The 71,160-nt window shown below is 46.2% G+C and overlaps 4 protein-coding genes across 8 annotated transcripts in view; all 4 read right to left on the minus strand.

The window, feature by feature from the left end:
• Window positions 1-3,576, minus strand: part of CLCN7 (chloride voltage-gated channel 7) — a 17,287-nt gene extending 13,711 nt beyond the window's left edge. Inside the window, exons 1-5 of the mRNA XM_053471665.1 lie at window positions 3,401-3,576; window positions 831-896; window positions 634-705; window positions 456-521; window positions 57-189 (exon numbers count right to left, since the gene is read on the minus strand). Of these exons, the coding sequence (XP_053327640.1) occupies window positions 57-189; window positions 456-521; window positions 634-705; window positions 831-896; window positions 3,401-3,508 (445 nt within the window). The 5' untranslated portion in view covers window positions 3,509-3,576. The remainder of the gene's footprint in view (window positions 1-56; window positions 190-455; window positions 522-633; window positions 706-830; window positions 897-3,400) is intronic.
• A 3,490-nt stretch (window positions 3,577-7,066) lies between these two features.
• On the minus strand, window positions 7,067-11,988 carry PTX4 (pentraxin 4). The gene is made up of 3 exons (XM_053471110.1): window positions 11,408-11,988; window positions 8,650-9,790; window positions 7,067-8,429 (listed from the first exon to the last, which is right to left on the minus strand). The coding sequence occupies exons 1-3, from the start codon at window positions 11,522-11,524 to the stop codon at window positions 7,789-7,791; spliced, it is 1,899 nt and encodes a 632-aa protein (XP_053327085.1). The 5' UTR covers window positions 11,525-11,988; the 3' UTR covers window positions 7,067-7,788.
• A 1,688-nt stretch (window positions 11,989-13,676) lies between these two features.
• Window positions 13,677-35,783, minus strand: SEC14L5 (SEC14 like lipid binding 5). Of its 5 annotated transcripts, none has more exons than XM_053471771.1 (18): window positions 35,742-35,783; window positions 32,946-33,083; window positions 29,141-29,227; window positions 22,242-22,391; window positions 21,516-21,647; window positions 20,326-20,454; window positions 19,862-20,081; window positions 19,521-19,633; window positions 19,178-19,207; window positions 17,148-17,337; window positions 16,777-16,865; window positions 16,565-16,638; window positions 16,243-16,414; window positions 15,768-15,902; window positions 14,989-15,126; window positions 14,617-14,865; window positions 14,082-14,254; window positions 13,677-13,826 (listed from the first exon to the last, which is right to left on the minus strand). In XM_053471771.1, the coding sequence occupies exons 3-18, from the start codon at window positions 29,201-29,203 to the stop codon at window positions 13,724-13,726; spliced, it is 2,160 nt and encodes a 719-aa protein (XP_053327746.1). In that variant the 5' UTR covers window positions 29,204-29,227; window positions 32,946-33,083; window positions 35,742-35,783; the 3' UTR covers window positions 13,677-13,723. The 5 variants fall into 5 exon arrangements, with proteins under 5 accessions (XP_053327746.1, XP_053327747.1, XP_053327745.1 ...); XM_053471772.1 differs by lacking the exon at window positions 35,742-35,783 and adding an exon at window positions 35,681-35,699 and having other exon boundaries at window positions 16,565-16,635; XM_053471770.1 differs by lacking the exon at window positions 35,742-35,783 and adding an exon at window positions 35,681-35,699.
• Window positions 35,784-39,428: 3,645 nt separating this feature from the next.
• On the minus strand, window positions 39,429-53,403 carry LOC128501945 (syntaxin-binding protein 4-like). The gene is made up of 22 exons (XM_053471603.1): window positions 53,357-53,403; window positions 51,342-51,415; window positions 49,289-49,384; window positions 48,949-49,018; window positions 47,821-47,895; window positions 46,510-46,592; window positions 45,980-46,106; window positions 44,586-44,718; window positions 44,379-44,485; window positions 43,698-43,848; window positions 43,514-43,580; window positions 43,315-43,412; window positions 43,065-43,161; window positions 42,506-42,642; window positions 42,162-42,254; window positions 41,999-42,064; window positions 41,717-41,908; window positions 41,207-41,317; window positions 40,966-41,015; window positions 40,704-40,810; window positions 40,232-40,289; window positions 39,429-39,801 (listed from the first exon to the last, which is right to left on the minus strand). The coding sequence occupies exons 1-22, from the start codon at window positions 53,401-53,403 to the stop codon at window positions 39,684-39,686; spliced, it is 2,157 nt and encodes a 718-aa protein (XP_053327578.1). The 3' UTR covers window positions 39,429-39,683.
• Window positions 53,404-71,160: the final 17,757 nt, after the last annotated feature.

Raw genomic sequence — 71,160 nt, forward strand, 5'->3', positions numbered from 1 at the left:
CGGGGGTTTAAAGGCTGATGGCGGATGCTGGGAATTGCAGTCCATCGGAAGGATACTGTCTTTAATGACTTGGTATTTGAGGCCGGCCAGTTTCTCCACCATGATGTCGATGAAGCAGGCGATGAGTCCGGTCAATATCCCGATCATGCCGCAGATCACCCAGCGCTTCACCTCCACGGTGCGAAAAGCCTAGGGAAAAAAACAATGAGCCCGCCGGCAGATCGGCCCCATCCGGCCCCCGTCTAGTCTCCCGTTTCTCCTGCTGTAACGACTCAAACCTTAATCAGTCGTTGGTCTCGTCTTAGATTCAGGAGCCGTATGCCTATCCCATGCATGTTTAATCCCCTCACTGTATTACCCTCTGCCACCTCTGCTGGGAGGCTGTTCCACTTATCTACCACCCACTCAGTATTTAGAGGACGCAAGCGACGTCTGGTGACAATAATCTCACTCACAGCATGGTTTATCCTTCGTTCTTCTTCCATAAACAACTGGTTTTCGCTATTGTCATAATCCAGGCTCTGAAAACACACGAAAAACAGAAATTTCACTGTTTTTCCTTTTAAACAAACAACATAATCGGCGTCTCCCACTGAAACGCGCCGGGCGTAGGTCGTGGCGCTCGGGGCTCACCTCATATTTGAGTGACAGGAGGTTCTCGCTGTGCGTGACTTCTTTCACGATGTTTGTGGAAAGTTCTGTTTCCTGCCGAGAACAGAAAAATCTGATTATTTGTTTAATTACGGAGGGCGGTGATTACGTGATTTCGACGTTAAAGGTATTTTCTGACGGCCGTGTTAGAATTAAGCCGTTTAGTCGCTGTGACCCACCAATTCTTGGTTCTCGTCTTCAAGATCCACCGTGCTGAGCTGTCCGATCCGCACGAGGCTGGAGTACTGGAGAGAGAGAGGAGACAATAGGGGTCATTCATAGCACTCTCGAAGGGTTAACAAGCCGGACGCACGGGGTTCAGTCACGAGTCATCCTCTGAAACCCACTTTTAACCCTTCGCAGTAACAGAACCAAGCAACCAACCCGCGGGCAGCCCGACAGCATCCGGCGCCAGCCACAAAACTCGCTGAGCCTTCACGATCAGTACGTTTGTTTTTTTATCTAAATGATAATATTTTTTCTCAATCTGTTTTGAAACCATGATTTCTGCGTAAAGATAAAAACTTCCTCTAGAACGCCTTGGGGCTCCTCGTTAACCGTTTGTGGTCCCGTCACTACACAGATTTCAGATTTCATGCTTTTCTCTCAGCACCGCCGCAGGTTCGGCCGCTTTAGGACTTTTAGCACATTTAGCGATCATAAAAAGGGAACGATCTACTAAAAGAGGAAGCGAGATCTGATATCGCGTCAAGCGTTTCTTTAAGAAACAGGAAAAAATAAATAAAGTCAATTTACTTGGAAAAGGGAGACGCTGTAATGTGTTATATTTATACTGCTCCGAGCCGGACTTCGGACACCAGACTGAGCCCAACGTCAGGCGGCTGCATGGAAAGCCGGAGGATCGTCGCAATACACGGCTTGCGCAATAACTATATATTTAAGTAAAGTGGGAGATCCCCTTAAGAGATCATCAGCCAGCGATTTACTCCAATCTGCTCCAAACCGAAACCATCCCGAGTCCGTCTCGCTCTCCCTTCTTCCTGTTTTTGATCCAAAAGAAAACCCAATTAATCTACTTTTTTCCCTGATTTTGCCACTATGGGGGGGAAATTCTTCTTCACTCCATACGGCGATCGGATTCCTCGTTGGATGGAGAAGCTGTAAAATATGACTGTTTATTCCGTCGTTTATACCCCTGTATGTTCTGCTTTTACCCCTTTTGGAGGCATCCGGTGTGTCTGATAGACCCCACTCTCTGGGCGGGGATTCCGTACATTTACTGCCCTCACTGTAAAGAATCCCCTACTTTGTTGCGAATGAAGTCTCCGCTCTTCCCGTCTCTCGTTCTTTGTACATTTCTGTTAATGAACGGGTCGCCGGGGTGAAATATTTATAAACCGTAAAAGAGGAAATATCTCATATGCAGAAATATTATAAACAGATGGCAGGTCGGGGGGGGTTGGGGATCAGAAACACAGACGTGGCGGCTATAGCCCCCCTTAGAATGTCAGCCCCCGTGAGCCGGACCCTCGCCATCGCATAAACGCACTTAAATGGTTAAACTCCGTGTCCAGCCAAAAGCGCATGATATGGAAGAACACGTTACATGAAACAAGGCTACTTCTTGGAAAACAAGCGACGGCAGCCATGACCGGCGGTCACATGACTGCGGCGTCTGCACACTGTAATAATGAGACACTCCTGACATACCCCTCCCCCCCCGGGACCCCCAACACGCCCCACGCAGCCATCAAACCAGCTGATCACCGCACTGCAGACAGCTGCGGATGATGGGATCTGCTGTCCTATGGCTGGAAAGCGGCAGCGCAGACAGACACGGCCCCCCCGGCAGATAAAAGGTTAACCTTCCTCCACTGGCTAACGTGAAACGCGCCGGGAATGCTGTAGGGGCAGATTGCGAAATCACAAAGCACAGCCGCCGCTCGGGGGGTGTAACTGAACAAGTTCCCGGGTCCTAACGCTCCCCCAGCATGGAACGGGTTAACATTAAATGAATGCTTATAGGTCCAACGCGGAGCGTAAGGCTTCCCGCGGGGCGCGTTGGGTAACGCCAGAGGCGCCCATTTACATTGTGATTTTTGGAGCAAAAAAAAAATAAAAAAAACGGCACCAGAACAGAATAAAGGTTTGGGGGAAGAAATATAAATGACACAATATCTGCCTCCTGTCACAGGTGGGGGTCTCGCTGTATAATCCCGGGGAGGGGGGAGGGGTTTGAGGGGGTCTGATAAACGATTTTGCGATTCACTCTGACAGTTCAAAGAACGTTCTCTGGCTGAATGGATCGTTTCTTCTCCTTATCAGCCGAGCGGCCGCATCCGAGACAATCGCTTAACCGATCGGCACAAACCATCTACTGAAGCATTCATCGCGGCCAGCCCTGACAGGCGGCGGATTTACCCCATCAGACAAGGACCTCAAGATTAGTCTATTGACTGCGACTAATGCAGCGCTGAAAATAATATTACAGAATCTCAGCTCTGATAAGTTATGCGGTTTAATGCTAGAGATCGGCGCGATGCCTGCCTGCCTGCCCAGGGCTCCAGCTCTCCCCTGCCTGCCTGCCCAGGGCTCCAGCTCTCCCCTGTCTATCTGCCCCGGGTTTTGGAGGCTGCTCGGCCGTTGCACTCTCCTTGTCTCACATCTTTCTGCCCCTTCTTTTACCTCACATACCCCAAGTTTTCCACTCCCCACTAACTTTTCACTACCTCCCCATTACCCCGGGTGTCTGTAGCCCACGTCCCGTGTCTCCCTCCCTCTGCCCCACCTGTCTGGCAGGCTGCGCTCCCGCGGTGCCGGTGCCGTTGAGCAGCGGGGTGCTCTCCCCGTCCTCCTCCCGGCCGGACCAGGATACTTTCTTGGAGACATCGGCCATGTCTGCGCCGAGAGCCCGAGCTTCTCACTCCTGGTTCCTCACACACTGTTTGGGCACGTGATCCACGTCCACCCAGCCGTCACGTGACACCCGAGAGCGACGGCGCGCTACCCCGAGGCATGCCGGGACCTGTAGTTCTTCAGCTGCACAGCCCAGTAAGTAACGTCATTATTAATTATTTGAGACCGACCCTTAATGATAAAGTCCATATAAATCAGGAGAACATCAGTCATGGAATTCCAGAAGCTTCTCTCAGGGTGAGTTGTTGGGGGGTTGTCATTATATGGCATTAGTGAGTGGGCCACAAGCGGACCCCAAGATTTCTGATGGCTGCCCTGCCCCTGGGTACTACAAGTGACATAAGGGCACAAGCTGAAAAGCATCTCGGTAACAGAAAAGCTGAGAAGTTTATTGTAAAAAAAACACATTAGGTAAAAATAACATAAAGCCATCCATATGTATATAATAAAGCTATGATACAGAGATACTGGTGCAGGAATCGTGAGGAGGAGGACATTTTGCTGCGTGTATCTTTACGCCGCCTCATAATTTGTGGGTTTTTGGGGCAAAGGATCTCCTTGGCGTTCCTCCTGCCGCCCCGTTGTATTGTGTGTTGGGGTCCGAGCCCCTTCCAGGGCCGTGACCCGCTGGTATAATTCCTCCAGCAGCTCGTTGTGCCCGTTCATCAGCTCGACCAGGCTGGCGACCTTCTTGACCAGATCCTCTGCCGCCATCTTGTGGCCCCCGCTTCCCGCCTGGTGACCTCTGTACCTCGTGTGGCCCTCTGCGGCGTCGGCCGGCTTGTGCTGGGAGTTTGTCTGGTTCAGGTCCAGCCGCCCTTTACATTCCCGTCTGCACTCATCCTCCATGACCTCCACTCTCCGCAGTATCGTCTCCACGTCCTTCTCAATCGTATCCAGCCTTGACGTCACGTTGTGGCCAATTTGTGACACTTCAGCTTTAACCTCTGTAAAAAAAATGTAATTGTAAAAAAAAAAAAAACAAAAAAAACCCACCGAATATCATCAGTTTGGTTTCCGGAGACGTTGAGCTCCGATGCTAACGATTAGTGAATCAATACCGGATTATCTTTAATGTCGGATACTCGTTACCTCGGGCAGATGCCGCAGACCGTCGCGCCGATCTCCTTATCTTTCTCAATAACTCCGTCTGTTCCTTCGGAATCTTCCTAAACTGGAGCCACATTTCGATCAGCGCGATGTGGAGTCTCGGGACGACCTGCAACGACCCGACGAGCGAGACCGGTATAAAAGTGTCTCAACCGAGAAGGGAGTTTCTATGGTATTTGGGGTGCGTTAAAGCACGTTAACATATAAACATAGAACCTGCCGGCAGATCGGCCCCATCCGGCCCCCGTCTAGTCGCCCGTTTCTCCTGCTGTAAAGACTCAAACCTTAATCAGTCGTTGGTCTCGTCTTAGATTCAGGAGCTGTATGTCTATCCCATGCATGTTTAATCCCCTCACTGTATTACCCTCTACCACTTCTGCTGGGAGGCTGTTCCACTTATCTACCACCCTCTCAGTAAAGTAAAACTTCCTTCCATTCCATCTCAGTCTCTGATCCTCTAGTGTTAGATTCCGGTCTCTTGTTGTAACTTTTCTCCTCTTTTGGAATAAACTCCCTCCTGCACTTTGTTAAATCCCTTTATGTATTTAAATGTCTCTCTCCCATCCCCCTCTCTCTCTCTCTTCTCTCCTCCCTGTGGAACCTTTTGAGATCCCTCAGTCTTTCCTGATATTTTTGCATCTTGTAAATCAGTTAAATGAAATCAGTGGGATGAGGAAAATGATCCCGGAGTTGATGAATCCTTTTGTATCACGGTTGTCTACGTTTGACTTTGTAGTTGTCCCTTTGGTTGTAGCCACAACCAACTCAATGTAGCTAAATTCTCTCGTATCTCATTTTAGACCCCCCTCGATCGCGCCCCCGTACCTCAGAACTCCCCATCTGGCCAAAACGTGGCCCCAACATTCAGAAGATCATTGAGAAGCTCACCTGTTTTAGCTGATCGAGAGACCACCCTTGGAAGGTGGCTTTGTTCACCAGCTGGATGGCTTGGTCCACTTCTTTTTGGATGTCCTCGTCCATAAGGTCCTTATTTGGCACTAACCAGTTTCCACCCCCCCTCATTAAACCCCACGAGGGGCAAAACGACGCCAAGAAGAAGATGCCGATCATGTTAATACCCAAGGACATCATGGCTTCTCATACCATGGACCTCAACAGCTCCAGGTCTATAAAAGGTCTATAAAAGCTCTCCCTGCTCTACATAGCTTGTAAAACTAATGCTACTGACTCAGTCGCCCGGAGTCCCCTAGCCCAGGTGGCGCATGTAACATGATCACATTTTAAGGACCAAAAGCCATTTGCTATTTTTGGGTTATTTTAGGTCCTTAGCTCAGTGGGGGGGGGGCTCTCTCCAAATAACATCATAAAAGATCCTGGAGTCCTGGGTTGACTTTCTCTGAAAACATTCCAGAAACTCCCCGCCGTTTTACGAGTCCCGAGAAGCCACAAAACGTGTAAATCTAACAGCTGATGTGAGATTCGTGACCGTGCGTGGAAAGCGCTTTAAAACACTGATTCCAAAACACGTTTTAAGTGTGCAGGAATCTCCTCCTGTCTAAAACAAATAATGCAATGGACTTAAATAATCAAATTGGGTAAAGATGATCCTTTATTGGCCAACCTGAATGACATTAGATTGCGAGCTTCAAAGATCAATTGCATTCCGCCTTCTTTGTGTATAAGATGCATGAAAGAAGACCAGAATATCCTAGAGAGTCGGCAATTTAGTTAAATGAGTAAAATATATTCTTTATTCAATTTTCATGAAAAAAATTCCGAATTTTTTTTTCTATCAGCAACTTTTTGGGCATAATTGGGACCTGGTTGAGAAAAGATAATTTCCCTCTTCGGATAAATGTTCAACAGACATGGCTGTAGTGAAAATGTGTAATTAAGAATATTTTTTAAAATATTACTAGGTAAATGATTTTCCTTTTGGAAATTTTCAGATACATTTTTGATTATTATATTATATATATATTTTATATTTTTAGAGGTATTTTTGATTATTATATTATATATATATTATATTTTTAGATATATTTTTGATTATTATATGTATATTATATATTTTTGATTATTCTATTATATATATTATATATTTTTAGATATATTTTTGATTATTCTATGATATATATATTATATATTTTTAGATATATTATTTATTATTATTTATATTATATATTTTTAGATATATTTTTGGTTATTATATTATATATATATATATTTTTAGATATATTTTTGATTATTATATGTATATTATATATTTTTGATTATTCTATTATATATATTATATATTTTTAGATATATTTTTGATTATTCTATTATATATATTATATATTTTTAGATATATTTTTGATTATATCTGTAAATCAGCCTCATTAGTAAAAATATTTTTTTTCACAGCTTCTTAAAATTGTAAATTTTAGTTTTTTTTTTCAACACTTTTGATGCGCGTTACATCAGCTCAGGTGTATTGATATATATATTTATTTATTGTATTCCGCATAGAAGTAACAGGTAACATTCTAGAACACTCCTTGAACCCTCCGGCTGAACGCCCACTCTCAGGGGAGACCGACCTTTATTAATAGTCGATGCCGAACAGAGGTAAAGAATAAATGTACATAGTGATCATAAGAGCGAGCCACAACCCCACCACTTAATATTCATGCTATTGTGGGTGGGGCATGTATGGAGTGGGTGGAGTCTCAGGACACAGCCCCACTCACCCCGGCTCCCCTATATAAATCAAGTCGCATATACTTAATTTTATTGAGTAATCTGGCTCAGGGAATTATCATTATCTGTCCAAAAATAAACAAAGCAAGAGCTCATCACGCTACCCCAGCCGCCTAAATCACAGACCCCGCACTGCTGATTTTGGAGACACGGCATGACATCCAGGCGCAAGGCCTTCATCCTATGGATAAATGTCCGTAAGTGTTCACTCATACAATTCTTCTACCACTTGAGTTCACTGCTGTCTTGACTTGCAAAGGTTAAAAACACATTTTTCTTTGAAGAAAAATAAAATGGCATTGTTGCCGTGTTGATGAAATCCCTTTTTGTAGGGATACAGTTAGTCGGACGAGGTTCTGATAATATATCGCATCCCCTGCTCTGCCGGCAGACAAATGTTTTGGTAAAGATGAGGAAGCCTTCTGTTGTTTTTCCAGTGGTTTCCGGCTACAGACAGTGCTCCAGACAGGTACATTTCACCCTCTGGACTGACCCATGAAGTGAAGATGCATCGGCCAGAGTTAGGATGGCACCTCTGGGCAAACCTCTCCCCGTGGCAATGCCGGACACTTCACCGGGCGTCAACGCCCGTTTCCACATCGTAAAACCAGCCAGGTGTCCGACAAAGGCTTCCGAGCTGTCAAAACCGCCGCCTAACGTGTCTTGCTCCTGACCGAGGACCAGAGACCCTCCTGGAGGTATCTCATAACCTTTCTGAAACCTGGAACCTGTAGAAGCCAACCTTCGATCCACGTAGAACCAATATTTCCCCTGGATGGACGACCAGATGAAGCAGGTGTGATGCCAGTTTCCGTCTATAAGTGGCACGATGGGCAGCTCTCGGAAGGCTGGGTCGCCGATGACAAAGTGGAGGGAGTCATAAGCTGCTCCGTTCCTTCCATGGAGGACGAGTTTGTTGTCGTTGTCTTCTGTTGCGTATGACAGGATCGTACCCACGTAGCTGGCGTTGGTCTTTACCCAGCTGCAGATGGAAAATTCGTGAAGACCTTCTCTCAGACCGCTCTTGAAGGTGGCAAAATTTTCAGTTGAGGGACTGGGGAAAGTCAGCATGGAGTCCACGTTACAAACTAAAAAAAAAAAGAAAATATTTTATTATGGAAAATTGGTTTTGTACATATATATATATATATATATATAAACAGCGACCCAGCAAGAAGTAAAGGGATAAACAGTCTAATCGAGCCTTTTTATCCCTAAATCAATAATTTGGATATTATACAAGGTGCTTTTATAAGAAGTGCCTTTCCTGCATATATTTTTGGGAACATTTCATCACGGTTGACTTACTTGTGCCGGGTACTTTGGTGGTTCTTGGCTCTGTGGGCATTGGGACTTTTGCCGATGCTGTTGTAGAGCGAACGCCTGGAGCTTTCTCCTCCATAATTCTTGGCTGTGGCTTGGTGGTGCCGATAGCAGTTGCCTTCTCCTCCATAATCCTCGGCGGGAACCTGGTACTGCCAACAGCAAAGGTCTTCTGGTCTGTAACTCTTGGCGGTGGACTCATAGAGTGAACGGAAGATGATTTCTTCTCTGTAACTCTTGGTGGTTGAGCTGTTGTGAGAATATCCGGCATCTTCCTCTCTCCTGGTGGCTGGAAGGTAGTGCGAATATGCGATATCTTCTCCTCCGCACTTCTTGGTGGTAACTTTGTAGCATCTCTTCCTAGAGTATTGTCCTCTGCGACTCCCAGCGGTGGTCTGCCAGGTGGTTTGTCCTTCGGTGAGACTACAATCTTGGTCCCGTTTCCATGCTGGGCTGCCATCTTGTCCTGGATGCTTTTTGGGATAAGGAGTTGTTGCTCTTCATGGAACTTCTTCCTCTGATCATGTTTGGTCTGAAGCTTCACCATGCGTTGCTCGACAGTTACAGTCCCAGGCGCAAATCCCGGGGGCGCCGACTGCTTCGTTTGCGGAGTGCGATTTAGCTCTTGAGCCGCCATCAATGGACTTGGTGGCAAAATGTCATTCTGTGAAAGTCCTCGGACCTGCTCCTCCAAAGCAGCTATTTTACCGCCCTGTCTCTTCACCACTTCCCGAAACATCTCCATTCCTTTATGCAAGACAGACTTGTCCTTCACCAGCTTATCGAGCCGCAGTTTTTGACTGTTGATAGCCAACGTCAAGTTAGATATGACGGCGTCCCGGGCTTTGCTGTCCCTGGTCATCTGCTTATTCCTCTCTGTCATGGATTCCTCCAGCGAAGACATCTTCAGGTCCAGCTTTTTTGTCTTCTTCTGCATTTTTTTCAGCCAAATCTTGATGGCGTTCATCTCTCCCTGGGTAACGTCGCTGGAGGCGTTGAAAGCCTCTGTTAAGGACCTTTGCTGGTCGAGGATGTGCTCAAAGCGCCGGTCGATATTGTAGGAGATATTGTAATTCTCCGCAATTCCTTGAAGCCGGGTCAGCATCACCTCCTGGAAACGACGAAACTGCAAGAAAAAAACAAAGAAACAGTTCAAAAAGCGTACTTTTCCAAAGCTTTGGGGCTAATAATCAAACTATATTTTTTACATTTTTGTACAGATTAATATATAATTGAGACAAGTGGAGGCGCAGCGTAAAATCATGCCCCCAAATGCAGCATGAATTTATATCTATTTTACACGTATGTATTTTGGGGCGAAGTCCTGAAAGTGGAGCGGTCACCCTGAAGAATGTATGGAATGTTCCTTGCACCAGAATTGCTTTTTATAGAGGCGATCCTTTCGTCTAAGCACCGTAGGGGTAACTCTACATCACCCCCTGCTGGTTGGATCAGCTGAACAGTCCAGCTCTATAAATGTTGGCAGCTCAGTATCCAATGGTTTTTTTTAAATCATCACAACCTTACTTAGATAAACGGAGGGGAATCCACCAAGCGCCCCGGGTTGGGTTACCCCAGCACCCGTGACATCATCAGCGTCTGCCTTCTCTGCTCATACATCATATGCAATAAATCACTGCTCAAGAGTCAAAGTTCCAACCGCTGACTTCTTAAGGTCACTGCAAGTCAATCTGTTTTTCACTTTTCTGGCACTGAAAGGGTGAAATTTACGGTAAGTATAACGTAAGAGGAGCTGCTGAGGACTACAGCTCCCATCACACTCAGCCAGCCAAATGCACGCAGGGTGTATCGATCGTGTATCGGAGGGGTATAAAATATTATACCCCTCCGTAGTCATGTGTTTCATCAGTATAGTGTATAGAGTCGCGGAATACAATGGCGAGATATAAATTAATCCATTAATAATAATAACAACAACAATGGAATTCCTTACGAGATACGGGTGACTCGGAGATAAGCTAAGTCCCAACAAGTAGTTGTCAGAGAGACCCCGTACCACAAACTTCTTTTTATGTAATATGAAAAAGTTTTACTTTGCTGAAAGGGTGGTAGATAAGTGGAACAGCCTCCCATCAGAAGTGGTAGAGGGTAATACAATAAGGGAATTTAAAGATGCATGGGATATTTTAAGAAGGGTCGTCATCTTGTAGCGACACCCTCTTCTGTTGGTTGCTGTTATATTAAGACGCATGTCCGACAGAGGGGTTTACGCCGCACGCCAGATCATTTTTAACGCCCAGTTCAGTTCTTGGGTGATAAAAACAGCCGAGTCTGCAGGTATTTAAAGAGTCCCGACATATAAGATTTAATATGAAAGAGGAGAAAGGTTTATATGATATGTGTGATTTCTCTAACCTATTTTAGGATATCCCTGCTTAACCACAGGTGCCTTACCCACCTGTGCGCCGGCAGGAAAATGCTAGATCCTGATTGGTTAGATGTGTAATGTCATAGTAAGGTTTAGTGCGTCCACGGAGGAGAGTTTGAGGGGGGGGAGTGAGAAGAATAAGAAATGAATGAGAGATCTTGAGGATTAATCCCTGAGGTGTCCCCGGCCCCCCCTCGTCGCACAGCAGCCCACCAAAGATGCCACCGGAACATGGATGACAAAGAAACGAAGGGGCTCACTGAATTACGAGTGCAGGGAATGGCTGACACGTCTTCCCACCCCGAGCCGCTGGACACCCGTGTCCAATATCCCGCTTCTCGACCCGGAACCCACCTGTTCCTCCAGCCTGCGGAACCTCTCGAAAAACGGTTTCCTCTGCTCCAGAATGCGGCTTTGCTCCGGAAGGACGCCGGGCAGGCAGAGAGCGGCCAGGACCAGCAACCTCAGCATGGTGACGGACCTCAGCCGGACGCTCGCGCGGAGAATGCGGGTCCAACGGGAGCTCGGCTCAATGGGAAGGACTCATGATGTAGCGTCCGCTCCGCTGCTCCTTCCCTTTCTTTTTCTCCTCTTTTTTTCCTCAGTCACTTTCTCCTTTCTCTCTTTTTTCGTCAATCACTTTCTCTACCTCCCAAACATCCATCAATTTTCTATCCAGTTTTTGAACAAAGTCACCCCCCACCCTCGTCTTCTCTTCGTTCCAAGTATCCGGTTCCTCTCCTCTATAAACCTATTATCATAGTTTTCTGGGTTTTATTCCTTTACCCGGCGAGGTCTGACATCTCCTCCTCTCTTGTGGCTCCTGTTTCATCTGATCTCGGAGCCTCCCGTCTCCCCCACCGAGCCCTGCCTGGTTTGGTCCACAAATAGATGAGTTTTTCAGGCTCCCGCAGCACCCCAGCGAGCCAATTTTAGCCGCACGGAGAGGCTTCGCTATGGAAGCCTCCAGAAAAAAAAGCGATATTTAAGGCTGTCTCTGCAAAACGATCTCCGTCTTATTTTAACTTTTTTTACAGCTGGAAACTTGTCTGTTTTTGTCTTTAAGAGCCGCCCGCCGGCGGCTGGGGGACGAGACTTCCCCCTCCCCATTATATTTAGGAAATATCAAATGTAAAGTATATTGCAAACACAGACTCGGTGAGTAATAGGGACATTAATAACCCTAAATCATCCAATAAAAAAAACAGTGATTTATACCCGGCAGCAACGGCACGCTGTTGTGAATTTAATGAGAAAACCTGCAAAAGGGACGTTTCCTGTTTGCTTAAAAATTCTAAGTTTCTGTTAAATGTGTAAATTTTAGGGATCAGAGTACGGGATCATCCAGAAGCTTAATTTATCTCAGTGTTCTGTTGGATCCAAAATTATAATTCATTACCCCACCCGTTGCGCAAGAATGCGGGGTCTACAGCAGTTTATATTCATTCTTTCGCACATCTTTACAAGTTATCTGATGCACAGAACCCAACGTATAATTCATCAGAATGGATACTTTTGTCCCAAAGCAGCGTGTCGGGCCTTTCAGTGGCCAACATTCATACTATATAAATAAAAGATACAAATAATAATAAATACAGTACGATGTCGCGCTCCATACGTTTCCTTTTCGGAACCTCAGTAAACTCTACGGCCGATGCCCACAAACAAAGGGACGTTCATGCGGAACACGAGCCATTGTCCTCTTTCGAACCCTGAAGCCTCACAGCAATAACGAGACGAGAAGAACAGAGCTTGGTGTAGTAGCTTTTATTTCGTTAAGAAATATTTGGCCTGAGTAGTAAAAGTCTTAAATAAAGCCTTAATAAATAAGATAAAATATATATAAAGGCATAGAGAGCGGAGTATAGAAAAACGTCTGGCAGTGCCGGGAGGCCGGTCTGTAGAGAGTGGTCTTCGGCCCATGCTTACCTTGAAACGCTAACGAGAAGTTATGGAGCCTACCTGATCTACTTAGGTATTGGAATCTCCACCCATGCCATCAACTATTGCTATGGTTACAAGGATTTGGGGACCCTATCATTAGAACTCATTGAGTCTGGAAGTAGGTTAGTTATATAGGAATATGATCATGGCCCTGAGTCAACGCATGAGCTTCAAACCCTAAGGAACGTATGGTCCATAGAATAACAGCACAGGTACAGGGCCGTCCCCCTTTGGAGGTGAAAGCTCTCCCCTATCACACCTTGGTGAATCTCCTCCGACATGTTTCCCGCTTGTCTGGCAGTACATGCGATGAAGTCACTCCAGGAGCACCGGGTAGAAAGGCGAGGGCATTTAAAAATGGCAGCCTCGTCGTAAATTATTAAGAAACCTTACAAAAACGTCTAAGTAAGGGATGAGGTGATGAAGTTGAGACGTAAAACAGAAATCCGATCCATTACACATAAATATCCCGCCACCGGATCGGGCCATCTGTGACCTTCAAGAAATATGACGTTAGAAGACTAGAAGAGTCCGAAGGTCCCACGTGCAGGTTCAGCCAATCCAAACGTTTCACACCACACACCGAGCTTCTGTGTCACTCGGGATTCCAGATGTGGTTCCACCAGATGTTGGGTTGTCTCGTGCGGTGGCATTTCACGGAGACCAAAGGACCTCTCGGCAGATGGTTGGAGAAGTATAGGGTTCGGAGACCCCCCCAGTTCTCTGTTATCTGGATATTAAGGAGTCGGTTTGAGACTTGTTGGATGAGTTGGTGATCCCACTTAACTGCGAGAAGCCGCTGCAGGATTCCAAGCTGGACATCGAGCCCCTAGTGAGAAGAAACATGGACAGAATGAGGCTTAAAGTAAATAAAATACTTTAAACTATGAAAAATTTAATTTCTATTTAGGTGCTCTGTGATGTCTATCCCTTTAAACACCAGTATAAACACCCTGTGTTTGATTAAAGATCTTATAGTCTCCAGTATATATCATGATTATTTTCGTACTACTATCTATGCCGTTAATAATACGTCTGATTATATTAAAGCTGAGAGCAGAACGGTGGAGTTATCATCACGAACCTAAAATCCTCAGACGCCAGCACCTCGAAGTAGTACATGAGTTTGCACTTGTGAGCAGATCCCTGAAGAGAGGCCAAGACGTCGTCCACCCGCGTCATGCTGGAACCAGACGCTGGGCTGTGGATCTTCCACTGTAGGATGTAGAACCCGGGCCAGCGCGTGACATGGGACCCCTGGAGAAACACGGAGAAATTGGGCACGGCAATGGGGGGGGTCAAAAAACCACCGATATTTAACGCTTTGTATCTCTAGAGCTCAAAAAGGGGATATTACAACTCGAGACCAATGTGCTCCTAAACTTGTAAACCAACATCCTTAAGGTTCCATGATTGTGGGGGAAGCAATTTGGTGCCGCGCTTCATATTCTCAATATTTCCTGCCTGAAAAGAATGCTCTTGTGAGCCAAGGCTGGAAGTCGGGGGCGCAGAGGGGTAATCCTTCCCCGCGGTGTAACGAACGATGACTTTGTTGTGGTTTGTTAGGGATAATGGGACTGGATTTCTGAGCAGCCTCCACGCAGAAAGCAATCACGAACCTGGATGCTCTCCCCCTCTCTGCAGATTAACGGAGCCTCCAACCTGCTGTAATCGACTCCCAAGACCCAGTTCTTGTCTATGAGCTGCACGTTGGTGCCGGAGGCCGCAGGGCCAGCCGCCGGGCCCGGGTCTCTCTGGTGGGTTTGTGGGGCTCGTTTGGAGTGAAAGAGGCTGAAGACAACATCTCCGCGGAGGATGTCAAAGTCCCAGGTGATGACAGATTCCTCCTCCAGGATTTCAGAAGTGATCTGTAAGAGCAGAGGGGGCATTTACCACAGATACAGAATGTACCAGAACAGACAGAGGCTATACGGGTATATATATATATATATATAATATCGATTTTGAGGGATATGTTGTGCCGCTCGTACCTCGTGCGGGGATCCCTTACACACATAAGCCGTATGATAAATAGTCTCTGCCCAGATCCGGATGTGATCGGAGGTCTCGGCGTCGTCACCGGACTGATACAGGGACTTGGGGACCAGACCGCCCTCTGGGATGTTACACTGCAAAACACACAACGTTTCTTATTGTTCCGGGCGTCCAATAATCTTTTATCATACAGTCATAGCTGCCAACAGTCTTGATTGGGTCCTGGCTGCTGCTGCCCGGAAGTGTAGAATGCCGGACCTGACGGTAACCGCGCGCTAGGGTAACTGTTAATGATGCGAAAGGCACCCCGTGCATTAACACTGTGGGTGAAGCGACCCTAAAAAAATGTTACAAATGCTTTTATAGTGAAAATTACAATGTAACTATTTATCTAAAAATGATTTCACAAAACGTAATAATTTGGTTAAACAGAATTATACGTGAATGTAAGCTTTTAGAATCTTCCATAATTGGCATTGTACAGCGCCACGGAATATGACGTTGCTATATAATAATCAACAAATAATAATACAAATAATAACTAGATTAACCATAAAAATGTTTGCATCAATCCTGCCTCCTAGTGGTAACAATAAGGTACTGCTTCTACAGACAAAACCTTTCATCATCATCCGTTTACCCTCATGGAGCCTTCCAAAAATAAGTAAAATTCAGACAATATCCAGCTCTGGAGATTATTGCCATTTTTTTACACGAGGGTCCGTTTCTGAATGATTATTTATCCAGTCCATAGATATACGTCCGTTCTCCTTACCACGCATTCTCCTCCGAGGAAGTCAGGGATTACGTCTTTATCCAGATAATCCGAGATCCCTCCGGGGCCCTGATAGTTGTTTCCGCTGTATATCAGAAACTTCTGCCGCGTGTTCTCGTTGATGAACGGGCTGACCTGGAAGAGGCGACCAGATAACCCCCCAAAAAAACGGGTCACTCGGGAAAGTCAGTAACTGCCAAAGAGTTATTCTACGGGGAACGAGTCCTCGACTGAAGGACCCGAGATCCTCCTTAGGTATCAGAACCTTTGGAGGCTTCGGGGCAGGACTTGGGAACAAAGCCGATGAGGCCAATGGATGTAAAACCTGGAATAAGGTGGTCATCAGGATGGGCAGTTTGACCGAGAGCCCATGGTGGCTTACAAAAGGCCTTTAACCACCTATTATTTAAAATATAGAGGCCAGCGGATTTGTCGACTAAGCACCAAGTCTTCTTCTAAAATCCTCTCCACTCACCAGAGTCCAGAGAACGGGAAACACTCGCGGAGCTCGGACAATAAGCAGCCTCCCCAAAGTCTCCGGGTAATTGGCCTCGACGACCTCTATAATCCTTAGCAAGGCCTTCACGCCGGGCCTCCAAAGATGGCGCATGTTCAGGCCTTCAAGATCCACCAGACAGGTCCACGACCTGAGAGCGGGGCACAGGGAATAACATGAGGGGTGAAAGGCTGGGGGTCCGTCCGAAATGCATAGAGAGGATCCTGATGAAAAACATGTGCGACCAAATACAGATTTAATGCACCTTTTTTAAGGGAAGTAGTAGATTATTTCGACTAACCTGATTGGCCGGCCAAACTGCTGGGTGTTCTCCTCGCAACGTTTCTGTCCTTCTTCATTGATGGATAAAACCTGCTTATATAAAAAATGTATATAAAATTAGACATGGAAAATTCTACGTCTCGGACCATAAGCGGACTGAACCCTCCAGAAATCGCTTGCAGAAGCCTAAGGCATGAATCGGAAATCATGGACGGTAGTTGGTGGACTTACGTGCCGCAAGATGGACTCCTCTCCGAGGGCTTTCACCAGGCCCTTAGTGTCCACTTGTCCCAAGCGCAGGATATAGAGTGGGCGACCATCTTAAATATAAAGAACGGAGGGCGTGACCTACAGTTTTTTAAATTGTATTAATTTTTTGATATTTAATTACGCGTTACGGGCGATCGCTAAGAGATTCCCTCGTAAAGCCTCGATGTTCATGAACTCCGGCCCCGGGCCAATTAACATTGTTTGCAAATCTATATATAATTCTGGGTATCCCTTGCTCAATTGAATGGATGAGAGCCATAAGGAAACCGGTCTAGCGTACAGTCCCTCTGATACAGGGTCAGGCAAACGCCTCGGAGAGCTGGGTTTCCTACCTTTGTCGTGGTAATGCCAACCGCCGGCATAGTACTCCTCCAAGATGGGAGGCGGGCGCCACGTCTGGAGAATGTAGTCCACCTGGTACTGCTTACGCCAAGACAGAGACTGGCACAGCATCTCCCGCGCTTTCTCCATGTTGAAGTCGCGAGCCCTGAGGAAGCGCAGGATGTGCTCGTCGTTGGGGATCTGCGGCACGGAAATGATTTACACGGTGAAAGCGGCTCTCGCGACATTAAAAGGAGGAGTCCGGACGGCTCGCCGAACACCTGATTATCACCCCAAAACAAAAAGGAAAAAATAGCCAAGAAAACCTGGAATCTTGCCCAAAAAACTAGCTGGATAAATCTGTCACCATGCGCGATACCACCTCGGTGGGCCACACCGTTTATAAGGGCTTCACTGGAAGGATGTGGAGTAAAGTTACGGGGCATTTCTGGGCAAACCCATTGTCCTCCGGGCCAACAGATTCACTAAATTATCTGGAGGAGGACTGGGGGAACCATTGCCTCTGTCTCAAGCTGCTCAACTTTAACGCCGCTTCTCCTCGGCCCGACGTCAATGCGATGAACAGCGAAACTACTGGATCATCGAGGGAACGTTGATACATTGTAGCATCGGGTTAAAAAAGTAATAAATCATATTTTAATGAAAAGGAGAGCCCAAGAGCAGCCGAAAAAGGTAGCCCTCGGGGTTATCATGCCTTATAGTTGCGCTGTGTTGTGTGCCGCGGCACCCCGGGGTAATGATTAGGCCAATGGAAAGTCCACCAGCAGATGCCACAAGAAGACAAAGCGGGTAGAAAGTCACCATGGAACCCCTTCTGCATTCAGCTTCTCAGCCAGGTCCCCCCAAAACATCCCTCAAGAAAGTGTTATGGGGGCAGAATATGCTTCCAGGACCATGGATGGTGAGAAGGAAGATGAAGAAGGAGGCTGAACACACTATTAGACCTGCAGTCAGCCAATAGGATATTAAGTTTCCTACCGACCACATGTAGGGTTCTCTTTTTTAAATATCGGAATTTTTAGACACTCAACCTGTCGCTACAACATTCCGAGCTCATTCACAAAGGAAACGCCAGGACGCTCCTCCGTGTGGCTTCGCTGAAATCGTCAAACGTCAAAGGAGCGAGAGAAAAAATAAGACATCACGGCAACAGAGCAAGCAAACCAGACCCAAAAGTGTGTCCGTCATCAACAAAAGGCAGCATTAACCAATACACCAATAATGTGAACAGAAAATCTCCCCAAACCCCGGCGGACGATCGCGCGATTGATGTCTCCCACCTCGAACGTTAATTCTTCATAAAAATAAATCTATGCGACGGCCTCTGATCCGGGGAGATTTTCTCACCAATCGATCAATTGAGAGAAGTAATCGCTGATTTATAATTCTGCTTTGGCGGAACAGTCTTATATTATATATATATATACATTGTATCCTCGGAAACCTATAGATGGAACGCTGAGGAACTGTTTCACTGGGATGGATTTTCTCGTTGCCACGTTAACCGATTATTAATGATTACGTATCGATTAGCGGAATGTCCTCGTCGCTTCGCTTGAGATAAAGAAAGTGACCTCGAGTGACCCAGGACCTGAGAAGACGTCTCGTCTGGCCGGATATCCGCCTTACAATAAAGTGATTGAGGAAGTGAGACTAAAACTTCAGCTCTGGAGCTTGGAGACGCACGATCTGAATGCATCTCAGTATTGCTTGGTAATTAAGGCTTTAAGTAACGGGGACCTGCAATGGTGTCGTTGGGGCCTGAGTCGGAACCTGGGGTATGTAGGGGTGAGATGGGGTAGTAAGCTTGCCGTTACCCAGCCGTGATGCCGGGCTGGGGATGTCTATGGCGGCAGGACCCCGATCTGGGGATGTCCTTTTTGACCTTGGACCGCGCTCTGGATGGGACGCGTTCACATAACGAGCAGAATGATAAACCAGGAATAACCGGAAACCCACGAGCACAGAAATAAACAACACACAGCACTCCGATCCGTGCCACGGCAGACCTCACGTGTACCTTATCAGCTTTCCACTCGCCGGATTCTGACTACAGGAGGAAAAACAGGGGAATCTCACCGTCTCGGTCATACATGTTACGGCAGGGGGGGGGTTATTCCCTTGGCAGTTACCACGGATACCTCCCCATTTTGCCCCCTTTTGAGGTGACGCCTGTAGGAAGACATATGCAGGGACAGGACCTAGGTGGCCATTTTTCTTCTAAAAGGCGAATATGCCACCCAACGCTAAAAACAACAAGTGCCGTCTCCAGCGCTCCACTAAACGTTACGTCGTATACCCCAAGAGAGCGGCCAACGTAACAAGCGCAGTGCGTGGTGCGTGTTCATGCGCGGCCGCCTCACCTTGCCTTTGTGGGTTTCTTGCAGCCACTGTCGGAGGTGGATGAGGGAGCTCTCCTGCATCGGGGTCAGTTTGCCCAAGTAACGCTCTATGTAGTCAGCCTCAAGTTTATCAGCTGGAAGAGAAAACAACACAACTACAGCTAAAGAATGATTCGCATCTCGCCCGGCGCCCATCGCTTCCTCTACAGATCCACAACCCGTGGCCGGCGACTCTGGAGGAACGTCTGGAGGGTTGGCCGCCCCTTTCCTATAGCATGTGGTCGCACATATAACACATAGAGGCGCGTGTTGTTCCATGCATGTGACAAAAGGAACATGTTTCATAGAAATTGGAGGAGTACCATCAGCGGGGGTTGTCTCCGAGATGGAAATTGCGGGGTCTCCTCTTCCTGGCCCCTGGTTGGAGGAGTCCAGCGCTGGTCCTTGACAAAGCGATCTGTCAACTGTAGTAGTCCGCGCAGGATCTTCACGTCTGACAGGTGCTCCAGGCGTCCACCTCGGCAGCTTAGTGATGCCCTGAGCTATGAGCTCGTTCAGGTAGAACTCAATCACCTCCTTGCCCTGAAATCAAACCAAGAGGGGACGGTGAAAATTCAGCTTTCAGGAGACTTTGGGGTAGCGGTGGGCTGAGCAAGAAGTGGTAGAGGGTAATACAGCGAGGGGATTAAACATGCGCGGGATAGACATACGGCTCCTGGCGACTGATTAAGGTTTGAGTCTTTACAGCAGGAGAAACGGGCGACTAGACGGGGGCCGATCTGCTGTCAGGTTCAGTGTTTCTATAGATTGGGCAGCGCATGCGCACCCGCTTGATGTTGGCCGTGTACTGCTTCATGGCAATTTTCTCCACCGTGCTCTCGAAGCCGAAGAACGACTTGATGTCGAGTGAAGCCGTCTGCTCGAAACACGTCCAGTCCTCGTTTTCTGGGTGAACCTGGAAGCACATTTTTTAATTTTTTTATTTGAATGTTTGTTTTACGAAGGTTTTAATATTTGATTTTTTTTTACAAGAACCAATTGTTAAAAGAACCGAGCAAACCTAATACAGCACCTCGGAGCAACTTGGCCTGGGGAGCCCATTGGCTTTGGCGCCAGGATTTTAAAGGTCCGTAAGAGCGACTCTATTGGCCGCCGGCAGGGGGCTCCTCTGGAATCAACCAATGAAGGGCAGATGCTACTATATGTTATTTTGTATTTTTTTTATATTTTATAAATATAGTCAAATAGAATCACAGCCAACATAATCCACTGGGACGTGTTGGGAGACAGCAGGCGGCACGATGCATGAAAGGCGCCGGCTTCGTTCGTGGCATCGGCAGAATGAAATGAAACCCAAGTGATTTCGTGTGACGGAGACCTTGGTACCATCGAGAACAATCGCTGCTTGGGAATAAAACGACACCATGTAATGAATCCCTCTCATAACGAGGGGGCAATAATATGCCCTGTCCTGCTGGTTAAAAGCCCCGCCCGGGGCAGAGGAGAAGTCACGCGGTGTCAGATTTCCGGAGGGAGGTAACACGAGACCTGCTTTTGTTTATTATCCCCTCATAGAGTTTCTGACAGCTGAAGAAATAAAAGGCATCTGATTGCTTACACCGATAACCAGCTCGGTAATAACGCCGGCCGATGAAAGAAAACGGATATATATACATTACTCTTTAAGTGTTTATTAAATATAATAATATTTTACATATTTCTCTAACACTTCCCTACAGATCCCCACTCTACTGCCCACCTCTGCTGCAGCTGCCCTTCATTGGGTGAGCTCCTGCCGGCGACCAATACAGTCGCCCTTACAGACCATTTAAATCCTGGCGCCAAAGCCAACGGTCTCCCCAGGCCAAGTTGCTCCGAGGCGTACCTTGCCCTACCAGGGGGACTGAAATCCCCGTTCCTCCCAGGCCAAGTTGTTATTACGAAGGGGGTCCGGGGGGGGCAGGTCCTGGGGCCAAAACTCTAACTACAACGTCCCTGCCTTTGCTTCGAACTTACGGAGTAACTGCATGTCTCGTTGACCAAGACACGGGTGGAGAAGGTCTCGTTGTGAGCTTCGATCAATAACGTGCGATCCCTCCAGTTCAGGGTGTTCTTCTGGATGAAGAAGACAAATTCCACCCCAGCGATCTACAAAAAAAAAACCCCAAAAAACCTGACTGTAAAAATCGCGTACATTTAATATTTAACCAGCCTCACAACCTGCCCCGGGGCAGAATATTGGGGGTAACGCTTGGTTACTATAGAAGGCACAGTTACATTTACACAGTCGGGCTCTAGTGGGATAAGCAAATAAACCTCAGTGTTAATGGCAACAACCTATCAGATGCCTGCTTTTGTGTCATGTGACAATTAAGTGTCCGCACCCAAAAAATACGAATAAGGCACAAATTTGACTTATTTCTGGTTTGGGCATTCAGTGGAATTTGGAATTTATGTTTGTAATGCTGTCTTTAGCTACAAATTCCACCTTTAAAACAGATGGAATCAAATGGCAGATTTTACTTCAAAAAATAATAATTACATTTTATAAAAATGTAATTAAAAAAAAAAAGGAAATTAACCCGTTCTTCAGGCAGCAGCCCATGTTTGAAGAAGTGACGCCCACCTTGGCAGCCCATCGATAACTGGTGTTTTAACCATTTAATGACATTAATAATAGAACTCATTCTGGAAATATGTAATAAAATAAGTAATAATCAGGAAATGTTTGATTTCACGGACCTTTTTGAGTAATCGGGGGGCGTCCACGTTCAGTTTGCAGCTTCTCTCCACCACGTGAACGGCTCCGTCCTCGCTCGCGTGCTCGTGAAGGATGTCGCTCCCCAAAAACACGGGAATGAGGGGGCAGGTGGGGAATCGCCTCTCGTACGCCTGCAAGACGGAGAGAGCCGGAGAGGGGTCACCGGGGGCCGACACGTTCCTGTCTGCCGGGAGCCGCTCCGTTCAGGGGGCCCCGCCGTACTCGCCATGTATTATATATTACGTATATTTGATGTAAATAACTCGCCTTGGGCTGAATTGGGTTACATTTATATAAAAGAAACAAAAACGTCAGCACATAAAAAGTTAGAATTAGAGAAATTGTTACTGATTGGGGATTTTTATTAAAATAGTATTAATACATGTTAGGGGCCCCCGGCCCGGCCAGGGCTAATCAGCCTAGCATGGGTGCTACGGCCAAAATGTCTATAACTAGAGACAGCCAGATCAATAAAGGGTTAATTTTAATTCAATAGTATACTTGAAAGTTACATAATGTGCAGTATCATGCTTCCCAACAGTCCCGCTTTGCGGTTAACAGTCCCGATTTTGACACTCTGTCCCGCTAAGCTCTACCTCTGTCCCACTTTTATCAGGTCACCCAACCGTCCTACTTTGCGTGGGACAGTCCTGATTCTATCCTGGACAGAGGTAGCGCTCAGCGGGGCAGCAGGGTTTCAGGGCCATACTGGTGTCCAGATTCATTATAAGGGGTCAAATCCATGCGCAGGGCCCCCAGTGGCCTGCATTATGTCATTATAAGAGAGGCTTCATTCTGCTCCCTCGCATGGAGACCTCCTGGTAACACGGAAAGTGTCAGCGCCGTTCAGAGGATCGAGCCCCGTTAAGCCGCTCTGCGTAATCTGCTTTCCTCTATAAATACTGTTGGAGGGGACAGCGGGGGGGGGGGGGCGGTAAGTCATGACGCAGCGGTTATAATCATGGATCCCCCCTAGGGACAAACTGTTATCAGCTGGATGGGTCCCAGGCTGATCATAACTGAGATGTGGCCCTCGAGAAGAAACGACACAGACGCAAGGACAGAGATGTGAAAGTCTATGGAGGATCGGACTTCATTAGCATCGCCATAAAGCATCAGCTCAGTGCGGTGTTTGAGCCGGGAAAATCACCCAAAATATCACATGACTGACAGCAACGGCGCTGGGGCTTATATTACTGTATACAGCGCTGGGGGGTTATATTACTGTATACAGTGCTGGGGCTTATATTACTGTATACAGCGCTGGGGGGTTATATTACTGTATACAGCGCTGGGGGTTATATTACTGTATACAGTGCTGGGGGTTATATTACTGTATACAGCACTGGGGGGGTTATATTACTGTATACAGCGCTGGGGGTTATATTACTGTATACAGCGCTGGGGGGTATATTACTGTATACAGCGCTGGGGGGGTTATATTACTGTATACAGCGCTGGGGGTTATATTACTGTATACAGTGCTGGGGGGGTTATATTACTGTATACAGCGCTGGGGGTTATATTACTGTATACAGCGCTGGGGGTTATATTACTGTATACAGCGCTGGGGGTTATATTACTGTATACAGCGCTGGGGGGGTTATATTACTGTATACAGCGCTGGGGGTTATATTACTGTATACAGCGCTGGGGGTTATATTACTGTATACAGCGCTGGGGGGTTATATTACTGTATACAGCGCTCGGGGGTTATATTACTGTATACAGCGCTCGGGGGTTATATTACTGTATACAGCGCTAGGGGTTATATTACTGTATACAGCGCTGGGGGGTTATATTATTGTATACAGCGCTGGGGGGTTATATTATTGTATACAGCGCTGGGGGTTATATTACTGTATACAGCGCTGGGGGTTATATTACTGTATACAGTGCTGGGGGTTATATTACTGTATACAGCGCTGGGGGTTATATTACTGTATACAGCGCTGGGGGTTATATTACTGTATACAGCGCTGGGGGGTTATATTACTGTATACAGTGCTGGGGCTTATATTACTGTATACAGCGCTGGGGGGTTATATTACTGTATACAGCGCTGGGGGGTTATATTATTGTATACAGCGCTGGGGGGTTATATTATTGTATACAGCGCTGGGGGTTATATTACTGTATACAGCGCTGGGGGTTATATTACTGTATACAGTGCTGGGGGTTATATTACTGTATACAGCGCTGGGGGTTATATTACTGTATACAGCGCTGGGGGTTATATTACTGTATACAGCGCTAGGGGTTATATTACTGTATACAGCACTGGGGGGTTATATTACTGTATACAGCGCTGGGGGTTATATTACTGTATATAGCGCTGGGGGGTTATATTACTGTACACAGCACTGGGGGGGTTATATTACTGTATATAGTGCTGGGGTTATATTACTGTATACAGCGCTGGGGGTTATATTACTGTATACAGCGCTGGGGGTTATATTACTGTATACAGCACTGGGGGGGTTTTATTACTGTATACAGCACTGGGGGTTATATTACTGTATACAGCGCTGGGGGTTATATTACTGTATACAGCGCTGGGGGGTTATATTACTGTATACAGCGCTGGGGGTTATATTACTGTATATAGCGCTGGGGGTTATTACTGTATACAGCGCTGGGGGCTATATTACTGTATACAGCGCTGGGGGTTATATTACTGTATACAGTGCTGGGGGTTATATTACTGTATACAGCGCTGGGGGTTATATTACTGTATACAGTGCTGGGGGGGTATATTACTGTATACAGCGCTGGGGGTTATATTACTGTATACAGCGCTGGGGGGTATATTACTGTATACAGCGCTGGGGGGTATATTACTGTATACAGCGCTGGGGGGGTTATATTACTGTATACAGCGCTGGGGGTTATATTACTGTATACAGTGCTGGGGGGGTTATATTACTGTATACTGCGCTGGGGGTTATATTACTGTATACAGCGCTGGGGGTTATATTACTGTATACAGCGCTGGGGGTTATATTACTGTATACAGCGCTGGGGGGTTATATTATTGTATACAGCGCTGGGGGTTATATTATTGTATACAGCGCTGGGGGTTATATTACTGTATACAGCGCTGGGGGTTATATTACTGTATACAGTGCTGGGGGTTATATTACTGTATACAGCGCTGGGGGTTATATTACTGTATACAGCGCTGGGGGTTATATTACTGTATACAGCGCTGGGGGGTTATATTACTGTATATAGCGCTCGGGGGTTATATTACTGTATACAGCGCTAGGGGTTATATTACTGTATACAGCGCTGGGGGGTTATATTATTGTATACAGCGCTGGGGGTTATATTATTGTATACAGCGCTGGGGGTTATATTACTGTATACAGCGTCGGGGGTAAATACTGTTTATATATTATATATGTCATATAATTGGCCGCAGAGGGTTGTATTTCGGGGTCGTGTCCGGGCGTCTCGGTTGGAATGATTCGGATTTTCGGACGTCTCTCCGTGGATTACCTTCTTACTCTGATTTTGCATCTAAAATGCCAGGTGTGCAAACTCACCCGTATCTCACCGAGAACTCCCTCCATCCACAAACCTCATACATCTGTCTATTACATCATAATTCTCTTTATCTTCATTTAATCCGAGCTCAGCTCTATGCGCCATTTATTTATAACAAGACTCAAACCTTAATCAGTCGTTGGTCTCGTCTTAGATTCAGGAGCCGTATGTCTATCGCGCGCATGTTTAATACCCTCACTGTATTACCCTCTACCACCTCTGCTGGGAGGCTGTTCCTGACGTAATTAACTTTACTCAGAGGGTGGTAGATAAGTGGAACATCCTCCCAGGAGAAGTGGTAGATGCTAATACAGTGACTTTAAAGCAGGAAACACGGGCAGGCTAGATGGGCCGAATAGGGCCGATCTGCTAACAGGTTTTATGTTGGCACCGATACATGTAGCGGGATGCCAGGTTCTGTCAGTGTATACCGCGGACGCTGGGTGGTGGATCAGGGTGAATAGTAAAAGAAGCAGAATTCGGTTGCGTTTCCACCTTCTGCATTCCCCGGCCGGCTCTTATCTGCAGTTACCATCCCCTTCCAGCGACCTTGAAATCTGGAGCGTATAGAGGAGGGGGCTGCATCTGGAATGCATGCAAACCGAATACCAGCGGATACCCTGTCCGGGCCGGCCCCTCGGCAGCTAAGACTGGAATGGGGCAGCTGAACGAGCAATTTGTAGGCAGAAAGAGGAACGTCGGAGCCTGCGGCCATAATCTGAATAATAAACACAGAATTCTGAGCCCTGAAATCAGCGTCTTTCATCTCCAAAACTGTATTAATCGAAAGAAACCCAGAACCTGCCGGCAGATCGGCCCCATCCGGCCCCCGTCTAGTCGCCCATTTCTCCTCCTCAAACCTCAATCAGTCGTTGGTCTCGTCTTAGATTCAGGAGCCGTATGTCTATCCCATGCATGTTTAATCCCCTCACTGTATTACCCTCTACCACTTCTGCTGGGAGGCTGTTCCACTCATCTACCACCCTCTCAGTAAAGTAAAACTTCCTTCCATTCCATCTCAGCCTGGAATCAGGGTCTCTGTTAATATTCTATGAGGTTCTGTGACACAGGCTGTCTGGAGGGCCAGATGTTAACCCCGCGAAGGACATCTCGCTCTTCAGAAGCCTGTGGAAATATTCTTGGAATGACGGGAAGAAGCTGCCCCCCCCCGAGACCATCTCCCCCCGGCCGCGCGGCGTCAGCGCAGACGTCAGAGCTAGCGTGGCAATTATACCAGACCGCGGCAAAATCATAAACACATCTGCCCCCGGGGAGGGCAAATACCCGGGGAGCGAACAGGCGGCAATTATTACGGAAAGATATAACTCGGTGGAATAATGGCTCCCGTCCCGGTTCCGTGTCGCCTGCAGTGTACACAGTGTAGTACAATGTATTGCTGCCGGCGCTGAAGGGGTTAAATAAATGACTAGCGCTCATGCGTGGCCAGCGGTTCCGGGGCTTTTGGCTCCGAGGGAAATTCAGGTAAATGGCGGCCCTCCTCGGGATTTCCATAACTCCTCGCTGTGAAAACACGGAGCCCAGGTGCACGCGACGGCGAGATCTGCCCTCCGGCCGGGAACATCTGCCACGCTCTGCCCCCGGAGCGGCTGATCCGCTGCCCAGGGGCCGGGCCGTGCGCTCTCGCCCGACGTTACGTAACACGGAGGGCACATTAAACAGACAGTATCTGGGAGTCTCAGAGTTTCTGGGGGTCACACAGTCTGACTCCTTCCTATTCTCCCCGCTGGGATCATATATAAGACCCCCAGTCGGTGCCTTTGCCCCCAGTATGTTATGGCTGATATCCCTGCTTGAATGCAGGTGACTCAATGAAGTGTATCTTTAAATAATGAAGTCATTTCCATGACGACCGGTATTAGAGCGATTCGTGTAATGCATTTGAAGATTCTTTGTTGGGCTATTAAAGGGTTAATGTTTAAAGCATTTTAGGGTCAGAAATCTTGTTACATTGTAGCGTGGCTTCCAAGATATAAGATCTGACTTTTTATCCAAAAGCACCAGGAACGACGACTCAGTTGCGGCATTTAGTTAAAAAAGAGTTAAAATCATGTGGTGCCCTACCAAAAGGCAAGGGGTTAACCCCCTAACGGCCAGAGAGGGCCAGAGAGCTGCCCCTTTGGTTCTCGCAGGGTTAATGGCCTTTCATTACAGGATCGACAGACTGACGTAAGGGAACTTTGTATAGAGAAGCTAAACAAAGCCTTCCGCGCGTGTCGGGGAGGCTCAGGTGACGCTGCCGGCTACGGGCCGGGGTAATTGCGCTGGAAAGGGGGCAGATCGGGTAACGGATCGGGTTTCCGACTCCTGACCGCGCCGGCCCCCGCATTTAGGAAGAACCTCGATGTCCGATCGTTCTCAGAAACCCGGCGCAACCTTGGCTTACGGAGGACGAACGTCACGGCGACGGCAGCCGGAGGAACCGGAATTCTCTAACAAACCGAGCAAAGTTCCAAAATATCTAAAAATATCTAAAATTAAATATCTAAAAATATATAAATAAATAAATAAAATATATACGTTTGCCGGACGCACATTAAGAAACCGGACTGTCTGCGGTCCGAGTCGACGTCTGACCTACGGTCATTTAAGATCAAACCTCAACTATGAGGTCATCGCGCTCTTCCTAACGTCTACTCGGGTTCTGTCCTGCCGAGCCTCCGTCCCAACTACCCTGTGGAGGTCTGATGGCCGCCTTCCGTCCCAACTACCCTAGGTAACTGTGTAACTTTCCCCCCGGCGGACCCCTGAAGAACTTTACACCAAGACCACAAACGGTTCTGAAAGTCTGAGAAATTAGTTTTTATCAGATTTATTATTATTATTATTATTAGACGATTAAGTCATTAGACGAAGGCCGTTTGGAGCAGATGACAGGAGACGGAGAAGCCACGGAGGTCTCGTGTACATAATAATATTAGACATTATGATTAGATTACACAATGAAGGTCACGTTAGGGGCGTCCCAGAGATTGCCGGGTTATGACATCAGAACTCAACGCACCGGTCTCTCCACACGCAGACACGAGTAACGAGCGGAGACGGGGACCCCGACTTCTAAGGTCATGTGACCCTGCACCCCCCCCAACCAGCCATAAGCGACCGCCACGTGCCAGAGCGCTCTTTAAACACGTACCTTCCACCTATCAGAATGCAGATCCCGCCTCCGACGCCATATTGTCTCCACTACGGCGCCCAATGAGAATCTGGGAATTTCTAAAAATGTTTTTTTTTTTTTTTCTCAATTCCTGATAAATATTGAAATAAATCCCGATTTCCCCGTTTAAGTCTTTATTATGAGAGTTGGACTTACCGCCATGACGAGCTCGAAGGGGTACTTGTAGACCCGCACCGGGGACTGGTACTTCTGCACCATGTTCTGCCGAGGCCGGCGGGCGCTCTGCGGATTGGAAGAAGGAGACGGTCATCTGTCAGGAGAGCGCCGGTTCTCTATTACACATACTTCAGATAACACGCTCTGCTACTTAATCCCGGGGGGGGGGTTGGGAGGCGCAGCACAGCTGGGGAGGAATAAGGACGCCGCACCAGCAGGAATCTCACGGGGAACAGCGGAGAAATGAGGTTGACAATAAACATTAGGAGATATGCAGAAGGAGAAAGTTTGGTGCAATCGCCATGGCAACCGACAGTTTTTTTTTTTTATTTTCATGTCTCTGCCAGCTTCCTCTATTTCACTTTCTACAGAAACCGTCTGATTTCGGAGTTTTGTCGCCTATATGAAGGCACGAAAATGTTACCCTAAAAATATACATTTAGTAACAAACCAGCACTCTTACCGTAAAGCGCTACATTCGACCAATCGCGCGGCTTCGGGGGCTTCCCGCGTGACGTAACGCTTACCCGAGGGAACGAGCGTTTCTGCGGTGAGCATTTTCTGAATGAGCCCGTAATCCGCTGCTTTCCGGCTCTCACTATTAACGGCGACCAAGCAGGAGCCCTCCGGCCGCGATTAGAGCGTTACTAAAAATAGAGCGCATTCGGCTAACGAGCGCCGGTGGATTATCCCTTTCTCTTACAAAAGCAACGGCTTCTGGAAACCAGATATAGATTATATATACGAGCCAAACATCTTAAACCCATAGAACCGTCCTAAATACAAGGTACTGTAGCGTGGCAGATAAGTGGAACAGCCTCCCAGCAGAGGTGGTAGAGGGTAATACAGTGAGGGTATTAAACATGCGCGGGATAGACATACGGCTCCTGAATCTAAGACAAGACCAACGACTGATTAAGGTTTGAGTCGTTACAGCAGGAGAAACAGGCGACTAGACGGGGGCCGGATGGGGCCGATCTGCCGGCGGGTTCATATTAAATAGAAGTATAAACATTTTGGAAGCGGATACATTGTTTCTATGGTTCCATAAACACGGATAGAATGAAGGAAGGATGTCTCCTAATATTCAAACTGAATGATTAAAAAATATATATATTTGGTTTAAAAAATGTTTCTCTTATTAATTCATTTTAATTGCAAAAAAATAATATTTTTTTTTAACCAAAAATTGCCTATTTCAAGAAATTCTGCGCCTCGTTTGGGGACGATTAAGGGGTCGGCTCCAACAAACTCTCATCCCGTAAGGCGGCTTCTCGTGGATCCATTCTGGGTCTCAGTCATTATAAGTTTTTTTTTTCCCTAGAAAACCCGCTTTCCTGGATGCCGATAGAATAAATAGATTAGAAGCCTCTGCGGACCGGCATCGCTCGAGAGGGACCAGGGGAGGAAAAACATTTCCGTCCTACACGGAACGGGCGCACGCTAATAATCACGCTGGGGGTTAATCCCGCGTCACTCGGCTTCATAGGAATCCAAGGAAACCAGCGGGGCCGGATCCTCTTGGGGGGTCACGGAAACGGACACCAAAACGCCACCAATTCTCAACCTCCACAGCGGCCACTATTACAAGTATACAGGGTCAGGGGCTTAGATGGTATGGAAGGTGGGAGGTAAGTGGAGCAGCCTCCCAGCAGAAGTGGTAGAGGTTATTACAAAACAAAGACCAATTCTAAATAAAGAAGGTCAGACATTACGTTTCGACGAATCCGTTACCGCCGAGTGACCCCGGGACCCTGCCAGGGTTTCCGGATTTTACGGAATTATCTAGAAAATCCTGCCTATGACCGACAAAGCCAGGAATGATTCTGCCGTCCGCGTTTGTCGCCTGAAAACCTTTTCGATAAAGCTTTTCCCGTGATGTAACCGCTAATGCCGACCTCTCTACTGCTTTACGCGTCGGTGTCATCGTTACATCACGGGAAAATAATAGTAGCCTCCCGCTCCCACTGATGGACCCCCCCGTCACTGATAGACCCCCTCCCGCTCCCACTGATGGACCCCCCCGTCACTGATGGACCCCCTCCCGCTCCCACTGATGGACCCCCCGTCACTGATGGACCCCCTCCCGCTCCCACTGATGGACCCCCCCGTCACTGATAGACCCCCTCCCGCTCCCACTGATGGACCCCCCCGTCACTGATGGACCCCCTCCCGCTCCCACTGATGGACCCCCCGTCACTGATGGACCCCCTCCTGCTCCCACTGATGGACCCCCTCTCGTCACTGATGGACCCTCCAGGCTCCCACTGATGGACCCCCCCAGGCTCCCACTGATGGACCCTCTCCCATGACAGATAGACCCCGTACCATCACTGATGGACCCCCTCCCGCTCCCACTGATCCCCTGCAACTAACGCAAATACTACTGAGGGGGCAAATGTACACGGGGGGTGGATTCTCTGGACCCCCCCAATCATTGGCAAGGGGGAGACTACGTACGTTTCTCAGCTATTATATACATTAAAGTGCGTGCGATGGCCGGCTGGCCTGTAAGGTAAAGTCGCCATTCTTCCGAGTAATAAAAATAAACAAAAATATTCATTTTAATTTGAAATATTTAAAAAAAATGGTTAATGTGAATTATTTCAAATAATAACCATTTCAGCCTCGTTTACCAATCTATATTTCCAGCGCTGCCTGCTGCGGGCTTTCTAGATCGCCGCAGAACGTTCTAACATCTCGACCCCGGCTTTGTGTCGGACAGAACGGGGGAGGGGGGGTCGTTTAATAGAGAGATTATTGTTTTTGTCCCTTTTAAGAAAAAAAAACAAAGTTCCCCTGAAAGACGTACAAAGATACTCAGCGGTCAACACCGCACTTATTGTGATGAGACAAGAACCCGTTGTCCCGCAGGACGGCCCCCCCCCGGCCGGTTCCGAGCCTCCGCTGAGCGCCTGCCGGTCCCACGTTTCTGCTTTCTACAAACATTTTTTAAAAAAATATGGAATCCAAGCGAAACGCGTCGGTGTGCGAGACAAAAGCCGCATTCTAGAACAACCCCGCTGCGTCTTTTCTTCCGCCTACACCGGCCCGTTTTGCGGGGGGGGCAGCGAGTGTAACAGCGCCGCGCCGAGCGCTCTATATTTATCTCAGTTGGAGCGGTTACTCAATTTTTCATAGATTTGTTAAAAATATTTTAAACGATCTCGGAGAGAGACGGGCGATTGGCTCGCTGGGAACTATACGATGACTAAAAGGGACGCTCAGTTTAGAAATACCAGAAAAGCTAAGTTGGAAGTAGATTTAAAAAAAAACAAAAAACATTTAACTATTAAAATAAAATGTATTTTAAAAAATATAGATTTTTTATATATTCGTTGTTTAATGTCATTAAATATAATTTTATTGATATACATGCGAGTTATTATAATTATTATTATTTTTTTTTTAAATACACGAGAGCGTTAAAGGGCCGCACTTTAATCCATACGGTAGCCGCGGGGTCCCTTTAATGTTACGTTGGGGGGGTCTGCAGAGCCCATCTCCTGACACGCGATATACTTGGCACTGGTCAGCTGCAGCGCTGGCTCTGGGGGGGCTCTAAGGAGACCCCCCACCATGTATGGAAAAAGTTCTCATCGATTTCAACGAGACCGCTTTTCTGCTGATTGCTTCAATCACGAGACCGTGGAGGAGGCAGGGGAAGCTCTAGAGCTGCAGCTTCTACCTAAGCCTCCATCGTGTACGTGAATATCTATTCTTCTTTGGTGAGGCTGCCCCCCCCGGGGCATTTAACGTATAAACCCCAAGCCCGTGCCCCTACCTTACTGTGCGCGGAGTCCCAGCCCTGGTGGTCTCTCTGTTAGCGATCAGCAGCGCAGGTCGCACGGAGCGGCAGCCCCGCCGAGTCCATACTTGCTCTTTCTTGCAGACACTCGAGGAAAGAATGGATAATATTCAGCTACAAAAAAAAGGAGAGCCTTAGTCAGACATTCCAAGTGTCTCGAAATACCAGAGCAGTCCCTCCTGCCCTGTACATCTGATGGAGAGGTGGTTGCTACGGCGATTGCACTTTTTACCTCTCTTTTGATGACACGTATGAAACGGTATGCAGGTTACGTATACAGCTCCAGTCTGGTGCAAATTCTGGAAAGTAGTCTTATCTCCGGGGCAACCAAACGGAAAGCTCTCCATGATTGCACCGGCTCGTTGGTTGCTACGGTGATAACACCACTTTTCAAAACAACGCAGCCGCACTGGGTTGTGAGTTTTAGATCCAAAGCTAGATATGAAGAGGAACCTGTTAGCCCACAAACAAGCAGCGCCCTGCGGGGACGGATTAGTCGGACGTCACAACGCGTCTCATTCACGCCGTTAATAGCCGTGACGGGCGAGAACAGGTATTTGAAGGTCAAAACTTCTCTCCCACCCATCTGTCTTATTACTGATGTTACCCCCAGTCCTCAGGAGCCACCGCCTTCAGCGAAAACATGTATTTCAAACATCTACCACCTCTGCCGGGAGGCTGTTCCACCTATCTACCACCCTCTCATAACAGGTCCGAGGAAATTTTAACAATCACAATTCCTTGTCTTCACACTGTTTTAGCCCCACTAACAAAAATAACGATTTATCCACAAAAACTCTGGTTTGCGGCCTAAACATCGACAAATTAAAAGCCCAAAATACAACATTCTAACTCCAAAAAGGGCGAGAAAGTTATATTTTCAGGACAGTTTTAGCACAAAATATACTTTCTCTATTATAAGAAAAAAAAATGCTGGTAGTTGTTGCTTATAAAACATAACAAAAATGCAGCGTTTAACACATTTCTTTAAAGAAATATTATATATACACATATTATGAATAATAATAATAATAATACAAATGATAATAGTGATAAAAAATACTACTTTTGAAAATGTAACAGAATTACAGTTTGTAAAACACGGTTTTATAAATAAGAAAATAGTAATAATAATGAGTTACATAATAATAAAATACTAAAAATAATAAAATAACACTGCTACCAAAAATAATCCTAAAATATTAATAAAATAATGTTTTATTTAATAATATAAATATATGATATTATTTAATAATAAATGTAATAAAAATTCTAATAATAATAATCCTGTTGATAGTAATAATAATGGATGTGTGTTTTTCGCAGGCTGTATGAAGGAGCGGAAAGGTGCGGACGCGGTGTTAAGGTGACGCAGCCCTGATATCACTGGCTGGAACCGACCGCCGAATGGAGCGAGTTTGAGTTTGAGTGTTTATGGCGGAGGGCTCTGCTTACACTCCGGCTCGGCCCGCGGGCTCCGACTGAAAATTCCTCTTCTTCTTGCAGTCCTACAAACTGCACTCAAGGATACGAGTGTCACTCCGGGTGAGCCGGGCGTCTAGAACATCCTACCAAGTAATGAAACCGATACGCAGGCTGCGCTCACGCCAGAATGCAACCGGAGTACGCGGCGTGTAACGTGACTCGCCTTCACAGACACCTCCGACGGGGACCGGCACAGCCGGCGACTTCCTTCAACAACTCATGCCTCTCTCTGCCCCCTGATGCCCCTCTCTCCCCCCTGATGCCCCTCTCTCCCCCCTGATGCCCCTCTTTTCTAGGAGGTCAGAATGTTTGCTGGGTATGAGGGGATCGCAGGGTTCTACTGCCCTAAAAGCCCCGATAATGTGTATAGAAACAGCAGGGAACGGCTTTATAAACTAAACGGGGTAAATAAATACATTATTCTTAACCCCTTAATGGCAAAACCCGTACATGTGCATTGTTTTCAATGGGTTTAGGGACCGCCAATTGTCCTTAACCCCTTAATGACAAAGCCTGTATATGTACAGGCTCAAAATTAATTGTTTTCAATGGGTTTAGGGACCGCCCATTGTCCTTAAGGGGTTAAGGGTAAGTTACTTAGATAGCCACGCCTCTAACCACACCCACCAAACAATAAGCCCCACCTGTAATGTTTATATACAATAATATTGATGTTACAGAGTGTTCTCCTATTGGTTGTTGCCGAGGGCAGTGGGGTAAGTAGCTGTTCCCGTAGCACTCACAATATCTGATCCCTGGGGCAGTTTTATCAGACCTCAGACCTCCACCATCAGACTGCCACTCTATGTCACTTCTACTGTCACTCACACTCAGCTGTGTCACTTAACGTCACTTAGTTCTGTCATTCACGGCGTCACTAATATCGTCGCTCTGCAGGTACTCAGCTTCACTCAGATAACTGGCACTCATAATGTTTCTCAGCTGTCACTCAACCCAGTGTCACTCATTTGTGCCACTTACTGTCACTAAGTTCAGTGTCAACACAGATCAGTGTAGCTTACACTCACACTGTCACTCAGCTGTCACTCATACAGTCACTCTTATTACTGTCACTCACACTGTCTCTCAGCTCTCACATCTCAACATCAGTTCTATGTCACTTACCCACTTGGCTTTTCTGCCACCGATGCTGTCACTCAGCCTCATTTCTGTGTCACTCCAACTCACACTGTCACCCAGTTCATTCTCACTCAGCTGTCACTCACCCTCAGTTCTGTGTCACTCAGCTGTCACTCTCAGCTCTGTCTCACTCACACTGTGACTCACCCTCAGTTCTCTGTCACTCCCCCACGGCCACCGTTCGGTCCCGTACCGCAGAGCCCGCGCTCCTCTCTCTCCGCCCGGCTGCAGACACTGAGCGCTCAGCAAACTCCATCCCCGGAGCCACGCCCACCGCCTGACAGCACCGAAAAACTACGCCCCTTACAGTACTGCTTCATTACCGGGGCAACCAGGGACCAGCACTGCCTACACCACCTGCACCACTGACCCCACCCTCAGTCCGTCGGCCAATCAGAACACTAAACGGCGTAGCCCCGCCCTTCACGTATCCATCCCACACACCTGTCATAGCGAACTCCTGTGTCCTCCAAAAACTCCACCCTCTCCCAACTCTTGGTATCTTCCAAATCGTTCCTCAGAGAGGTGCCAGGATAAGCTTTGAATGGGCCATTCCATTCCTGTCAAAAGGGGGCGCTGTCATAGAAATGTACCACCCACTCCACAACCTGTTTCCCTATGAATTCCCCCTCAGATAATGTCATTTTTTTCTTAATTTTCCTTTTAACCCTAAATAGCCTGAGAAATGCTGTCTTATATTCTAGCTGTGCAGCGTGTTACGGTTACAATGTATACCTGTCATCCGTCTTTTTTTGGCTTTTTCCAGTTCCTTCTTGGTTCCTAAACCCCTTTCCTCCCCAATACCCACCTTCCTTCCTTTGTGTACCTTTTTCCTACCCTGATGCCCCTTTTTCCTCCCGCATGCCCCTCTTTTGCTCTGTTAACCCCTTATTTTATTTCCTGTCCCTATCCCTTCCCATGCCCCCCTCTATCCTCTCCAAATGTCCCTCTCTATTCCCTGATGCCCCCTTTTCCTCCCAATACCCCTCTCTCCTCCCCTGATGCCCCTCTCTCATCCCCTGATGCCCCTCTTTTCTAGGAGCTCCGAATGTTTGCTGGGTATGAGGGTATCGCAGGGTTCTACAGCCCTAAAAGCCCCGATAATGTGTATAGAAACAGCAGGAAACGGCTTTATAAATTAAACGGGGTAAATAAACCCATTATTATTATTCTTAATGCCGCACTCGGTTACACAAATACTCAGCAATGGGGCAAAAAGGCACATTAAACGCATCCATTCTATGAGTTACATCTTGGCTTTTTTAGGAGAGAACTGACCACAAGTGATTCGAAGTAACAGTTTTATGAAATCAACAAACAATTTTATAATAATAATAATAAACTTAAAAATGAATAGGAAAAAAACACATTATTATTGTAATTATTATTATTATTAAAGGCATCCATAACTTGCAACAATATAACACCTTCTCCCGATATTACCAGTATTAACAAACAATAAAAAATAACTAAAAACTAAAATAAAAAAAGCAAACTAAAGTTCAATTAGTAAGGATCTGGAGTATTTCCAGAAAGTAGAATTTTCCAACCTAAAAATCTGAAAATAGAGAATTTGGGCGTTTTGGACAGCGTTGAGGTTACCTGGTCGGATGGGGCGAGGAGTCCGTGGTCGCGCGTGTCCGCACAGCACCGCTCGCACATCGCGCACACACCGCCCTCTCCGTAGTGCGGACGCAGCTCTTTGTAAATCCTCAGTTCCTGCAGCTGCAGCAGATTTACCCCCTGAATAAACCCATTCAGGGCCGCGGAGACAATGACATCATGTGGCTGCGCGAATACAATGTGTCCGCTCGGCCCCGGCACAGATAACACCTTTCATATTGATTTTAAACACAAAAGCACTGTCTAATCGACAGCATGTAAGCAGCGCTTTTTATCCATAACTCCCAAGTGCCCTGCTTTAGCAGGGACAGTCCCTCTTTGGGCCCCAAATCCTCAGGGCTACCACCAGGAGTTTTGGGCCCCGTTGCTGGTGTATGTGCCACAGCACCCATCGGCATTGCAACTTCTCTCCTATGTCCTCTTTCCATTTTCTCATCCCCTCTGTCCCTGCCTCTCCTCCGTTCCCGTACCCCTCTGCCGCCTTCTCCCCCACTTCCCACACACCTCCTCCTCCATCATCTGTACACCTCTGCCTCTCCCAGTGTCCTTGTCTGCCTCCTCTCTCCCCCTGGTCCATACATATCTACCCTGCCCCCATCACCCCTCTGTGAGTGCGAGGTAATGCGTGTGACACAAAGGGTAGGCACGGAGGGGTAGGGACAGTGGTGCTCTATGAGTGGTCTGGGCCTCCCCTGATGCCCCTCTCTCCCCCCTGATGCCCCTCTTTCCTCCCCTGATGCCTCTCTTTTCTAGGAGCTCAGAATGTTTGCTGGGTATGAGGGTATCGCAGGGTTCTACAGCCCTAAAAGCCCCGATAATGTGTATAGAAACAGCAGAAAATGGCTTTATAAATTAAACAGGGTAAATAAACCCCATTATTCTTCTTCTAAATACCATACCCAGTTACACAAATAGCCCCACCCAACCACGCCTCTAACCACACCCTCTCAACAAAAGAGCCCCTCTAGCTGTTGAGAGATGCATTAATCTGCCGGCAGCCATACTGGTTCCAGAGACGGGACCGTCACACTTCCTCCCTGGACTCTAGGAGCGATGGGCCGACGGCCGTAGCTGATAAATGCTTATACAAAAAAAAATAAAAGCATCATACTTTTTGTCCCTCTTTATGAAAAACATAGTTTAACCATTTAAAGGGAGAGCCACAAAATATTTTTACACAAAGCGCAGGGTTATTTTTTAAAGAAATTTATTACAAATTGAATGAAATCCCGTGTGGTTTTGATGGTAGTTTATGGAGATGTGTTTAGCCTAATGACGAAATAAAGAAGCGAGGCTTCCTATTAACCCCCGCCGTCACAGTAGGAAATAAGGGACCTGAATATGCCCCTGAAGGGCAAGAACTTGTGCCATGTACCCTCTCGTGCCAGGTTCTGCCACCAGTGTGGGTAATTATAAGGAGTTCGGTTACAAGATTTAGAATAGAGTGCCTTTTAGACCATTTGATATTTCGTTAACCGCAACTTCCTGTTCGGAGATCCCATTATGAGAAAAGAGTTCGATTCGATCTAAAGCGCTTCAGGAAAACCAGCGGCGAGAGTTAAAATAACTGTTTCTCATGGGGTTTTTTTTTAAAAAGAAAACATTTACTGAACGGTTGAGGTTGGATTTATTTGTCTTGGCGCCTACAGGAAACAGGAAGTCGGGTCGGAGAGCACTGTCATGGCCGCCTCCACGGGCTGCATAAACACAGAATTTACAGCTGTTGACGTGAATCCACGTCCCGAGCGAGCAAGTATTTTTTAAGGTCTTGGAAGGCCAGCGGGCTCGGAAACTCCTACATTAAATTTGGTTGAAGCTGATTTTGTTTGATTCCGACAGATTTCTGGCCGATACCCAGAGCTGAGGACTTCCTCAAGGAGCGGGCCCTGAGACTCTTGAAATATTAACCCTTTAATAGCCCACCGTGAAGATTCTATGTAGCCAAATACGTTATCCCATATGGCTCTTATACCGGTCGTCATGGAAACCTTGACATTATTTAAAGATAGACTTAACCGAGTCACCTGAATTCAAGCAGGGATATCAGCAATAACATACTGGGAGCAAAAGCACCAAATGAGAGTCTTATATATGATCACAGCCGGGAGAGAATAAGAAGGAGTCAGATCCAGACTGTGTGACCCCGAGAATCTACCCCTTCACCTCGAGACTCCGGGGCAAACTCTTAGAGTTGTCAGGTATGCTAATACCTCTCAAAATGTTTTATTGTTGGACATTATTATTAATCAGACAGATGCCGGGTCACCTTGTGAACATTGTGTGGGGTAACAGCCCGCACCCCCTCTCTTGCCCATCTGATGATTCTCCATATTTTAATATTTCCTCCCCAGACACTTTCCGGTTCTATTCCATGAACCCGTTTCCAATCCCGACGCCGTCTGCGTGTTTGAAAACCAAATTATTCCGTATGTACAAAGCGGAGAAATGACGGCGTGAATAAGGTCCCTAAGTAGAATCATCCTTCGAGTCTTTGGCCCCGCAAAATAATTCCTCATTTGAACTGAGACTTTGTGCCCCGAGTAGGGAAGGGACCGAGGGCCAACTCATCCGAAGGCTGCAGAGCCTACAAGAAACAAAACAGCCTAATATTCCTGTTTAACCTCTTTCGTAAACAACATTCTTGACCTTTACCTATAAAAGAAGTGTAAACACCCGAGCAGAAAAAAAGTTTGCATTAATTTTACGTCACTCAGAGGGTGGTAGATAAGTGGAACAGCCTCCCAGCAGAGGTGGTAGAGGGTAATACAGTGAGGGGATTAAACATGCATGGGATAGACATACGGCTCCTGAATCTAAGACGAGACCAACGACTGATTAAGGTTTGAGTCTTTACAGCAGGAGAAACGGGCGACTGGACGGGGGCCGGATGGGGCCGATCTAAGCCTCTCCGCAGCGCAGGGCAGACATTGAATTTTTACTAATTTAACTGGGGAATTATTATTTTAATAAATAAAAATAAAATAAAAATTCCCAAATCATGTATTTTCGCTTACCCCGATTGATGTGATGAATTGTGGTATTTCTGGAAATCGCTACAAGCGAACGGACAGGCTGGAAAATAAATTTCACCGGCGTTTTATTCCTTAAAAATACTCTGATTTTACGATTTTTAAATATATTTCCTCTGTGGTAGAATCTCCTACATCCCAAAACACACCTGATGTCATGTATGGAAAATGTGCACTGTTAGTCTGTGGGACAGGAAAAGCCCTACATCACTCCCATCACACCTCACTTGCTCACACCTGTCACACATCACTCCCATCACTCCCATCACACATCACACCTCACTCCCATCATACCCATCAATCAAGCACCCATCACACCTCACTCCCATCATACCTATCAATCACACACACCCATCACACCCCTCTCCCTCTCACCTATCTGGGGGTATTTCATGAGGCACCCTAGGTGGAACAGCAGCTTTAAATAAAAGATCAGCTTTAATCGAGACTCGCTCACCGTTACAGGACTCCAGAATGACGCTGACTTCTGTTGCGAGCGACTCCATCGAAGGAACGGCCACGCTGGGAGGACTTTCCCCGAGACTGTTCTCCATATTATGATCTCTACAAAAATAACGGAGGTTTCCAATCTAAATATATCAGAAATATTCCACCGTTTTTATTTTTGAGTGTTTTTTAGCCATTGAGCTAGAGGTATTCTGTTAATTGGGTAAATAAATCGGGAGAATAAATCAATGCGTAAGTTTTAGAGATCGTACCGCTTGTCGTCGGATTTCTGAAGTGAAGACGCAAGCGCTTGCTGGACTTTCTAGGTTAAAAAAAAGGAAAAAATGGATAAATGCATTAAAATGATCTGAGCCCAAGAGAAAATGGAGTCCTTAGTTGATATCTTTTATTGGGTCACACAAAAAAAGTGTTAAATTACGTGAGATTTGGGGCTCTCAGAGGTCTCTTCTTCAGAAATCTCTCCCCACCTGTCTACCTATCCGCCCGAGTTACCTGGACAAAGCCGAGAAGCTTCTCATTTGACAACTCCAGGTGTTTCCGAGACATCTCAGACTTCCGTAGCTGGCAGTCGGATAACGACAACCTTCGATTCAGGTCCAAACCCTTAATGTAGAAAGGACGATATGATTGGTTAAAATATGAGTCACCTGACTTACCTAAAGGACTATCGGATAATGTCTACATTCTAACAATATCGGAAAAATAATAATAATATAGTGAAGGGAAAAAAATAATAAACCCATCCGACACAAGTTGGATCCTTTCCAGGATCCGCTGTGCCTTTGAACCAATAAGAATCCACCTCTCCTTGTACGCTCTAAATGGCATTTTTGGCTTAATGTTCATTTTGGATAAAAGTTGGAAATTGCTTTTGGGATCGTCCCAGAAAAATGTAACAAATGTAGGTTAACTTCCCTAACAAATCAGGAGTAGTTGGAGCGCTGACCGCACGCCCATCGGCGGCAGAGTGAGACAGGAATCTTGGGAAACCTTGTTTCTCACCTCGTGGAACTCTAACGCCGTTAGGTTCTTCTTTGCGGACGCCTGGTTCTTCAGCTCCGTGATTTCGGTCTCTAGGAGGTGAACCACCTCCTCGTAATCGTGCTCCGCGCTGTGAGCCCGGTGCTGCGCAAGTTCCGCCACGTGCAGTTTGTTCTGCAGGCACCGATTGTCCGATAAAAGCCCCATTACTTTCTGCGAAGCAAGCAGGGAGCGTTAGACTGCTCTGGGGATGATGACGGCTCTAAGATTTATCTCCACCGGATTCCATCTGTCTGCACTCACCTGGCTCAGTCTCTCCAGTCCCTCCTCGGCTGCCCTTTTACTGTTTTCTGCCTCCTTTAGCAATCTCTGAGGAAACAGGAAGTATTCTTTCAATAATCGTATATCATAAAGTATCTGAAAATGTAAATATACTGAAAAAAATGCCCTGTCCCAAAACGCTCACCTTGAGCCGCCGGACCTCCTGTCTAAGGTCAGTCACTTCCACCCGCAGCCGCTGGAGCTCGGCGCTGTCACTGAACCTCGGTACCTCTGTCTCCTACAAGTAAAGCGAAAAACTAACTCACAAATAACTCCCATCACATCTATCATACATCACTCCCATCACACCTGTCACACATCACAACTCACTCTCTCATTCCTTTCACACATCACTCTCATCACATCTATCACACATCACAACTTACTCCCTCATACCTATCAACATATTTTTTGTGGTTTTGTAACTTTTTTCGGGAACTTGCACTCGATTTGCACTGGAGCTCCCCCAGACTCTGGACCACCCCTCACCTTATCGATGGGAGAGTAAAACGCGGACGTATCCAGTAAGTTGGCCACTTGGTAATGTGTGAAGAGCAGGGAGCTGTAATCCAGGCCCGCGTCCTCTAATTCATCCTGCAGGCTGTCGCGCATGACCTGAAGGAAATCTGAAAAATAAAGAGATTTAAATATAATTCACATAAAATTTCCCTAAAGGGTCCGGCTGCAGCCGCATTACAGTGGACGATGTCCAAACCTGGGCACGATCCGGCTACCTGGACGTCAATGGCAGGCCCGGTGACTGGGGTGGGTGGGGAAGATGATGTCGCAGGTGGGGCTTATCCCAAACACTTAAACTGTAAGGGGTAGGAGGGGAAATGGGCAGGGGGGTGCGTTCCTAAACCTTTCTCCTGCCACCATGTCCATTCTGTTTCTGCACGGGTTGAAAAATGCCCCCCAGGCAGCTACCACGGAAGTTCATCTGCTGGAGAACGGCCACTCATGGAAACAGGTGGAAAACTGACAGTTTCTGCTCACTGCCATGGTGGAAGCCAGCTTTTCCCCAGGAATCCCCGGGTTCCAGACTTACCCCCGTAGGCCACCGTCCCCTGACAGTCTGTTATCAGCGCCTGATGAAGTTCTCTTAATTTCTCTTCTGGGACATCGAGGCCCAAGAACTCCAGGATCTGTAACGGAGGAGCGAGTTTAGAAGCCAATGTTGGGTCTGACAGAACTCGCAGTCCTGGGGGGGTCTTTTTGGGGGTTGTGTGGACTGTGCTCTGGTCTATTAAAATAGGGGCAACATGAACCAGGGGGCAATAAAGGCCACAACAACCCACCAATTCCAGCTTTTCCTCCTTGAGTCGGACACGAGGGTCGAGCGAGACCTTCTCTTTCGTCCCAGCAGATGATCTGTGATTAGGTGGGGACATTGGAGCTAAAAGGCAACAAGCGTGATAACGACATTAACACATAAAGAATATATAACAAAATACAAAGTTTATCGGCCTAGATGTGGACCCTGCCGCGGATGCTCACCTGACACGGTCACTTCGGGTGGGCAGATATCAGGGGAGGGAGAAGGCACGTGGTTCTCGTGGCGGCACTGAAACAAACCGAAACCGTCTTAACATACGTGTTTCATACGCACCTATACCGTTGAATTTGTTATGATGTCACTGTACCAATTGCCCCACCGCTGATGTCTGTCGGCCGCGCTTACCTCCGGGGATCTAACATGGAGCTTGAGTCTGCAGCAGGGCAGGCAATGCCCCAGGCTCCTCTGCTGCCCCAAGCCGGAGCAGTTGGCTCCGGAGACGCTCGAAATCCGTCCTGCCGTAGGCATAAAGGAGACTTCTGTGCAGCTGTCTTGCCTATCAGATAAGGAAAAATACCAAGTACTTTGCATAAATACTCCAATAGTTACTGCACCGTACGACGGTTAACCCCTGAAACGCTCTACAATGAATTGCCCAACATCTGGGCTCCTGGGTCTCCCCTTTGGAAGACCACTGATCAAACAATATGGGGTTGCCTATATAAAAGAGCGATATCTTTTTTTTCCTAATCACACTTCAAAGTGCAGGCTTTCTGGAATTCTACAGTCTCACTATGTAAGCTGCCCCAACAGGCGCGCGGAGGTCTACGGGGAGGTCCATGTCAAATACGAGCCTAGGAGCTCCTGAGATGGCCCTATTTGGTCCAAGGGACGGACGTTATAAAGGGTGTAACACGCTCAATAAAAAGTACACTGAAGGAACCTAGCAGTGATCCAGTTAAAGAAACCACATCATACCTTAGATGCCTCTTGTGGCCAGATGTGGAACTGCACGACTCAAAACATTAGCGGCCATGGACCTTCCACCTCCATCATGCCTGGTACCCGGAGACCGGTATTACCCACCTGAATCTCGATCTGGCCAGGATCCTTTTGGCTTCTTCATTGGTGACTCCTAGCATCGAGTCCTTGTTGATAGCGAGAAGCTGGTCTCCGGCTCGGAGGCGTCCATCCTGATCACAGACAAATATATGTATTTTCAATAAAAACTTTTGTGTAAAATGCGGGTGGATCGGGGGCGTGAGGGTTGGCGCCCGTAGGGTTTGATCTCACCCTGCAGCTGTCCCCGTCGGCCAGCACTTCCTGAACGTAGACCATCGGGCCGTCCTGCCGGTTGGAGCCTCCGCTGATCACTATTCCAAGGCCGGTAGACTTTGTCACGGAGATATTCTGGATCCCTGAGTCGCTGAAAACATTTTATGAGTTGAAGCCGCGGCGCAGGGACTTTGTTAGAAGTCATTGAGGTCAAACTGGACCATGAGCCAGACATGAGATGTCCTGCAAACCTAACCAAACTGAGGGCCACTGAACCATGACTCAACCATAGCTACACCACTCTCAGCACAGACATCACACTCAGCAACACACATACAACACTCAGCAACACACACGCCACTACTCAGCAACACACACACCGCCACTCAGCAACACAAACACACACACACCACTACTCAGCAACACACACACCACTACTCAGCAACACACACACCACTACTCAGCAACACACACACCACTACTCAGCAACACAAACACACGCACACACCACTACTCAGCAACACACACACACGCCACTACTCAGCAACACACACACCACTACTCAGCAACACACACACACGCCACTACTCAGCAACACACATGCCACTACTCAGCAACACACACACACGCCACTACTCAGCAACACACACGCCACTACTCAGCAACACAAACACACACACACCACTACTCAGCCGCACACACACCACTCAGCAACACACACACCGCTACTCAGCAACACACACACCGCTACTCAGCAACACACACACCGCTACTCAGCAACACACACACCGCTACTCAGCAACACAAACACACACACCACTACTCAGCCGCACACACACCACTCAGCAACACACACACCACTACTCAGCAACACACACACCGCTACTCAGCAACACACCACTCAGCAACACACACACCATGCTCAGCAACACAAACACACACACCCCGCTCAGCAACAAATACACCACTCTCAGCAACACACACACCACTGCTCAGCAACACACCACTCAGCAACACACACGCCACTACTCAGCAACACACACGCCACTACTCAGCAACACACCACTCAGCAACACACACACCGCTACTCAGCAACACACACGCCACTACTCAGCAACACACCACTCAGCAACACACACGCCACTACTCAGCAACACACCACTCAGCAACACACACACCATGCTCAGCAACACAAACACACACACCACGCTCAGCAACACACACACCACTCTCAGCAACAAATACACCACTCTCAGCAACACACACACCACTGCTCAGCAGCACACATGACATTACTCAGACATTCATGCTTCAGCACACCACATCAGCCACACACAATACACTGCACCACTTTCAGCACCACTCTCCATTTATACTACACGGTTTATCCGGGGGACTTGAGTGTTTCATACCTTGAAAGTGAGTGGTGGGACAGACAAGAACTCCCTGAGAATTGGCCGTGAGAGCTGGCCGGACTCAGCAGCAAAGGACTCTGGGAACGGGAGGAAGACTCCGAGGACGTGCTCTCCAGATATCTGCCTGAGAAGGACAGGCATTAGAAATGATCTGCCCAAGAATACAAGAACCCCAGCACTGTATACAGTAATGCTAATTACGTCTTTTCCTCCATAGACTTCCTTTAGTCAGAGAGTCCGGCTGAGTGATTAAGACTGAGCCATTCTATTGTTCCCCACAGGCAGTATGATAAGGAGTCGGGGGGGTTTAGTAGATCGGGGGTCAGATAACAGAGCGAGAATCATACAAACGGCTGATATGCAGCTGCCTGAAAACTTTATATTATGGGGCAAAGACTACAACTGGGGTAAAAGAGAAGACAGTGTGCTAAAAAAATGATGTGAAATCGCCCTTTAATGACCAAATCCTGCTACAGAAAGCGGCCACATTCCTCACTGACAAACCAATACGTCGGTGATATACTCACTGCTGTGCATGACGGGGGAACTTCTGGAGGATCCACAGTCACTGTGTGCTCCGTACTTTTCCATCAGCTCAGAGAATTCCTTCCTGGGATGCATGGAAGAGATGATTTCATTAAATCAGTGATATTCAGCTTTTACTTTACTGAGAGGGTGGTAGATAAGTGGAACAGCCTCCCAGCAGAAGTGGTAGAGGGTAATACAGTGAGGGTATTAAACATGCATGGGATAGACATACGGCTCCTGAATCTAAGACGAGACCAACGACTGATTAAGGTTTGAGTCTTTACAGCGGGAGAAACGGGCCGGGGGCCGAACGGGGGCCGATCTGCTGGGAGATTTTATGTCCTTTAACCAAAGCTTGTGACATCGCACCTCCGGCATTTTTAGGGTTAAGGTCCTCTTCTCCTGACCCCTGCAGAGTCGGCTTTAAAGTTATTTTTATGATATCAGGACTGCTTAGCAAATGTGTCAGCGAATCGGCCGGAGTGAGCCGATTAACCCTCGGGGGGTCCGTCTCCCGTGACCTTCCCATGTAATAACCCGGGGACACTGAATGCTGCAAAGTCCGTCTGAGGATTAAAGCGACTTCCTCTCGCAGGATGGTTTTAACCCTTTGTAACAATTGTGTCATTAAAACCATAAAAAACAAATGATTCCATCGTAACGTTACAAAGGGAACGGAAACAATCAATTGGATCCCAAAAACTCTTTAGCCCTTATACGGTATATTATAAAGTGATATGTTATATATAATAAAAAAAACTAACCCAGCAAATTTATACAGAAACCCAGAACCTGCCGGCAGATCGGCCCCATCCGGCCCCCGTCTAGTCGCCCGTTTCTCCTGCTGTAAAGACTCAAACCTTAATCAGTCGTTGGTCTTGTCTTAGATTCAGGAGCCGTATGTCTATCCCATGCATGTTTAATCCCCTCACTGTATTACCCTCTTCCACGTCTGCTGGGAGGCTGTTCCACTTACCTACTACCCTCTCAGTAACACAGAGTTTCAGCTTCAACTCACTAACTTCATCGTTTATTATGAATAGCCAAGCCTGACAATTGTATGTTGAACGGACTGAGGTCCATAATGGAGAGTTTGAGTGTAGCTGTTGTAAGCGCGGTTGAAGCTGTAACTCTACTGTAAAATCCCGCTTTAGTGAATAAACCTCTTAATGCAATGCTTAGATAACACATTTAATGACAATAAAGAAATGAGACGAAGGACTCGGACACCCCAGACAGACACCAGACTCCGGGTGCCGTGACTCCCAGCATCCTCCACAATATGTAAAAACGTGAACATTAACCCTTACCTGGCTTCATCATCTCTGGCAATGAGAAGACGCATGTAGCTGGTGGCCGACGCGGATCGCAGAATATCAACGGCTCTGTCGAGAGAAAGTTTAAGGTCTTAGAAACATAGACTCTGCCGGCAGATCGGCCCCCATCCGGCCCCCATCTAGTCTGCCCGTTTATCCTGCTGCAAAGACTCAAAACTTAATCAGTCGTTGGTCTCGTCTTAGATTCAGGATCCGTATGTCTATCCCATGCATGTTTAATACCCTCACTGTATTACCCTCTACCACCTCTGCTGGAAGGCTGTTCTACTTGTCTACTATCCTCTCAGTAAAGTAAAACTTCCTTCCAACTCGCTAAAAAATTTAATAAAAAAAGAAAGATAAAATAACTAACAAACTAACTAACAAACTAAATGGTGGTCACCAGAGTTCCCTGATAACCAAGGGAGGACATCTTGACCCTTCCACCTCCGGCCCATTGCTGTGAGGGGGTTTAAAATAAGTAAAATCCTCTTAGGAGGGGCATTAACCCAATCCCTTGCCCCCCCCCCGTCCTGCAAATTAAAAGGAACCACTTAAAAACCCTACCTACCCTGTCAACTCCCACACTTTAGTGATCGAACAGAGTCCTTCGCTCATAAAAATTTAATGTATGGGGTAGTTTTTGTAAACAGCCATCCGAAATATTGGATTATAGAAAAACCATGATTTGTCTGTCTATAAAGCAGTTAGCAAATCAGCCACCAGGTGTCCCCACTGAGTCCAAATCTCCTCCTGTTACGATTTATTATTATTGTTATTGTTATTATTATTATTATTGTTATTATTATTATTATTGTTATTATTATTATTAATATTTTTATTTATAGTTTTATATAGCGCCATCATATTCCGTAGCGCTTAATATTAAACCCCATCAGTGAAGGCCACTCAGCCCTCTGCATTATTATCGCATGAGCCTGATAGATAGAGGAAAATCCCTTTCTCTCCCAATTTCCTCGCTCTAGATATGACTCTGCGTGATCTCCCACCTGAATCCTTATTGGTCAGCACTCTGGGGATATTGGGTTATTTTTCGGTTTTTGGACCCCCCCCCCGACCGTAAATGCTGTCGAAGCATTGAACATACGCTGCAGTTATTACCTCTCGTTAGATACCCCCAATAAACTCTCTCCATTCACTTCCAGGATCTGATCTCCAGGCTGCAGCCGTCCTGTGGGTAGAGAAAACAGAAAAAAATTACGTTCAAAGAAACCTGGAATCTGCCCCCAGATCGGCCCCATTCGGCCCCCGTCTTTTCTGACTCAAACCTTAATCAGTCGTTGGTCTCGTCTTAGATTCAGGAGCCGTATGTCTATCCCATGCATGTTTAATACCCTCACTGTATTACCCTCTACCACTTCTGCTGGGAGGCTGTTCCACGTATCTACCACCCTCTCAGTAAAAAAGTTCTGACCCAGATAGGGGACTTAATCTAATATACCATCAGAATAAGCCACGCCGCCCGGAAGGATTCTTTTGACATAAACGCCGTACTCCTCTCTGCTGCTCTCCCGAAGTCCTCCGATTACCTTTATCCCTGAAATTCAGAAACATAAAAAACAAATAAAAAATATATTTATAAATAAATCTATATATATATATAATAAATTATCCACGATTATCAGACAATTCTGTAACATATATATATACCGTATATGTATTAAAATATAAAAACACGTGTTTATTGATTTATATAGCACCATCATATTCAGTAGCGCTGTACAACGGGAGGGAAATCTGTGTTCTTCCTGCTCCCCAGCTTCCCCTTCACTGCCCATCGGTGTTTATTTACAGCTCGAAGCCCCTGTAAGCGTAAAGATCCCCGTCCAACCCCCCCCACACCCCCCAAATATGAAACCTTTACTAACTCATCATTATTGTAGGGGCTCATTATTAGGTGGCAGCCCGAATGTTTCTGATAAAGGTCGTCATGGAAACTGTCACTTGCCGGGAGGTAAATCTGTATGGAGTCACCTGTATTCAAGCAGGGATTCCAGCTGTGATAAAGCAGGGAGAAAAGCACCACACGGGAGGCTAAGATATCATTAAATCAGAGGAGAATAGGAGCTCGGCTTCTGAGAATCTGCCCCATTTACTCCGAGACCCTGAGACTGGGGGTAAAAACCCTGCAAATCTGCCCATTCACCTTTGGGGTAAAAAAACGCTGAGACTCAGGGGTAAAACCTTGACAGTTCCCAGGTATGGCAGGGTGTCACACCCTGTACCCACATACCCATTCTTCATGCCCTCCGCTGCCGGGGGTAAGATCTCCCGCCGGGGTATATAACGCCCAGAAACTGCCCCTCTTCCTCTTTCTAGGTGATTGAGTATTTTCCTATAAATCGGTTTATTTCTTTTATATCTCATTTTCTTTCTGAGCCCGGCTCCCACCCCCGCTGGTCTCCTGATGCAATTGAAGTAATGGTCTCATAGAGTATTTCCAATACAATTCCACAAATCCTCTTTCATCCGGGCGCCGGCGGAGGCCAAATCCCATCTGATTGCTGAGCGGGGCGATTACCGCGTGGCACGAAACGCCAGTCCATCCAACTGCCTAAAATTTCCGTTCCTTACCGCAATTTAGTGTTAAAAAAAGTATTTTTGCTGATTTTTTAATAAATATTTCGTAAAAAATATAATATTTATTTATTAATATAATAATAAATACTATAATAATATTTATAATAAACAATAACAGATTTCTAGTAAATATTTTATAATATTTTTTTTATATAATATGAGCTTTTTAACCAATCGCGTTTCTCATTCATCTCCGGCGGCGAAATCTTTTCCTTATGGTTTTGCTTCTGCCGAGGCTTCACCCAGAGGTCTCAAACACTGCGTATCCCTACAGAGAAATTTCTGATAAAACTCGTGATTTTATTATTTAGGGATAATATTTCCCGGCAGTTTTAAAGAAATTAAAATGTAATTTAATTGAATAAAAAAAAAAAATCTTTTAAAGAAAACATTTTAAAGAAATCTGTGTATTTTCATCAAAGCCCAATCTGAATACATTTTTGCTTAAATATTTATGGTATTAAGTAAAATACGTGTTTTAGAAGGGCAACAATATCAAAAAATATCAAAATAAACAAAATGCTTTTTTTCTTTATATTAATATTTATTTAATACTTTTTAACCCTTTAAATGGGTGAAATTTCCCATCTGTAAGGGTTAGGGTGCCAGAGTTTGCACCGGCTGCGTTAGCTGTCAAAGGATGATGGGAATTTTAGTTCATCAATGTTTGGATACCTTGCTTGCACACAGGTGAATCCCTCATTACCTTTGCATTATTATAAATGAACGCTGTGATAAAACTGAGCGATATGAATGCGACAGAATAAAATATTTTCTGACCCAATATTATATAGATATATATATCCCATTGTACAGCGCTCTGGAATATGGTGGCGCTATAAACAAAAATTAATTAATTACTTATTAAAACAATAATAATAATAATAAAAATAATATAAAATATAAGACATTACCCAATCCATTGGTGCAGTCGTTAAATTCCATGCAATATACCGTTCGATCCATCCCGTAAGGACCCATTAATGTCCTGGGGAGGAAAAAATAAATAAAAGACTGGAGCTGCTGAAAGATTTAACTATTTGATAACATTTTACCGTTTTTATCGTACATTTTTGTTCAGATTTTAGTCTTAAAGTGAATATATTTAAAAAAAATTAAATAAAAAGAAATGGGAATAAAAAAAACACATCTTTTAAATTGTTGAATAATTTAATGATAAATAATTTAAAGATATATTTGGCGCGGGGGAGGGGGGCGTTCAGACTCTGTTACATGTCACACACCTGATCGAATGTAACAATGGAGACGGTTACGAGGTTCTCCTCTATAAGCAGCGCTCCCCACCCCTCCACCACTTGGTTCTACAATCCTATCACTCCATTTACCAAAAATAATTATTTTATTTGGCTGGGACGTGAATCTCGGATATCAGACCGTTCTTTTGGTTGTTCCTGCCCTGCTTGACACTTGGATTGGGACCTGAGCTTCACCTGGACTCAGGTGAGTGACCCTCTCTTCTGCCTGCTGTGACATTGGACGTCTCTCCTCTCTCTGAGGACTCTGGACTTAGATATAAGAATCATGAACCTCGGGAGGTATAGTTTGACTGCTCAACCCTACTGGTCGGTCAACAAGGGCTTCCACCGACCAGAGACGAGGTCACGGATTTAGGAGGTGGAAACGCGATGAGGTCAAGGTCAGGCCCAAGGTCAGTGCAGGCAGAAGAAATGAAAGCCCTGTTTACTCTTTTGGGTTAAAACCCCAAATAAAACGTATTAATATCAGATTTATCCGCACAGCAGATGTTGGAGAAGGAACTGTAATCCACGATGTTACCCTGCCCTGGCGATATTGTCATTTTGTCCAAAAAGTGTTAAATTGAAATGCCCGAGGCTGGCATTAAAGCAAAAAAAAATAATAATAATAATAATAAAAAAAAATATTCCATCATTGGAAGCATGGAATGGACTCCCAGTAGAGGTGGTAGAATTTATGATGATTTGTGAACCCCATTAAATAATCCCACAAACCTCCGTAGTGCAAAAAATGTATGATTTAGAGCAAATAAATGGTTAAAAACAGAGGAGGCACTGAATGAGGGCAAAAGGCATTTTTCTTACGTGGGTTCAGAATATTGCAGTTGATGTTATTAACCCATTCATTTCTTCATAGCTCTGTAACCCTTTAGTAGCCCATCGTGAAGATTCTATGCAGCGACTCGTCAAATGTGTCAAACAATTGGCTCCAATACCGGTCGTCATGGAAACCTTGACTTGTCATTATTTAAAGAGACACTTAATGGAGTCACCTGCATTCAAGCAGGGAGATCAACCATCACATACTGGGAGCAAAAGCACCATATATATATATATATATCTTATATATGATCACAGCAGGGGGAGAATAAGAAGCAGTCTCTCCAGACTCTGTGACCCCGAGAATCTGCCCCGGAGACCCTGAGATTGGGGCAAAGCCCCCTGTTCCTGGGTATAGATAACTCAAGCCTCGGCTTAAGAAGTCGTATATGAAGACGATGAAGCTCTGGCTGGGACTCTTGGCGTTGGAAGGCGGAGGCAAAAGGAAATGTTTGCCCCTCCACCTCTGGGATTTGTGGCAATTAACCTGCGGGGTAACACCGTGAGGATGCGTGGAAGCAGCCGGGGGCAATTGTGACGAGGGGTTTTTTATAAATAAGACGAGGGGGTGACGAGGGGGGTCTTATAAATAAGGGAAAGTAAATAAAGGAGGGCATGAAACATCGTGGAAGGGGGGGTATTTTCTTTTGATCGCGGCTTTGTTGCCCCCGTCTTGGACGAATTCCAGTAGACGTCGGTGGCTTTCGCCTCAGACGGGATTAAGAGATGTTGACGGCTCTCGCCGCGCTCCTTCTCCGTAACCCAAACCCCCGACATCTGCCCCGTCCGCCCTCCCGCGGATGGAGGTGCCCGGTGGGGTGCTTTGGACTCACCTGCTGATCAGCATGGCTCCTTTACAGAAGACGGACACCGACGGCATCCTTGTGGCCGCAGAGCCGGGGCAGTCGGCATCTACCGAGCGAGGTCACCGAGCGGGGAAAGCAGCAAAAAAAAAAAAAAGGATCTGAGCGGCGGAGCGAGGGGTGGGCGATCATGTGACAGCCGCCGGGGACCTTCACACAGCGGGGTGGAACGGTGTGTGCAGGGCTCCCATTCCGGTACCCAAAGGGTTAATCAGAGCCCAAATAAATTCCCTAAATGATGCATTTATTAGAAAAATTCCTTTGGGAGTCCAGGAGCGGCATTAGAATCCCACGCAACAGATTGTAAGAAAAATGACAGATTTGGTAATTTGGAAAAATCATCTATTTTCACTTTTTTGTGTGTATGTGGGGGGGTCACCCGTAGCCAGTACCGGCACCTAATCTGAAATCGAAATGAAGAATAATTCTACAGAACGCCCCTCCCCCAAAATGTTAGATGTCGGGAGTAACCGGCGCTTCTCCACAAATTTTTTAAAAAGTTTTTTTTTTGTATGCGTGTTTTTTTTTTGTTTTTTTTTAATTTGTCCCAAAAAAAAATTATTTCTGGAATCTGACCAAAGTTAACTTCAAAAAATGTCCTAAATATGTAATTGGTGTTTTTTTTTTATTATTATCAGGTCCCTGCAGAGGGTCCTGGTCCTATGAGCTTGCAATCTAAACATGAAAAAGAAGGGTCCCCAATTCCTGTTTTTCTATTGATTTTTTAAAAAAATCTGATCAGAGGGTAAGATATTTTTGCAGGTAATTTGTCCAATTGTTTGCCAGAAAAGTAATAAAAAAACATGATTAATGCAATAAAAATGCTATAAAAATCCAAAAACTATTTTATTGAAGACAATCAAAAATAATGAAAATATCAGTGCTGTTTAATACCAGAAATATTTCAGATTTAGGTCATGAATATCTCAGGAGATGTCATTATCTTTTACTTTTAAATTTGGATATATGTGGGAAAATGTACTAAAAAACAAAATAATAAATAATTTAAAATTTTTTATTCTGTCAAATAAAATCTTGGAATAATTATCGTTTAGAAAATATTTACATGATTTATGTGTTTATCAAATAAACATGTAGGGTGAGGGTTTTTTTCACGTTTTAACCTATTTTTTCGCTTGCGGGTTTAATAATATGGATTTTTAATATCCCGACGCAGAAGATTCCATGGGATTTTATTCTTTTGATTTCACAGATCCTTCCGGGCATAAAATAAGATTAAAAATATGATAAAACTTGAAAAAATGACTCAGAATGTTTCGGTAAGCAATTCCCTATATTCTGTACCCCCCTCAGGGGTGAAAAAACCACATTCTATTTAGGAAGGGGGAGACCCAGAGATTAGTGGAATTCAACCCCAGTTTCACTCAAATTGATGCAAAATTGGTCTAAATTATTAGTTTTAGCAAATCGGTGTTTGTTAAAATATATTTGTAATTAATACATTTTTAATATATTTTTTATATAGCGGTTTTTATATATTTGCAATTAATATATACATTTTTTATATATGGTGGGTTTTTTTATATATTTGTAATAATAGATTTTTAATATAATTTTTAAGAATATTATAAAAAACATCTCACCTGTACTTAAAACATAATAGCAGTTTCCCAGTATGCATCTGGGCTCTTCTAATTTCTACTCATTTTTTTATTCTTTTTAAATATTTGTTAGAGGGAAACTTTGGTCCTCTGGTCCCAAGGCTAAGGGTGGCAAGAACCCCGAGGCGTCTTTTTGAAGTCCCTAGGTCAGGTCCATCTGGGTGCTAATCACACGAGGGTGGGTAAGGGGTACACTTTGACCGTGGCGGGGCTTTCTTTCCACACTGGCCTGGACGATGGCTGGTGGTTGACTTGGCTTTTTGGCGGGCAATGTGGGCCCCCCAAATCCCTTTGAAGGCTTCAGTTGCTCTTCTCTTGGGACGGAGACCCCCTTGGCTTTTCCAGAGACACAAGTTAGGGGCCACATGTCCTTTCGGGGATTGGGGTCTCAGAAGAAGATGGCTGGGGACCCGGTGTTCCTCTTTTCCCGTTTCGGGCTTTTAACTTAAATCACATCTTTCTAATATGTTCCGGAAAACGAACGGGTTCTAATATCAGGATTTTGGGGTAGGATTGGATGCGTTCTGTGCCTCTATAATGATGATCGAGTGTAATACAGTGTAACATAGGCCACTGCCTACAGGCCTCTGGCGCAATGAAAGCGCTGCCCCAAAACTCCTCCCAGAACTGGCACTCCTCCCTAACTCCTCCTATAACTCCTCCCCATAACACCTACTCTAACTGCTCCCATAATCCCTCCGCGTAGTCCTCCCCTATCAGCTCTCCCTGTTACTCTCCCCACTGCTCCTATGACCCCTCCCTGTAACTCCTCCCTAAACTGCTCCTCTAACCCCTCCCTGTAACTCCTCCCCAAACTGCTCCTATTACCCCTCCCCTATCTGCTCTCACAACGCTCCTCCAAACTGCTCCAGTAACCAAACTCCTATGCACTCCTCTCCCCACCGTCCTGTTTAGCACAATCTCCAAAAAAGTTCATAAATGGAACTCTAAAGATGCAAAATGATGCCGAAAATATTCAGTTACATTATTTTACATAATATCGTTCCACGAGCCACAAATCTCCTTACATCACAGCCCCAATAACCGGTGCGTAAACCTAAACCCGGCGCGTCTCATCCGGACACGTTCTAACCCATCGGTCTATCTCTCCGCGGCAAGGATTACGCGCGGCCCTCTGCCCCCGAGTGAACCCTCGGTCTACACGTCGGACCCTCTAAGCCGCCTCCTGGCGTAACTAAAACCCAGCTGGTGACTAATCTTTTCTTGAAAAGTGATTATCTTCAGCACAATGACCCACTCGCCCTCCCGAGGGGGTCAGACGCCGGTTAGAATTATATCCAAATCCGTGTAGCTTGTCTGCGTGACAGATGCCGGTCACACTTCTGTCCAGCATTTATAGGGTTACTGCACTTGGCCACCTGAGTATTATATAAGAACTTCGACAAAATGTGAACACGCGGGGTCTTATTCACTAAAAGGTGAATACATCGGCGGGTGAAATCATTTCGATTGTTCATCTGGGGATTTTAACTTCATTCGCCAGATTAGAATATAAATAAAAAACATTAATGGGGGTTTAGTGACCTCTTTATCTTGGATAGTGTGAGATTTCAAGACCTCAGATGTCTTCTTCTCATGGTAGACACCAAGAGCCCTTAACTAGAACCAACTTCTCAATTCTTCTTCATTCACTTTTGTTACATTACCTGTCGTGTAAAAGGTAACTTCAAACATTCCAAAAAGGTTCCAAATATTCGACATACCCCAAAAATTTGAATCGACCAGGAAATTCCTTTTGAATAATTCCAATGACGGATAATAAACAGTCCTCGTCTTGGTCTCGGACATCCTGGTCAAGCGTCAAGACGGAGGACTTCTGGAATTCGACTCGCAAACCTTCTGGTGACAGCTTCTTGGTTTGATCCTTGGCCTTCCTGGCTTCATGCCGAGATCTCTGATTGTGCTAGACTAAAATTAAGAAGTTTTGGGAGTTTTGGAATGTTCCTAATGCCAGGTTCTAGATGGTAAAAAGTAATACGAAAGTTCTTATCCATCTCTAAAGACCAGCATTGGCCAAAAACTCAGCTCTTGGCCTTCTCGTTGACGTTGGTGGTTCCTCCGTTCTCCTTGACCGGCCTTCCTTCAGCCCTTCTTATTGTTTTTAATGTTTCTTTGTGAAACCCTGAAAATCTGAGAATTCCGATAAAGAATTATGGATCACAACTTTTATCTTTTGATTGATGATGAGTGCCAGGAACGTGCCATCACGGGGACTTCAGCAGCCACCGTGACACTGATAGCGCTTGTCATCTGTCAGTGCCACGGGCAGAGGCTGGCCTACATCTTACCAAACATTATCTTCAGTTCCGTGAAACGCGGGGGCAACAGAGAGAGTGCTTAGCGGATGAGCTGTCAAAAGGATTTGCGGACGTTCCTAGAAGGGCTTTGTCATCCGAGTGGTTAAAAATAAACAGAAACTGTTTGTCTTCTCTCGGGAAAGCAGACTTGTTGGGTTTCATGGTCAAAATCCGTGTCTGCAGTTTTATTGGAGGGGGGGTGGAGATGGAATTTAAAGCACTGGAGGGCAAGCAAATCAACACTTTTAGTGTAAGAAGGGGGGGTTAAAGTGAGACCCTGATACTCTACACACAAAGAAATCTTATAAACCTGCAATATTCATCAGATGGCCCAAAAACCATAGATACATTTTTTTTTGTTTCCAACAAATTTCCTGCCCATTCGGTTCAGACGGAATTCGGACGGCTTCTTTCTCTCTCAATCGCTTTCTCTCAATGACTCCCTACTTTCTCCGACAATCGGTTCTCCTTCTCTGACGCTCCACTTCTCCATCTCTCTCTGAACCCGCCCGCATTATTCTCTCCCCTTTCAAGTACGTTCATGACAGGGTGAAGCCTCTGCTCCCCCAAGGGGACAACCTCTACCCCATTCCTCTAATTGGGGAACAGATTGTCCCCGTGGTGTACATGGAAGCTCATGTTGCGGAAGGACTCGGAAGAGGACAGAACAATGAAGGTGGAGAAGCAAAGCAGGAGAAGAAGAGCATCAGAGAAGGAGAAGTGGACCTGTGGAGAAGGAGAAGGAGAAGCAGAGAAGGAGATAGAGATACAGAAGCGGTTGCTGGAGAAGATAGGGCTTGAAAGAGAGTGAGAAAAACAATGAAATAATTAATAAAACTTTTTTTTCTACGTTTGGCCAATAAAATGTATTTAGTGTTAACTAAAGACTCCATATCGAAGGATTGTTAATTGGACTATTAGGAACCGTATAGTGACCAATGGGTGAGCTGTGATGACTTGGTATGATCCATCAGAAATGGTCAAGATGTTCCATGATCAGTCTGAAAGTTCCAAACCATTAATACCATCGATAACGGTGTCCTTCCGAGCTAGGACTTTGTAAATGACTAAACCAGGCTGGGTGTGGAATCTGAACCTCAAGCGACAAAAGCTTTAGCCGGTAATCCGATTGTTGCTGATTACCTGAGATGCTGTATCTAAGAACGCAGGAGCGAAACGAGGGAGTTTGGCTGTCAAGATAACAGCAGCTCAGAGAGCCGGTTAATCGTCCGCTGACTCGTCACGGGAAGTCCGCGGGCCGCGCAGGAACGTCGAAGTATTTCTGATTTGAGAATAAAACTTTTTACCTTGTTGAATAAAGTCGGATAGAATTGGAATCTTTTTTTTTAGTAGGATGTAAAAAGGCTTAAAGAAGCAGAGAAGCCAATATTTCTATCCATAGAAGGTAACCTCGTAATTTAGGCCACCAAGTTCCACCCACGAGATCTGGAGCCTGAAACGTACAGGTGGGAGAGAAATAAAATGAAGACCATTTTAGTCTTTTTTTGTGTGGATTTGGAATTGTGAGCTCCTGACAGCACTTTTGGGGGTTCCGAACAGAACTTTCATTATCAAGATCAGCCCTAGGAGCCGCGGAGGATTTCAGGATCTCCTCACATGGATCAGCGCCTCACTCGTTGGAGAGAACCTCATGAATGGAGCTGATGAACTCCACTATTAAGAAAAGCCTTGTTCCAGCAGCTCTCGTCCCCACCAAGAACATTTAGGACTTGGCGTTACGTGGAGGTGGCGTTGAATGGTGGGGCAATTTGTTAGAACCTCTAAGACTTTGATGACTTTGGGCATGGGATGTCCCAAGACTGAGGATTTCGCAATCAGAGGGAGCAATATTATTGGACAGAATGACCCCTTATATTATGCAAATATATCCATCTTGCGCAGGTGGGACCCTTAGGTTTGGAGGCAATGAGAACTCCTTGCACAGGTGGGACCCCAACTCTTGTAACTCTCACCCAATAACATTGAAAGACCCCCAGGTACTGCACTTCCCCAGCATACAAAGCGAACGAGCAGAGAAGAAGCCATGTGTTGGTTACTGTAAGAAGCTCGCTGATCACCTGACACACCGGACCAGGGGCCATTAGCGGGAGACTGGAGGGTCCGAGATGTTTGTGGAGTGAAAGTTACGTTTTGTGGGGACGTCTGAATCACCGTAACAGAAACTTCCCCAGCAATGACAAATCCTCAAGATTTCATTCAAAGTAATATACACACATTCTTATTGTGCAGTTGATTGGATTACATTATTGGGGCATTTAAAAGAAGAATAATGGGGTTTATTTACCCCGTTTAATTTATAAAGCCGTTCCCTGCTGTTTCTATACACATTATCGGGGCTTTTAGGGCTGTAGAACCCTGCGATCCCCTCATACCCAGCAAACATTCTGACCTCCTAGGAGAGAGGGGCATCAGGGGAGGAGAGAGGGGCATCAGGGGGGAGAGAGGGGCATCGGGGGAGGAAAGAGGGCAAAAGGAAGGAGAGAAGGGCATCAAGGGAGGGTGAAGAGGCATGAGGGGAGAAAGGAGAGACTTTAGGCGAGAATAGATGGGCATCAGTGGGCACGTGAGGGGCATCAGAGGAGGAAAAAGGGCACAGATCAGGAGAAACGGACATCCGGGGAGGAAAGAGGGACAGCGTGGAGGAATGAGGGGCACGTACGGTTTATCCTCTGTGCATATTCGAACAATTTTAATGCCCTAGCTGCATATTTTTATACATTCTGACAGCTGACTGCAAGCCCCACAGAACCGCGGCACCGGCCTGCAGGGGAATTTCTTTACTTATAATAAAAATAACCGAGAAATCTACTCAGATCTATCAGTCTATCCTCACGTCTCTGCCGCTTCCCAAAACCACAACATCAAACACATAATACCCCAGGAAGCCGAGTTTTGCCTTGTATAAAATTACCCCTCGGGGGGGGGCAGGAGCGTCAGAAGGGTCACATCTCTAAGATCTTCAGAGCCATAGGGTTGCATAATGGAGTTCTCACCGCTCCCCGGTACTGAACGAGTTAATCTGCTGGGCAACTTCCAATTGGCACCTGAGACCACAGAGTTCTGCCCCTGCCCCTGCCCAATTGCCCGCGTAGAGCTGAATGCCTATAACTTTAGGAGTTGCCTCAAGGCCCCGGCACCGGGGGGGGGGGGGTACTCACCAATATATCAGGGACAGACCGTCAAATCTCTCCAGCTCCTTCCCAGAAGGTTTGAGATAGGACATTTCATCAAACGCCCTCCTCGCCTGGCATGAAGGCACCGCCAGGACCCCCCGCCGTCAGCACTGAAACCACCCCATGCCCTGCCAGCCGGTCCCTTCCTAATGCCCAATCATCTCGGCTCTGCCCGTGCTAATCACACAGGATTTCAAGCACGGATAGGCAGGCCTTAATCTCCGCATATTACTTCTACACCCCCCACCCTCTAAATGCCTCCTTTTTTTTTTTTCTCCGTCCCTGGTCCAGCTGGCACTGCATGCTGCCCCCTAACCCCCCCTCCAGTCCAGCAATTCATGGGTTAATAAAGAGCGCATTATGGCCTGCCAAGAATTCCTGTATTTTAAACACTCGAGAGTTAAAGGAAGTTGTTGTGTTTTTTGTTGTTGTTGTGTTACGGTTTTTGACACCTCGGGTTTCCCTGGACGACAGCCCCCGGCAACTTAAACCTAGGCAGACGGGCAGAATGGGGGTCTTTTTTTCAGGGGCGCGTTGGCTCAATGGGGCAATAGCCCCCCCAGGCCCCTCAAAAAAATCTTCACAAAGGCCCGGTCTGACCTGGATTGGGCTACTTGAGGAAGAGGGATGGCAGTGGGGTCAGATAACACAAAAGGGGGGCTGCTTGTACAGTATGTGGGACTAGGAGCGGCCAAAAAGAAAGCTGCGGGTGAAGTAAGGGGGTAAGAGAGGGTTAGGGAGTGAGTGAGTATATTGTATGTGTAAGTGTGTGCGAGTGTGTTAGTATGAATGCGCATGTGTAAGTGTGTGCGAGTGTGTTAGAATGAATGTGTATGTGTGTACATTTGTGTAAGTGTGATAGTGTGCATAAATATGTGTCACAGTGCATATGATAGTTACGAGGGGGCCAATAGGGCCACTTGGCTTGATCTGCCGCCAGGCCAGAAGGTGCCAGCCCATTCTTTGTCTCTGTGTTTCTAGAAGCTGTGTTGAGCTGAGTGTGATGAGAGTTTCCTCTGTCACAGCACTGGAGGTCTGGCCGTAGTCTCCATCGCTATACATTATTGTATTATAGTTTAATCCCGCCTGATTTAAAACGCGGATTTCATTTAAATCTGGATTAATTTTAGAATGTTCCGTGACTGGTAAAAAAGCAACTTTAGGGAAATTACCTCCGGAGCACTAATGGATTTTATTTAAAGGTTTGCAAATATGCATTAAAGAAGCATTTAATGTACATGAAAATGTAATGTTTTTCCGCAGCCTCTCGGATGGAAATTTCCACGCTTCAGTCTCCTGCCCGGGGGGGTTGGGAGGTATGCGCTCAAACAGATCTTATTTGGGGCTAAAACAAAGGTTTTCCATTTTTTCTCTAGAATCTGCTGGCAGATCGGCCCCTATTCGGCCCTCGTCTAGTCGTTGGTCTCGTCTTAGGTTCAGGAGCCATATGCCTATCCCATGCATGCTTAAATCCCCTCACTGTATTACCCTCTACCACCTCTGCTGGGAGGCTGTCCCAATTACCTTCTACCCTCTCAGTAAAGTAAAACATTTCTTCCATTCCATCCCCCCCCATTGTAATCGATAGGATTGATGTCCAGTATGGAATCTAGCCCAATGAGCTTGACCTTTCTGGTAAACAAATGGTTAAATCATGATTAAATAAACTAAATACAGCATTAGAAACGCATTTTCTAATCCCGCTGAACGGGAAAAAAGTATTATTTTATCATGTAAAAAAATGTTCTTATTCATAATTTGTGCCGGGAAGGCTAAATTGTCATGTGACTCAAAAGCAGGCACTGATTGGTCGTTTCCTGAACAAAAACCTCTTAAAAGCCCCTGTGTTGTTTTGATGTTGGTTAAAGAAGAATAAAAGGGCAGATCTGCTAAGCGGTTATCACTGAATGTACTAGCAGAGCGCGCAGTGTATGTTTTGGCGCCGTTAAGTACCCTCATCCATTCCGCGGGTTCTGTAGCCGCTTCCTGTGTGTCCGGCGCCCTCCGCCTTCCCCCTGCTTTCCCCGTGACGCTGCAGCATGTAAGGAACAGATGTTACAGTTAATCCCGAGTGGCAGCAGAGCAAGGACAGAGCCGCTGTCCAAGGACTCTCCGGGGGTATTATCTCCAGACACAACAACGGCGGCTCTGGGAGATGATGACAGCTAGAAAGAAAGCCATTATCTCCGCAGCTAATACCCCATACCCAGGCCACCTGTACTCCGGGGACACCTGCCACGGCGACAAGAGCCGGTTATGGTTTCACCTGGACTGTTTTTACCCCCTCCAGGGCAAAAAAAAAAAAACAACAAAACAGTTGGGGCAAAAACAACGTCCTTCTTTTCTGATGAGATGCCTTTTTTTGACGATTTAATGGTTTTGCACGGTGACCTATGAACTGTATCATCATCGCACGGACCATATGATGGAATAGTGATCTGTATGGCAATCCAGCGGTCAGCATGGGGTTAAAGAGTTATCAAGCGATAAGAAAGCGAAAAAAAGCTGTGAATCTGCAGTTCCTCTGCCTGACACGAGATGGCAGCAAAACACAGAAAGGAAAGCGCAGCCTTCAGCCAATGGAGAACCGCAGAGTGACCTCCCCACCCGCATCGCCTGCCCAGTCCCGTCATTTACACCCAAACTTCCTGATCTCATACTTCAGCTCTAGGGACCAAAGCTGTCGCTGGTTCTATTTATGTGTTTATTTATTAACCCCCAGCGCTGTATACAGTAATACAACCTCAGCGCTGTATACAGTAATATAACCCCCAGCGCTGTATACAGTAATATAACCCCCAGCGCTGTATACAGTAATATAACCCCCCAGCGCTGTATACAGTAATATAACCCCCAGCGCTGTATACAGTAATATAACCCCCAGCGTTGTATACAGTAATATAACCCCCAGCGCTGTATACAGTAATATAACCTCCCAGCGCTGTATACAGTAATATAACCCCCCCAGCACTGTATACAGTAATATAACCCCCAGCACTGTATACAGTAATATAACCCCCAGCGCTGTATACAGTAATATAACCCCCAGCGCTGTATACAGTAATATAATCCCCAGCGCTGTATACAGTAATATAACCCCCAGCACTGTATACAGTAATATAACCCCAGCGCTGTATACAGTAATATAACCCCCAGCACTGTATACAGTAATATAACCCCCAGCGCTGTATACAGTAATATAACCCCCCAGCGCTGTATACAGTAATATAACCCCCAGCACTGTATACAGTAATATAACCCCCAGCGCTGTATACAGTAATATAACCCCCCAGTGCTGTATACAGTAATATAACCCCCAGCGCTGTATACAGTAATATAACCCCCAGCACTGTATACAGTAATATAACCCCCAGCGCTGTATACAGTAATATAACCCCCAGCGCTGTATACAGTAATATAACCCCCAGCGCTGTATACAGTAATATAACCCCCAGCGCTGTATACAGTAATATAACCCCCAGTGCTGTATACAGTAATATAACCCCCCAGCACTGTATACAGTAATATAACCCCCAGCGCTGTATACAGTAATATAACCCCCAGCGCTGTATACAGTAATAATAACGCCCAGTGACAAAAGCCTTGAGCCGCCGTTGCTGGCAGTCATGTGATATTTTGGGTGATTTTCCCGGCTCAAACCCCACACTGAGCTGATGCTTTATGGCGATGCTAATGAAGTCCGTTCCTCCATAGACTTTCATTAGCAAGAGAGTCTGGCTGGGTGATTAAGACCGAGCCATTCTATTGTTCCCCACAGGCAGTATGATAAGGAGTTGGGTTGTTTGTTTAGGAGATAACAGAGCGAGGACTACAAATGGCTGCCTGAAAACATTATATTATGTGACAAAAAAAAAGAAAACAGTGATTTTTATGAATATTTAATGGGTTATTCCATTAGCTGTAATATTTGGAGATTTTTTTTAATATTTGAAGGTTTTTAGTTTTTTTTGCCAATCATGGCGCCCGCCTCAGAGCCATCAGCACTAACGCTCAGTAAGATGGCGCTGCCCGTGATTTCTCCCGGATTTATAACCCCAGACTGGTTTCGGTAGAGATTTAGGAACCGGCGCACCTCTGGGAGGATTCCGTCCCCTGCCAGGGATCAGGACTAACCGGTTCCACGGAGGGAGGGAGGGAGGGAGCGGTTACGATGCATCTCTCACCTTTCGTCCCGTTTACGTCTTCTGCGTATCGCAATCTTCTCAAAGGGCCGACAAAAATGTACCACGTCTTAATCTGACCCAATTCCTAGATATTACTCCCAATTTGGTGCATTTATAGATATTTGACTCCAGTTCTATGACCCAGTTTGGGCGAGGGGTAAATGGTAGGGTGGTGATCAGGTGTAGGGAGGCACCATGTTAGCTATTAACTTACTAAAGCATATGTGATTGTAAGCTCTGCAGACTAGTCAGGCACAAATTAGATAAAATGTGAATTTTAAGATATGGGGGGTTAGAATAGTTTGGGCAAAGTATGCCTGAGGCCGCCATGCCGATTCCAGAACTAAGGGATTTTTGGGTGAAAATCCCCCTTTTTCACCAGTTTGGGGCAAATTATGATTTACAGTAAGGAAGACATATGATGCCTTGCAATCAGTATTGCCCTGCCCGGGGCATTTCCAATAACTCCCAGGTGGCATCATTTTGTGTTACTGCACTGCCCCCCACAGCCTGGGGCACGAAAATGCTTATACCAAGCAAAGGGGCCCCTAGGGACCTCCACTAGGGAATACTGCAGGGCCACGCATGCACTTACCCAGCAAGTGTTTGAGTTTCTGCTACGACTAAGGGCAAAAAAAGTAACCCCTTATGACCTCCTTGAACTTCTCTAGTTAACCCTTTCAGATAAAAAGAGGAAACACATCGTTACGCTCTGGCCCTCGACGTTGGAACGATATCTGAGTATCCGAGTGTCCGAGTATCCGAGTGTCCGAGTGTCCGAGTGTCCGAGTATCCGAGTGTCCGAGTGTCCGAGTATCCGAGTATCCGAGTATCCGAGTGTCCGAGTGTCCGAGTATCCGAGTGTCCGAGTATCCGAGTGTCCGAGTATCCGAGTATCCGATAATCGTTGTCGCGCTGACTCGCTTTGTGCCGGCGAGACAATAGACGGTTATTGTTGGACGCGGGTATGCGGGGTAACTGATGATGGCTGCAATATGTGTTTATCTATCAGGAACACAATGCCCTTTTATTAACGGGACAAATCCCGGCCCCCTCCCTAACCTGTAACCGCAAGAGCAAAAATATTTATTAATTATTATTCGGTTTTCTCCTCCTTAAAAAAAATAATAAACACAATTGTAAAAAAACATTCATGAGATCCCTGATTTATGGCGCGGATTCTTCATGTACTTAAATATTTTCATTTATTGATACAATGTCTGATTTTGGAATGTTTTTGTAAGAATAATTATTATTATTTTTTTGCACATCTAGCAGCTGTCTGCAACTTGATTATAAGATTAAATGAATCACGGCGTTCACGAGATCTCAAAAGGCTTATAATCTTCAACTAGAAGTTCAGAGGCTTAAATGGAATGGAAGGAATTTTTTCTTTACTGAGTGGGTGGTGGATAAGTGGAACAGCCTCCCAGCAGAGGTGGTAGAGGGTAATACAGTGAGGGTATTAAACATGCATGGGATAGGCATACGGCTCCTGAATGTAAGACGAGACCAACGACTGATTAAGGTTTGAGTCGTTACAGCAGGAGAAACGGGCGACTAGACGGGGGCCGGATGGGGCCGATCTGCTGGCAGGTTCTGGGTTGCTAAGTCCCTGGGTTTCTGCTGTTTTGCGATAAAGCTGGCATTTTGGAAATGTCGCCCCATTCCTGCGTTCGAGGTCTCTGGCATATAATCCGTGTGAATGACGGGAACTCCCAGCCATTAGCAGCTCATTGAGTCACCAAAGCTGGAATGACTTCAGTAAAAACATTTATTCCGGTTTGCGTTCGGGGGGCAGATCATGGAGTGCAGTCAGCAGGTTACAGTTATGGCAGCAGACATAGCAAGCAACCTTCTATCAAGAAACTCACCTAACCCAGAACCCAGAACCCATTACCCTCTTACCCTAACCAGTAACCCCAACCTATAACCCCAACCCATAACCCTCTTACCCTAACCAGTAACCCTAACCAGTAACCCTAACCAGTAACCCTAACCTATAACCCTAACCAATGACCCCAACCCATAACCCTCTTACCCTGACCAATAACCCATAACCCGTAACCCTAGCTTATAACCCTCTTACCCTAACCTCTAACCCGCTTACCCTGACCTCTAACTGCAAGCTCTCACCCTACCCTAACTCTAACCCCTAACCATAACCATCATCCTACCCTAACCCTACTCTAACCCCTAACCAAAACCTTAACCCTAACACTAACCCTAACCCTTTAACCCTTTAACTCTCCCCTAACCTTAACTCCGAACCCTAACACCACCTTAACCCTAATTCTAACCCTAACCCTAAATCAACTATTAATAACCCAAATCCTACCCAACCCTAACCCTGCCCTAACCTTACTTCTATCCCCAACCAAAACCTTAACCCTACCCTGACCATAACCCAACCCTCTAACATTAACCCTAACCTTAACCTCCTATCCTTAAAGAGTTCATAATATAACAAGAAGTATTCTAAAGTCATAAAAGTAAAGTTTTGGGATCTCTTAATTGTCATGTGACAAACATCATAAATAAAATAGGAAGGTGCCTGATGCCCCCGCCGTCTCTTCTGTGTCCAGGATAACTGCCACCTGTCGTCTGGGAAACTGCCCCTGCGTTACCCCGATGGCTGTAGGTAATAAAATGTCTACACTGAATTACCCCGAGGCTTTGGGTCCGGTGTAATTGGGGCAGTTTAATGTCTGCGGTGAGTCTTAGTAAGGAATGTTAATTATAAAGCACAGAGGGGGCGCTCGGCTGCCACAGCTGGGAGTTGTTTATGCAGCTGAGAAACGCAACGCTCCTCATCCAACACGCGCTCCCCTCTCCGGGATTTCCACGAGACTCCCAATCCTGTTTACACGATCCGACTTAAAGAAATCACCCCCAGCGCTGTATACAATAATAGCCCCCAGTGCTGTATACAGTAATATAACCCCCAGCACTGTATACAATAATAGCCCCCAGCGCTGTATACAATAATAGCCCCCAGCGCTGTATACAGTAATATAACCCCCCAGTGCTGTATACAGTAATATAACCCCCCAGCTCTGTATACAGTAATATAACCCCCAGCGCTGTATACAGTAATATAACCCCCAGCGCTGTATACAGTAATATAACCCCCAGCGCTGTATACAGTAATATAACCCCCCAGCGCTGTATACAGTAATATAACCCCCCAGCACTGTATACAGTAATATAACCCCCCAGCACTGTATACAGTAATATAACCCCCAGTGCTGTATACAGTAATATAACCCCCAGTGCAGTATACAGTAATATAACCCCCAGCGCTGTATACAGTAATATAACCCCCAGCGCTGTATACAGTAATATAACCCCCCAGCACTGTATACAGTAATATACCCCCAGCGCTGTATACAGTAATATAACCCCCAGCGCTGTATACAGTAATATAACCCCCCAGCGCTGTATACAGTAATATAACCCCCCAGCACTGTATACAATAAACGCCCCCAGTGCTGTATACAGTAATATAACCCCCGGCACTGTATACAATAATAGCCCCCAGTGCTGTATACAGTAATATAACCCCCGGCACTGTATACAATAATAGCCCCCAGTGCTGTACACAGTAGTGACAAAAACCTGGTTTATCTAATTTTGCTCCAATAAACTCCCTTTATCTGCAGACCTGGAGCCGCCGTCGCTGTCAGTCATGTGATATTTCGGGTGACTTTTCCGGCTCAAAAACCACACTGAGCTGATGCTTTATGGCGATGCTAATGAAGTCCATTCCTCCATAGACTTTGATTAATCAGAGAGTCTGGCTGAGTGATCAGCAAATCATTTGACAATAGGGGAGGACTAACTTAACGGGGAGAAATAATCATGCAGGTCCTCAGATCAGGAAGCTAGCACCATTATGTGGGTTTATTTTAGGATATAGCAATGTAACTAATAGGATTTGGGAAAAGAGATGGGGGTCCCGGGGGATAAACACATGACTGGCCAATAGCAGGGCCTCTTGTAGCACAGCGGGCCATCTCCATATTGCCTCATGGTTAGATGTATTGGATCAAACAGCTTACATTGGGGCAAAAGCACCTTTCCCCCATTATACCCATTGTGGGCTTTTTTCCCCCCCAATTGCCCCCCTCCATTCCTGATACCCCTTGGCCCCCCGTGTAGGGATTCGGCTGTCTGTTTATCTTCTGTGTTTGACCCTCTGCCATGTTTTATTAAATATCCGGATTTTCCATCGCCGGCTGATTCATAACACGGAAAAAAAAAAGAAATCTTCTTCCAGAACGCGGCTGCGTTATTTATTTATTTATTTCCGTCGATAATCTGTTTCCAATTCAGTTCCCTCACAAAAAAAACCCCAATCACCGTGGATACGAGAAAAATCCTCCCCGTTCCAGACGCCAAACTCGACTTCTCAGGGAGAAACCCGGAGAGTTCCCAGGTGTAATAAGGAAGGCCTGGCCCCCCATACTTGCCCGGGGCCCGTACACAATGGTTGTACCCCCCCCCCCCGGTGGTGGCCCTGCTGGTGGCAGATATAAACACTTATAGACCTGGGTAACGTTCACCAAAGAAGAGCCTTCTGTGCAACAACAAGAGTCTTTCACGCAAAACACCACAAACCACCGGCGCGCCACCTAATACCCTAACGGTGCTTTTCTAACAATCGTTTCCCTGAAAGGTTTCCGGATCCCTCCCAAAAATATCATAATAAGACCCGGCAGAAATTCGGGGAGGATAAACCAATTATATTATTATTATTATATTATACTCAGGGCGCGGGGCCAGCTTACTCCGTGGGGGAGGAATGAGCCGGGGTGAATCTCAGAGGCTTCTTATACCCTCATCAGGGGCTTCAAAAAATAAGAACTTTCCTCACCACCATCTCCGGTTTCCGGCATACAGCTCTTACATAGAACCTGCTGGCAGATCGGCCCCATCCGGCCCCCGTCTAGTCTCCCCGTTTCTCCTGCTGTAAAGACTCAAACCTTAATCAGTCGTTGGTCTCGTCTTAGATTCAGGAGCCGTATGTCTATCCCATGCATGTTTAACCCCCTCACTGTGTTACCCTCTACCACTTCTGCTGGGAGGCTGCACCACTTATTATTACTGTATACAGCGCTGGGGGGTATATTACTGTATACAGCGCTGGGGGTTATATTACTGTATACAGCACTGGGGGTTATTACTGTATACAGTGCTGGGGGTTATATTACTGTATACAGTGCTGGGGGTTATATTACTGTATACAGCACTGGGGGTTATATTACTGTATACAGTGCTGGGGGTTATATTACTGTATACAGCTCTGGGGGGTTATATTACTGTATACAGCACTGGGGGTTATTTCACCGTATACAGCGCTGGGGGTTATATTACTGTATACAGTGCTGGGGGTTATATTACTGTATACAGCGCTGGGGGTTATATTACTGTATACAGCACTGGGGGTTATATTACTGTATACAGCGCTGGGGGTTATATTACTGTATACAGCGCTGGGGGTTATATTACTGTATACAGCACTGGGGGTTATATTACTGTATACAGCACTGGGGGTGATATTACTGTATACAGCACTGGGGGTGATATTACTGTATACAGCGCTGGGGGTTATATTACTGTATACAGCGCTGGGGGTTATATTACTGTATACAGCGCTGGGGGTTATATTACTGTATACAGCGCTGGGGGTTATTACTGTATACAGCGCTGCAGGTTATATTACTGTATACAGTGCTGGGTGGTTATATTACTGTATACAGTGCTGGGGGGTTATATTACTGTATACAGCGCTGGGGGTTATATTACTGTATACAGTGCTGGGGGGTTATATTACTGTATACAGCGCTGGGGGTTATATTACTGTATACAGTGCTGGGGGGTTATATTACTGTATACAGCGCTGGGGGGTTATATTACTGTATACAGCGCTGGGGATTATATTACTGTATACAGCGCTGGGGGTTATATTACTGTATACAGTGCTGGGGGGTTATATTACTGTATACAGCGCTGGGGGTTATATTACTGTATACAGTGCTGGGGGTTATTACTGTATACAGCGCTGGGGGTTATTACTGTATACAGCGCTGCAGGTTATATTACTGTATACAGCGGTGGGGGTTATATTACTGTATACAGCACTGGGGGGTTATATTACTGTATACAGCGCTGGGGGTTATATTACTGTATACAGCACTGGGGGCTATATTACTGTATACAGCGCTGGGGGTTATATTACTGTATACAGCGCTGGGGTTATATTACTGTATACAGTGCTGGGGGTTATATTACTGTATACAGCGCTGGGGGGTTATATTACTGTATACAGCGCTGGGGGTTATATTACTGTATACAGCGCTGGGGGTTATATTACTGTATACAGCGCTGGGGGTTATATTACTGTATACAGCGCTGGGGGTTATATTACTGTATACAGCGCTGGGGGTTATATTA

This window comes from Spea bombifrons, chromosome 7 (assembly GCF_027358695.1).
Source record: "Spea bombifrons isolate aSpeBom1 chromosome 7, aSpeBom1.2.pri, whole genome shotgun sequence".
In the NCBI taxonomy this organism is placed as follows: Eukaryota; Metazoa; Chordata; class Amphibia; order Anura; family Pelobatidae; genus Spea; species Spea bombifrons.

Coding starts and splice junctions, on each gene's coding strand:
- PTX4 (XM_053471110.1), bottom strand. CDS start 11,524: ATGCTGAGGTTGCTGGTCCTGGCCGCTCTCTGCCTGCCCGGCGTCCTT. Junction 9,791..11,407: donor TCCGCAGGCTGGAGGAACAG/GTGGGTTCCGGG, acceptor TTTTTCTTGCAG/TTTCGTCGTTTCCAGGAGGT. Junction 8,430..8,649: donor CACCAAAGTACCCGGCACAA/GTAAGTCAACCG, acceptor TTTTTTTTTTAG/TTTGTAACGTGGACTCCATG.
- SEC14L5 (XM_053471771.1), bottom strand. CDS start 29,203: ATGGTGCAGAAGTACCAGTCCCCGGTGCGGGTCTACAAGTACCCCTTC. Junction 20,082..20,325: donor ACACGGCCAACATCAAGCGG/GTGCGCATGCGC, acceptor GTTTGATTTCAG/GGCAAGGAGGTGATTGAGTT. Junction 15,127..15,767: donor TCCTCGGAGGAGAATGCGTG/GTAAGGAGAACG, acceptor TGTGTTTTGCAG/TGTAACATCCCAGAGGGCGG.
- LOC128501945 (XM_053471603.1), bottom strand. CDS start 53,403: ATGCCGTCGGTGTCCGTCTTCTGTAAAGGAGCCATGCTGATCAGCAG. Junction 43,162..43,314: donor AGGAGGAAAAGCTGGAATTG/GTGGGTTGTTGT, acceptor CCTCCGTTACAG/ATCCTGGAGTTCTTGGGCCT. Junction 42,065..42,161: donor AGGAGGTCCGGCGGCTCAAG/GTGAGCGTTTTG, acceptor CTGTTTCCTCAG/AGATTGCTAAAGGAGGCAGA.